The sequence below is a fragment of the Tachysurus vachellii genome, chromosome 12 (assembly GCF_030014155.1).
Source record: "Tachysurus vachellii isolate PV-2020 chromosome 12, HZAU_Pvac_v1, whole genome shotgun sequence".
NCBI lineage: Eukaryota > Metazoa > Chordata > Actinopteri > Siluriformes > Bagridae > Tachysurus > Tachysurus vachellii.
Window position 1 is genome coordinate 21642962 of NC_083471.1, and position 52426 is coordinate 21695387.

The 52426-nt window shown below is 41.4% G+C and overlaps 3 protein-coding genes across 4 annotated transcripts in view; 2 read left to right on the forward strand and 1 right to left on the reverse strand.

Moving 5' to 3' along the window:
- Nucleotides 1-1935, forward strand: part of si:ch211-225b11.4 (tRNA (32-2'-O)-methyltransferase regulator THADA) — a 19136-nt gene extending 17201 nt beyond the window's left edge. Inside the window, exon 32 of one of the 2 annotated variants that reach the window (XM_060884293.1) lies at nucleotides 73-1935. In XM_060884293.1, coding sequence (XP_060740276.1) covers nucleotides 73-311 — 239 coding nt within the window. In that variant the 3' untranslated portion in view covers nucleotides 312-1935. The remainder of the gene's footprint in view (nucleotides 1-72) is intronic. The other variant, XM_060884294.1, reaches the window with a different exon arrangement.
- A 2451-nt stretch (nucleotides 1936-4386) lies between these two features.
- Nucleotides 4387-14252, forward strand: pik3ip1 (phosphoinositide-3-kinase interacting protein 1). Its single transcript, XM_060883530.1, has 6 exons — nucleotides 4387-4618; nucleotides 5635-5763; nucleotides 7501-7617; nucleotides 10166-10345; nucleotides 10570-10648; nucleotides 12453-14252. The coding sequence occupies exons 1-6, from the start codon at nucleotides 4549-4551 to the stop codon at nucleotides 12673-12675; spliced, it is 798 nt and encodes a 265-aa protein (XP_060739513.1). The 5' UTR covers nucleotides 4387-4548; the 3' UTR covers nucleotides 12676-14252.
- Nucleotides 14253-14406: 154 nt separating this feature from the next.
- On the reverse strand, nucleotides 14407-49071 carry limk2 (LIM domain kinase 2). The gene is made up of 16 exons (XM_060883284.1): nucleotides 48867-49071; nucleotides 47096-47192; nucleotides 35012-35147; nucleotides 28594-28703; nucleotides 27772-27963; nucleotides 27109-27214; nucleotides 26478-26689; nucleotides 25914-26100; nucleotides 25491-25577; nucleotides 25208-25339; nucleotides 22794-22850; nucleotides 21818-21883; nucleotides 17826-18000; nucleotides 17170-17225; nucleotides 16828-16985; nucleotides 14407-15732 (listed from the first exon to the last, which is right to left on the reverse strand). Exons 1-16 carry the CDS (start codon nucleotides 48880-48882, stop codon nucleotides 15540-15542), a joined length of 1980 nt encoding a protein of 659 aa, XP_060739267.1. The 5' UTR covers nucleotides 48883-49071; the 3' UTR covers nucleotides 14407-15539.
- Between the last annotated feature and the right edge of the window lie 3355 nt (nucleotides 49072-52426).

Consider the following 52426-nt stretch of genomic DNA (forward strand, 5'->3'; position numbering starts at 1 on the left):
ATGTTGTGTGTTAAAGCAGCGTGAACATTATTGATTGGATCTGTCACATGATTAGTGTCCTGTGTTCTCTAGGTGACTCTCTGGATGCTGAATGGCTGAGTGTTCTGATGGAGCCACGTTTCCATGGCACCCTTTGTGGGCTGTATACCAAGGCTGCCTTTCTGCTGCAGTTACAAAGCTTTTCCAAAAAAACTCTACCCCTGAGTGACCCTTCAGTCTTAGTGAAGGACCTGCTGGATTTACACACATTTCTTAGCCTGCGTGGAGTTTATATCCCAGTGTGTTTTATTAATGCAGTCAGAACAGAATGAGTATAAACTGATGCAAGGGGTTTTGGGATTGTTGGATGGGATTGTTTGAGGCGTACGCTGAGGTTTAATAGTGATTTATGACGTTACACCATTAGCTACCTCTATTGAAGATAAAGTAGAGGAACAGCATTCGTCGATTCATGATTGAATGTTGTTGTGGTTCTTAATGTCGGAAACATTGCTCCACTTCCTTCAGATGGAGTTGTGTGCGAAGGAGTTGGAAGATTTGAAAGCTTTATTGAAGTGGGAGCCGGAAAACTTTACAGTGGATGAAGGCCACGATTTTTTTCTCCCCGTTTAATTTAATAGTCACGATTTTACATTTTAAAACACCCAGTTAAACTACATTATAGTGTGTATATATTTGTTTGTTTGTAATACACACTGTGAGAAAGCACCAGAGACTGAAAAATTACTAATAGCTTAAAGCGTCAGTGTGTAATGTTTTAAAAAAAATCTATAATTAGAGAGATCTTAAGACTGTGATCTGAATGAGGCTAGTTTCTTTGTTTCAGACCCAGAAGTGAGCTCCATCCCCCAGCTGATTCAGAGCGTCTCAGCAGCGCCCCGTTTCACAAAAAGTCAGCTCATGCTCAAGTAACGTTATCATTGAATTTGCACTTCTCCCAGCAGGCAGCTGTGGCGTCTACAATATCAAAATCATTAAAGGGGCATTTTGTACAATCACATGCATAAACACCATGTAGTCTGACCATAACCAGGAATATTTTATACACAATTTATAACATGATAGTATCTGATTTTATTGCTATGTGAAATAATTTGGTGATTTTAAATTTAGATTTTTTGTTTTACTTGTATATTAAAAACTGCTGATTTGTACATTTGTCCCATCTCTGACTGTAAAACTGGAATGGAGTTTACTTACATGATACAATGAGTGTATAAAACAATGGGGAGTAAATCACATGGATATGTTGAAAGACATCAGAGCTATTTGATTTGTGCTCTGAATAGCATTATGATACATGGTGGATTATAAACAATACCATGCCATGGCTTCAGAGTGCTGTTTCCCCAGAACTGGTTTCAACTGCCTTTATTCCAACCCACAGTATCTCCACTGGTCCACATTATAAACCGCATTCACGTCCCATTTTCTTCTCTCTCTCTTCCCTGTTTGTCGTATATTCTCCCTCTTTACTTCCCTTCACATATCTCATTCCACTGAATTAGCCGTGTCTGGTCTGGTTGCCTCAGCAGTAGATGGAGTGCTTGTATCAGGCCGTGATGTAATCTTTGTGGCAGCAGCTGTGATGGAGTTGGCTAAGGGTGAAACAGCAATGGAGTATTGCTTGCTTTAAGCCTCATTACAGGCCAATCTTTCAGATGAAGAGTTCACTTTGTGTCAACAGCATGATTAATTTTTTTTTTTTTTTAGAATCCTTCCCAATGACTACGTAGCACCTGTTTTTTTTTTTTTTCTGTTTGAATGTTTTCTGTGCCAAAAGTGGAATCAGCTGCCTTTTCATACAGAATCAGACCTTTTTCTCTGCAGAAATTATTTGTAGTTTGAAACAATCGCTTGCTGTTAAGACACAAAAATAATGAATGGTAGTTTAAAAGTATGGGTAGAAAATGGGTTGTTTTCCATCAGGGATGATATTGAAGAACAACCTAACAATGTACAAAATATAAAAATGTGTGTGTGTGTGTATATCCCTGTTCCTGTGTCTGACTGTGTGTGTGTCCATGTGTGTCTGTTAACCATATTATACCTTATTTTTCATGTTGGCAGCACATTTTGGAGCATACAACCCCTGTACAATGCTTCTACCTGTTTTAAGGGTTCCCACGCGTCCTGGAAATCCTGGAAAATTAATGACCAATGTTCCAGTCCTGGAAAACACATGGAAAATGAGAGAAAACATAAATTGTCCTGGAAAAAATCTTGCTGTCCTGGAAAATTATTATTTTTAAATGTTCTTGATCATTTAAAGAACAGTTTAAAACTGGTCGAAACAATTAACGTTAGTAACAGAAAGCGCTCTGTTCAGGGACGCTGAGTTTTGACGGGTTTTTTATGCTGTTTAATCTCGCTGTGAAGGATGACGCTGTGTTGTGTTGTGTTGTGTTGTGTTTCAGGTGCTAGGAATGGTTTAAGTGCTCGAATGTTTTCAGCAAATGGTGACGGGTAACCAGGTTATATTAACCTTGTTAATCTGAATATCATGTGCAAGGGGAATGCACAGCAAACTAAAGCATGCATGACGGCATTGGCCTGAGAAAGGAAAGTGTATTAATATGTGCCTTCTTTTTATTTTAGAAATGTTGAAATTTCATTCACATGACAAATTGTCTTTAAAAGTATAGTTAAGTAATAGCCATAAAGTGTACGTTGTTTTTAAGACTTCTGGAGAGAAGAACATATTACTTTAGGCCGTGAATCTGTGAGCCTTGTCTTTTTTAGCTAAATTTGAAAAGTCCTGGAAAATGATCTCTGAAAAAGTGCTGGTGCTCTAACAAACCACCTGACTGAAATTAAACCAAACAAATCAATATCCGCAAAATATTTTCTAACAAACGTTAAGAGCACAAAGAGCCACTAGACTGAAACACTTTGGAAAGTTTTATTGTGGAAACTCTATGGTATTAATTAGGAGTAGTGCCAGTTGGCCAGTGTGTGTGCTGTTTGGCCTGAGTGTGTTGTGGAACAGGAAGCTGACCATCTGGTTTAATTATGTGTGACTATTTACTGCCATTCTCTAGAATGCTGTAGCAAGCCCAATAGACCAGCATAGTTCGTATCAACATGGTGAAACAATTAGACATTCTGCAATCAGACCTTGTTGCCAGATCTATATTACTTGGGTTACAAGGTGTGATGTTTTTCTACATGCAAAGAGAATCCATTGTGTCATATATTACATTTTGTAAAAATAACAATTAACAATAACAATATTTAATATCCAACTAGTTCTGATTCAGGAACGGGTTATTTTAACTTTTTTTTTTACTTGAAATGATCTGAAATGGTGAGCAAATGATTCAGTGTGTAGAAGAAAGCTGGCATTATTAAGCAAAGAATAAACCTATAATTAGGCTCCTGTTTACAAAGCATCTGAACCTCTGGACTTCTCTTTTGATTCAGGCAGACTGATAAATAGAAAAGATGGTTGGAGATGCAGAAATGAAAGCCTGATGGTGTTTGTAAATTGCATTTCAGAGACATTTTCATTTAAAGCCACTTTAATCATGTTTTGTTGTCATTATACACCATAAGTTTACACTGAAAAAGTGTAATAAATTTGCTGTAGACAACGTTAACCTAGTTTTTTATATTTTAAAACACATAAGATGTAACTCAATTTAAGTCAACTAGCTTTTAAAGCATGTTGCAGAGGTAATATTTTATTATTACTACTATTAGTACTATTATAGAAAAACATAACAGTTCAATAGCTACATGCCTTACTAGATTAACTATTTGTGTCTATAACAAATCCGGTATTTTAGTTGCATTTGATGCATTATTTGAATCTGAATTAATTTACACAACAACAACACGGACGTTATGTTTTTGGGTTGAAAGCAAAACTCCACGTGTTTGTTCTCATGCACTGAGCTCCAGAAACATGCGCGTGCCCGCGACCGCTCATAACTCGAGGGGTTGTTTACAAAGCTGAGCCGATGCAGAGTTCACGAGCTACACGAAAGTTCATCGTAGTCAAATGTTATTCATTCTGACTCGATCAACAACGGCTTTAAGTAAGATGTGTATGGAACGTGGAAATAAATACGCACGCGCTGAAAACAAACTAGTGATAATAAATACTGATAACCTGTGTTATAAAAGCAAATAAATCTAAAAAGTCAAAGAGTAAAGATTTAATAAAAAAAAAAAAAGGCACATAAATAGGATTTATGCATGGATATACTATAATAAGTGTCAGTTTGTGCTTTGTCATTTATATATTTGGCCCTAACACTAATTGGTGAATGTAGTATCTCGGGAACACAAAAACAAAGTGTGTTTTCAGCACTGGGAGGCTGTTTAGCACTGGGGGCGGTTCATGTGCTCCTAAACGCGTATAAACGGCAAATCAGATGAGCTTGTGAACGCTGCATTAGAACTGGATTTACCAAAACAAAAAAAAAGGGCTGCGCTTTAATCAGGGTGCAGTAGCTTCTTCTCAACAAACAGATTTCACACGATTTTTATAACTCGATTCACTATGAACTCCAGCTGCTAACAGGCTAAACGACGGCATTGAATATGACCCTTTCTGTGCACTTCGTGGTTTTGCTCAGCTTTGCTTTGGGAGATTGTTCATCTGTTCATGAAGGTAGGAAATGAGTCTCTTTGTTCTCTGTTCAGTTTATTAGAATAAGTTCTAAAAACGGATATAACGTGTTATTCATACACATTAATTCTATTTTCACATTTTCAACTATTCATTGACGTGTGTTTTATGGATTTTCCCTTAATGTTTTCACAATGCACCAAATATATATGTTTGTGTGTATATATAATAATATATAAAATTCAAAGCACTACAATAAAAATGTCAGCTCAGTCTTATTTCTTTTGTTATCATGTATGGAAAGTAACCCTGTAAAAAAATATTAGTTTTTAACAAAACACAAAGTAAACACATTCTACATACAATGTACATAGTGTATTTTCATACTCCTCATTCTCTACATATATTGTGCCTTATATACAACTGCACTATTTTATTTATGTGTGTATATAACACCTTACTGTACATTCTGCCTAATATTTCACATACACACCATATATACACACCACACACACACACACACACATATATATATATATATATATGTAAATGTGTGTATGCATGTATGTATGTGTGTGTATGTATGTATGTATATATCTAGGTATTTAGTGGACCTGTTTATTCAGCTTACAGATTTTTTAATGGCAAAACTTATAACCTTCTACTTGTTGTTCCTTTACAACAGTGTCTGCACATTATTTCAATGCCATAACCATAGAACCATTTACTTGTACTTTTCAACAATGTCCACACATCTCTGCACTGCTAAATCATTTATATTTATTCACTGTACATATGTCTACATATATATTACATGCTGTACATATGTTTACATATATATCTGCACTTGTCTATTTGCCCAATTGCTACTCTGCACTTCTGGTAGATGCAATGACAAAGTTTTATCTATCGGTCTATCTGTCTGTCTGTCTGTCTGTCTATCTATTTATCTATTTAATGTTGTCGAACTTGACTTCCTAAGCGCTACTGAGATCCCTACTGCTTTGTAAGGAATGAATGCACTGATTTACCTTAACATGTTTTGTAACACTTTACAGAGTGCATATATGGCAAGGGTGTGCAGTACAGGGGAGAGCAGCAGAAATCCTCCTCAGGCCGTCTCTGTCTGAACTGGAACACCACGAAGCGGGACTATGACGTCACACTGCACCCAGACATGTCCACAGGTAAGAGAGAATGAAAGGTAGTCCTTCATCTAGCACACAGTCAGTCTCTCTCTCTTTCTCTCATACATTCATATATATATATATATATATATATATATATATATATATATATATATATATATATATATATATATACATACACACATACATACACACACACACACACGCACACACACGCTACTCATTACAAAATGTCTCTTGTCTGGGTTTAGATGCAGAATGTATCCAAAATTCTGCACTGCATTCTTAGAGTTTGTGTTTCTCTTAAGTATGAAATAGTGTACGGTGCCATTTTTAAAGTAATAATAAAGGGATTTGTGACTCAGTGGTTTGCCCAGCTTTTCAAACAAACTCTGTGGCAAAGGCAGGGCTAGAGAACATTCGAGGGTGCCACCACCTATACACGTGCTTGATTGTTAAAGTCAAGTGCCAAGAAAAAAGATCTGCATGACATTTACTAAGTAATAGCATTCCACTGTATGTTTAAAATGTAGTTATTCTGTGTCTGTATTCTCTATTTAACGCTGCCTTCACATGCCACCACTTGGGGCATCTAATTATTTGAATTCGACACACTGCCAACATTAGGTAGAAAGCAAGCTGTTTCTTCCACCTGTTATAAAAACACACAATTGGCGCTTATCTTTCTTAAACAACACTGTTCTTTTTTAGATTATATATCTATGGACTTGGTTCTGCACTGTGGACAGCTGAGGGCTTATTATGTCTTGTGAAAAAATAGAGACTGAAGAATAAAGTGAAGCTTGATTCTGTTCATAAATTTAAAAAAAAGTGTGTGTGTGTGTTGGTAAATTACTGTGGTATACGAGAAATAAAACACTTTGACGTGATGCACATCAGCATTGCTGATTGTTTTTATGTAACATCACACCTTGTTTTTTTCTTTTATTCCTTTTTTATGCCTTACTCAGCAGCTATATTGAAATTAATTCAAGATTAAGCCCTTGTTTTGAAGTCCCTTGACCTAGTTTGTATGGAGTGTGTGATTTGAGCGGTTTAAAAGTTCCCAGGCAGTTCACACCAGAGGTAGATCACCTGTTCATCTGTATTCATAAGTTATACAGTTGATGCAAATATTTTACTTAGAAGTAAGCCATGATTAAATGAACAATATACACCTTCGACTAATAGAAAGGGATTAAAGAATAAAGCTTATATCTTTGTGTTTTGTCGTTTGTGTAATTAGCCCTATCACAAATCGGCGAGTATAGTATCTCAGAAACACAAAAACAAACTGTAAATTAGGTGAATAGGCTCCGGGTTGGATTCACATCTTTGAGGGACATTAACATGTAATTAGGATAGAGACTGTTTTCATAGTAAGTCTTGAAAGTATATACTTGGAATAGGGATTGTAGTGTCTTCAATGATCAACCACATCCAAGGTCATTTATATAAAGGAAACATCTTTGTCTAGTTTGTTTTTAAAAAAATTCCCTAATTTATAAGATGGTAGTTTGCTCTCACTCACTCACTCACTCACTCACTCACTCACTCACTCACTCACTCACTCACTCACTCACTCTCTCTCTCTCTCTCTCTCTCTCTCTCTCTCTCTCTCTCTCTCTCTCTGTAATTGCCATTGTTGTTTCAAGTTGTCAAGTTCCCTGGATTTTTTTTTTTAATACTGTTAAACATTTTATGCCATTTATCTCTATAAAACACCCAGCATACCTTTTAAGTCTTTGTTGGTTAATGTGCCGTGCTTCTCTACAGGTGTAGGGAACCATAACTACTGCCGTAATCCCGATGACTCAGATGAGCCCTGGTGCTATGTTTCCGGAGCAGATGGACAACTCCGGAGAGAAGCATGTGCTATTATGGAATGCCAAGGTAACCATCTTATTAAACCTGCTCAGTACTGATCGACAGCATCTATAATCTAAACACAGATCAGCAGTTGGTAACTTTTTTATATAGAGATACTGTTGAAAATAAAACACTTTTTATAATATTGCAAGTTATTGCTATTGAATGAACATTTCTTCATACCACATCCATTTTCTACAACTGTAGATATTTGATGCACTGTTATTTAACAAGAACAACAAAATTATAATTATTGACATGGTGAATAGAAGTTCATGGTGAATAAAAGTTCATTCAGCATTTATGGAAGGAGTCGAGTTCGGTGCTTTGTAACAGTCAGGGGTAAAGGTGCAACATTACGCTTCCCACCAGGAGAATGTCTAAGGATGGAGGACTTTGATCTTTCTGGGGTTTCAGTAAAATGATAAGTTCTGTTTTTTTATCTTATTCATTTCAGTAGAAATAAAAAAAGAGAGCTTCATCAAGGAATGTCTTTTTTTTTTTTTTTTTTTTCTTAAGCCCATGTTTTTTTTTACCCCTTGTTTATAGCCCGAGTCTTCTGACCTGGTTTGTGTGGAGTGTGTTATCAAGCAAAATATTTCTCCAGTATTTGGCACCACGTGCACAAACCTGTGGATTGCTTGCTCATCTGTCCTGCTTTCCTATATTTCTGAACACAGTGCAAATCATTTGCCTCAGGGATTGAACGCTGTCCTCACTGAGGTTCAAGTGTTCCGTGTGTCAAGTTTTTTTCCTTGTTCAATCGTGTACTTTCCGCCCCATATTTGGGCATCATGTAGAGATTTATTAAATAAGTCTGTAATGGAGGATTAATAAACTTAAGGAAAGGTAGAGAAGGTGCTTAATGACCTGGATCTTCAAGTTTATGAAAATGGACCAGTTGGTCAGGCTTCATGTGTCCTTTTTTTCTGAACGTGTCTCCTTACACTCTCCGAGTGTGTGATCAGGCAGATCAAGTCAAACAAGAACAAAAGGAAACTTTTCAGACACGTATACTTCAGGAAGTAGTCTCGGATTTTGATTGGGTGAAAGTGAAATATTCTCCACGGTAACAGCTTCTAATTGGTTTGTCGCCTCTGCGAACTGTTTGAGGTTGGAGCAGTTTGTAAACACTTTTTTTTTTAATGGGGGTGTGGAGCAGAGGAGGTAACGAGAAGATAAGCAGAGTTGTTGTTCTCAGCTCAGGTTTCTCCCTTCCATGAACCCATTAAAACATTTCAAGCAGAATGTCGCTCTGTTTAAAAAAGAAACTCCTGTCTCTTTCCTCTAGCAAATGGCTGGAAGGTAAAAACATGAGCAGGATCTCTGTGTTTGTTCAGTCTGTCTGCTAATGGAGGCTTATCGCAGTTGTTGCCTTCTGAAAGCTAGTTAATCGGTCAAATTCAATCTAAGCTTCGTCTCTGTAACAGACAAGACACAACCCAAGACTAGAGCTGCAGAAATGAACACAAAATAACATTGTATTGTTATATAGTGGGATTTGTGATGATAAAGACATTTTTCTTTGGTCATGGTAATGATGAAACCCTCAAAACACACCGTAACAGCTCACTCACTGCACACTAGAAATTGTGTGATATTTTTTTCTTTATTTATTTATTTATTTATTTATTTTTAGCAGAGCTCATTTTCTTATACTTATGTAAGGATAAGTGGCTTAAATAACAGTCTGGGTCCTTTTTTTTTTCCCCCCCAGAAAACAGATTGTTGCCATCTTTCTGTGACAAGATTGTTTGTTTTACCCCACAGGCCTAAATCCTCCAGTGCTTCAGGGTACATTACACGCAGCATGATGATCTTTATATAAAGATTACAGGAGTGTTAAACTCGCTAATCACATGGCCATTTTGATAAATACACATCCATTAGATCTCAAATAATATTTTCTTGTCTGACGGAACAAGATTCTCTCGTTTGTGCTGTTAAATTTCGCTTCAGGGCAGTAGGAGGAGTCTAAAATATAGGACCGTCAATCAAGCAGGATTTCTCTGATTTTTTAATCTTCTTTTTAAAAAAAAGGGTTTAAAAAAAAATCTTTGTCAGACATCATTTTGAAATGAACTAACGTTCCCTTTGATGACTAGATTTGTGTCTGTTCATGACGGACTGAATGTGAACCAGCACCAAACCGAGCAGAGGAAATAAACATGTATAAAACTTGGATGTATTTCAGCCACTTTAGCTTCAGCATTTTAAACGTGAACCAGGAGATTCTCCATTACAGCTCATTCAGTCATATTTGTTTGTGAATTATTTAGCTGAAGGCAGCTGTGGAGTGTTTTCACAGAGTTTGCTGGTCGGTAAATGGCATTGATGGAGACATACATGTTTATTCTCCCAGAATTAAATACAAAACAGACATGTCTGATCCATTCAGAGTCTAATGCACCAGATAGTAACCATATAATCACATAACCACTAGAAACGTCTTATTTTTTAGAAATGAATGAATGATTGAACTGTTAAAACATTAAAAGGTTAGATAATTGCTAATCAAGACCTTGAATCATGTCTGAATGTGCAATCAGGCAAATGACCTTGTAATCCACAGAAGAAAACTGTTCAGAAGAGTCCACTTGCGTCACGAGTCCTTCTGTAGAGGAGGAAGCCGCGACGGAGCAGTTGGACGTCGGAAGCAAGTCGGAAGAAGTTGGAGCTGTGCAGCCGGTGGTGGGGGTCAGCCAGAAGGTCAAGACAGGACCCAAGAAGAAGAAAGACCTAGGAACTATGGGTACGTCTTATGATTGTTATTCATAAATAAAACTTCAAACTTCTCTCTTATGCCTGAGCAGCTCTGATCTGAACGGAGAAATCTGGGAGTTTATGTTGTGTCGGAATCTGGCAGCGTTTGGTCGCTTCATGTTGTTTGTAAATGTTTGGAGAGATGAGCAGCTCTGTTCAGCTTTTTCCAGAGCTCAGTGGTGTTTATCTGCTGATGTGCTCTGTTTTTTTTAGGTTACGTCTTTGCCATCATTATGATAACCATCATTATCATACTGGGAGTGGGAATTACAACGGGTTACTTGTACAAGCGGTAAGTGTACACACACACACACACACACACACATACAAACACATACAAACACACCAGCACAAAGCAGAGAGAGAATTAGTGTCAGTACAGAACAGACCAGAGCGTGAAATCAGAAAGAGGACACAGACAAAGCACGGCTTGTTAGAAAGAGGGTTAGATGAAATAAAGCGAGACAGCACATGCTGTAAGTCATTTGCTTGAACGAGTTGAGGATCGTTCATGTGGAGACGTTCTGGCTGCTCCTGAATGATCTGTCAGTTAATCAGTTGTTTACGTTGATCAGTAGTTTGTGGTGTTGGGAATCTTGTGAAATGGCGTTCAGTGATGTTTGTGTGTGTGATTAAGAGCATCAGGAGGAGAAAGATGCTTTTTAAGTAATTATAATTATAAAAAAATGTATGTAATATTTATTTAATTTAGGGGGCTTTTTTTTCTCAAATCCACTGATCTATAATATTAATTCTCTCTCTATATTACTAAACAAAGTGGGTCGAATGCAGTGTCTAGAATTTATCAATTTAATTGTGTCAAATAAATACATATGTTTACCAATTTAAATATCTTTTCATTCCATTGCAATTCTTATTTTTTCTTCTTTTATTTTTATATGCTATTTTCTCCTCATTCCTTTTCTAATGCTAACTAACTTTCTGGGAACGTTCACTCTTGGTATGCTAGTTAGTATGGCTAATCAGTTAGCCTGTAATAGCAACACAATACAATACATTACTTGGCTTTAGCATTTAGAAACTTGTGAGGAAGTTTGCTGAAGGTTAGTTAAGTAACTGTTTAGTTACACAGTGCCGGGTATCTAGCTAACTTGGCTAATGCTGCTAGATAAAGTCATGCTAGCTGTTTCTGTCTTTTTTCATTTTTATAGCTATATTATAATTAAATTATAGCTATTATATTTTAATACATAAGAGAGCTGTGATTTCAGCCTGGTGAAGCATCTCGGTAGCTTTCTTTCACACAGACGCACACACGTCCTTGTATAGCTATTCACCGACCATTTATAAAGATGTAATAAACAGAGCAGTTAATTAAGTTACTTCATCGAGTGTTTTGGCATCGCAGAGATAGGAGTTTATTTTAGACCACACCTAAATAGTTGATGACAGAAACGAGTTCAGGCTCATTGCAGAGATGTATTTGAAGAGGTGCAAGATGGTTGCGTAATGCTCTCGAACATGTTACACAAAGCCGGGCACGATAAGAGACGATACACAGGTGCACACAGACGAAAATAAAAAGGAAGGTTGAAGAAAGGGAGCTAGAGGAGGACTTGCACTTCAAATAGCATGCCATGAGCGTAGTTTGTTCACTCAGCCATCACTCGTTTTTCTTTCTTCTTGGCTCAGTATAAGTGATTACCGGTCCAGACTAAAAATACACATGCTCTCTGAAGCATCCTAAATATGACACCTTCTGAAGAGGTTCTCTAAAACATAACCTTGGAATATGTAACTCTAGTATTAAAGCTGCACTTTCTGGAACTAAAATAACGATGACTTTAAAGATGCATTAGAAAACATGATTTATAATATTACCATTAAACGGGTTTGAATAATTTAGTCGTTTCAAGGGTCTGTTTACTCTGGAAATTAGCTACACTGCAGTTCAGGAACACCCACTTTCCCAAAGAAAAAAAAAACAATCAGAGAGTAATTGCACTATAGCGGGTTGGGCAGTTAAAGGCAACTCTTTCCACCAAATCTCAAATTTGCATTTATATAAAAAAAAAAAAAAAAAATCCCTAAGCTCCTTATTCATAGTTATCGAGCTCTTCTTGTTTTATTTACAGGGGTCGTGACCTGAAGAAGCAGCACGAGCAGCGTGTGTATGAGCGAGAGATGCACCGCATCACACTTCCTTTCTCGGCATTCGCCAACCCCACCTGCGAGCTGGTGGATGAGAACACCATCGTTGTAGCGGCGGCGAATGATTCCGCCGAGCAAGCGCCTCCGCGAGGCGTCGTCGAGGGCAGCGACCCACTCATTGACTCTACAGGGACCCCTGGAGCTTGACGAGTCCTGGATAGGACCACAATGATTAAATCTTGAGTCTCAGAGGATCAGTACCAACCCATACACCCTCCTATCTGTCTGTCTCCTGCATTTCAGGAGAAGGGAAAGCTCTTTACAGACTTCTTAGCATCCTCATCTTCTCAACAACAGCGATGTTGAGGAGCAGAGGATGCACCAGGACACATCACGGACAAATCAGGATGCGTGGACCAGGGGAGGAGTTGTATAAAAGTGCATGTCAGGATTTTTTTCCTCCCCCAACACCAATCATGTGTAAACCTTTCACTGTGATCTTTTGGAGTGTTCGAGTGACGTGCACACTCAAGGCATTTCACCAGTTTGCATGCTGGTTATAGCATGATGGTATGTTCACAAGCCTTATTTATGCACATGATGAAAATGAAGCTGTGTATTATAACAGGGGTAAACTGACGTGCTTGTTTTATGATGATCTTGCATTATGTTAATTGGAGAAAAAGGGCAGAGCAAGTACAAGCATTTTATTTAGCTCCACACCGTTTAGTGCTCTAGTGTCCCTCAGGAGTTGTAGCACTAAGTATTCGAGTGGCTTTTTTTGGTCAGTTAGCAAAGTGGATCTACAGTATATTCATCAGCTTCGGTGGGATCCTGCAGGATTTATTATAGGAAACAGGTTTCCACACGCAATTGCCTTAGTGTACTGATTTTAATGAGGATTTTTGGAGTGTTAATATTTTGGGTGGGTAAAGTACATAAAATACATTCCCAAGGAAGACCAATGCAAAGAAATGGTGATTAGCAAAGCATGGTGGGGATCAACCAACACCTAAGTGTTCCTCATCTGGGATGAGATTTAAGATGAATGATTTAGACTGGAAACACAAACGTTTCTGGTTTTAGTCTCTTATCTGCTTTGCATACTGCCAAATCTGATCGTGCTGAATCCGATCTGCTCCAGATAAACTCCATGTGTTGGACGCTGATCATTTGATGTCTTTTCTACACTTTTCTGGCCACAAGCTTCAGAATCTTGAATCTTGATTGGCTCTCTGCATTTTCATTTATGATGGAACAACAAACATTTTTTGTAGAAAGGTATCATCACTGGGTTGGGAAACTTCATCATCCCGTCTATAAAAGAGAAAAATTTTGTAGGGAAGGAAGCTTTTGGCCATGTTTCGTAACGAAATATAGCAGACTGTAGCGAGAGATCCGGCTCGGGAGACTTAACACGACTGAATTTATTATTTTTCTTTATATTGATAGATGAAAGCTGGCTTGGTCACTTATTTATGTGAGCAAATCCATCATGAGGAAAACAATCTTGGAAACCTCTGAATTTTTCCCGTTCTTTCGTTTCTTTCCTTTACTCTTTTTTTTTTTTTTTTTTCTTTTCAGGATGGTATGTAGATCTACATTGTGTTATTTTGTTTTATGTTCATATTATTAGGACCTGGAGTCTGTATTTTTTTTTTTTTTTTAATTTTCTGTCATGATATAACACACCTGTGTATAGTTTTCAGAGATCTTATTTTTAATGTTTGGCAGATTTTCACTGCTATGAAGAAAAAAAATAAATAAATAACTTTAAAACACAACAGCATATTCAATGATTACAGTTGCATACTGAGGATTTGGTTTTAGTTCATAGATAATAGCATTTATTGGTTTTAATGTCAAATGAACAACACTTAGTCAACGAATTAAGTTACGAGTCAGAAACACAGGAAATACAAATCAGTGGTTATGATGTTCACACATCAAGTACCTTTTTTTTTTTTTTTTTTTTTTTGAAAGAACACGAGAGGAAAAGTAGTGGACTTTTTACATTCTACAACAAGCGATCAGCAAACCAACGTTATCCCACGCTGTTCAAATACAACTTCTATATAATTCTGACACATCAAACTACAAAAATCATATCCAGTTATTTTTATGTTTTGTGCTTTTACACAAACATCATTAATGCTACTGAACTTGCAGCTGCTTTAAAAAAAAAAAAAAAAAAAAAAAATTTTACAAAAATCTGTAACCACTTGTCCAGGACAAAGACTCACTAATCATTAAAGCCTCCTTTTTGTAGTGGGGAATAAAACAGACCTGTTACTGGCAGTCATTTCTATTATTTTTATATATATATATATATATATATAATTAGTATTTTTTTTTCTTTTTTTTTTTTTTTTAAACAGTTGATCCAGTTTTTTGTCCAGGCATTTTGTCTTTATTCCTGCTGAGAAATATACGCAATAATGTAATCAACCACCAGAGGGCAGCAATGTTCAGTAATCCTCACAACCTGGAACGGTGCCTTTTAAATCAGCACCAGTGCTGAGTTCACTATAGAGTAACAACCTGAATTAAACAGCCTGTGCTGTACATGTTACAAAGTCATCCAATTGATTATCAGTCTCTCCAGCAACAAGATACTGGGAATTGTATTGAAGGAAGTTCGACGCAGGCTCACAGATACACGAAAAGAAGCCGTACTTAGACCCTTGTGAGTTTTATTCTGATCCTAGCAGCTGCATGTCATTTGGGTTCTTTTTACAGATTAGCGCAAGCTCTTCAGATATAAATAGGAAAAGAGATGTCCAAATATACCAAATTTACTCTGTAATGTAAGGAAAAAACCTTACCCTTAAGTGAAAAAGAAAACCTCCTTGAGTCATGAAATGTGCCTCCCTGGATCCATCAGCTCTAAAATGCCCTTAACATTCTAACTCAACACAAGCACCCCAGTGTGAGTGCACTGGAAACACACCAAGCGCACAGAATCCAGCATATCCGTTTGTGTAAACTTGTCCGTGTAGGTCATAACAGATTAGTCAGCACCCCGTGCAGTCTGTCTGCAGGCACAACTATACGAGTTTTGCGTCATCTGGCTACGTGTCGTCTTTTTCCAGGCTGGAGTGCTCCGGGGACGAGCTGGATTTCGGAGACAGATCTTCACACTTGGACCCGTTAGGCTTCGAAAGTCTCTGCTGCAGCTCATCGAGCTCTGCTGGAAGAGGGATCCCAAGCTCCAGGTTTAGAGCCAAGGCCTCGAAACAGTCCTCCAGCTTCTGGAAAGCCGGCCTGTAGAGGAAAGACGTCAGAGACGGGGGTTAAAATGGTGCTTTGCATCTTTTATTCAAATAGAAGACTTGCTGATTTTCTCTAAACACATGCACAGGGCAATGCAAAGGGTAAATGTTAAGAACAAGTCAATGAGTAAGCTTCAGGATTTATACAGATTAAAGTACAGGAGTGTGAGTAAACCAGGAAAATACATTTTAGACTTATTTAGTAGTTATATCACAGAGATGCTGCATTCTCAAGTCTGATTGGTCAGAATGTGTTGATTGACAGCAGCACTAACACCGATGTTGGCTGTGATTCAAACCACTGGTTAATATAAATGGTCTTGTTCCAACACATTCTCGTTTCTATAGCAACAGCTTAGTCACAGCATATGCTGAATAGGTTAATTTAATAAAATTGTATTAAACAATGTAAAGGAGAACTATAGAATCATTTAGATGGCACGGCTTTCTGTAAGGACTTTACTGTAACTATTATTAACTTGATGAGGGAAAGTTTAGATGAGGGATGAGAGATATTATGAGGGATGTTTATAGATGCTGTTACATACGTGATCATAGAAAGTAACTTGGCTTGTGAAAGTTCCACATTATTAAATGTAGCTGTAAATGTTTACATATACATGTTGTTCTTTAATAATTTAAAAAAAAAAACCACTGCCAGAAATGATTGCCGATATGCTGTAGTACAGGATAAGGTTAAAAACACAACAACAAAAAACCTCGACCAAATTTTAGCCCCATATCAGGACCCATTGATGATTATTTTCTTCAAACAGCACAATCTGATGTGTATTATTCCTTATGCAATACCCAGTTCACTAGTGAGAGACAGAGGACAAGAATCTCCTCTGCAGGATTGCTTTGCAAAGCTGATTGTAATTCAGTGAGCATTCAGATTTCACTCAGCAGAGAGGAGGAAAAGAGCAAGCTGGCACTCAGCCCCTGTGTATCACTGGTTTACATCTCTTCAGCTCCATTATAACTGAAGACAAAACTCGACCTGGCAGGATTGGGGTGTCGAAAAAAAGACACACATTTTCATTCAGATATCATAGCTGGCAGTTTTTGTTGCACCAAAAACACAAACCGGTTGTCAGGAACGAGGTCGCAGCAGGCCACGGCTAACGGGAAGAAAGCAGGAGGACAGTCTTCAGGTAGAAACTTCTCTGTAAACTTGCCCACGTTGAGCCCGAAGTCCAGTGTGCGGGGCAGACACTCGGGATCGGCGTACACCTGCCCGATGATCTAAAGCCACAAACATACAGAAAATGAACAAAAGCCATGCACACGCCCCACAGAGCCGGAGAAGATTCGAGCTGGACGTTTTAGCACTAGGTTTTGTGTTAGTCCTCGCAGGCTTAAGACAGGATTGTACATTTTAGCCAATGTGAGGAAAAAGAAAGGTGAGCCGAGTTGTGGTGAGACACACCTCGCATAGCAGGATGCCGTAGGAGAAAACATCCACCTTCTCGTCGTAGCGTTTACCTGTTCGACACAAAGAAACAAAAGACTTAATGAAGAAGTAATGATGCATAAAGCTTCAGGCTTGAGTAATAAACACTTAATGCAAAACGTCTACATTATTTATTCATGGTCCCACACAGAGAAGCTGTTGTCTGTATCAATAAAGTTTTATGCAAGACAGGAATGTTTATGGAACAATTCCCCTGAGAAATGAAGCTCTAAATCTAGTATATAGTTCACACAGAGGCAGAGATGTCTCTTTTTACAGGGAAGGTTTTGTGGTTAAAGGTTTACAATGCAAGTTAATGCCCTTAGACTTCTATTCCAATGAGCTTTTCAAGGAAACGAGTTCTCCGTTACGGGGAAAGGCTGAAATTCCTGATGGTTATGATCTCACGTACATTACAGTACGCAGTGGTTAGAGATTAGGTTGAAGAACAGTGAAACATTTCTTTAATAATATGTTACTTATCCATACTGGCTTACATTATGCAACTCTATTGTCCAATTCTTTCCTACTGATTACTTCCTGTTGTGCTGGACTCATTTTTGCGAAATTCTAAAAAGTCAGCTCTTAATTAAACAACTGAAATTTCTTGCGATGTTGGAAATCCTTCTCACCGTTCAGCATCTCCGGAGCCATCCAGTACGGGTTGCCCACCACCGTGTAGCGCTTTTTGCGGTCGATGCGACGCAATATCCGCTTCTTGTTGGGCTTGTCGGGAGGCGGCTGCTTCACCTTGTCCTCCATGACGAGACGGGACAGACCGAAGTCTGCCACCACCACAGTGTTGTCCTGATGTCAAAATGATCAATTATTTTCAATTCTATATAATAAATAGGCTTTTTTTTGGGTGGACATTAAAGCTTATTGTACAAATCTGTAGGTGATTCAACTGAAAGAAAATCTCAGTCATTTGTACGTGTACAAAAGACAGCTGACTTCAGGGAGTGTAGCGTTTGTGCAGGAAAGATTAAGTCTCAATTTAAAATTCATTCATTTTCTAAAATAAAATAAAAACAAAAACAGTGTAATGCTTTCTCACTCCGGTCTGATCATTCATTCATTCACTCATTTTCTACCGCTTATCCGAACTACCTCGGGTCACGGGGAGCCTGTGCCTATCTCAGGCGTCATCGGGCATCAAGGCAGGATACACCCTGGACAGAGTGCCAACCCATCGCAGGGCACACACACACACTCTCATTCACTCACGCAATCACACACTACGGGCAATTTTCCAGAGATGCCAATCAACCTACCATGCATGTCTTTGGACCGGGGGAGGAAACCCGAGTACCCGGAAGAAACCCCCGAGGCACGGGGAGAACATGAAAACTCCACACACACACAAGGTGGAGGCGGGAATCGAACCCCCAACCCTGGATGTGTGAGGCGAACGTGTTAACCACTAAGCCACCGTGCCCCCTCCGGTCTGATCAAACAAATAAAAAAAGACTGAATGAATCAGACAGTGTTAGGTTTCCAATGATACTTTTCTGTATCAGGAACATTCCAGAAGTTTCAGGTAAAGAAGGTGATTCACTGAGATTATTTTCCATCCTGCTCATGCTGAGCAGCTGCCAGCTACCAAAACACAACCAAAGCTGGTCAAACTGGTAGACCATCCTTCTCATCTGCCTGCTTATTTTTAACCTCCTTAATAGTTACATAAACTGTTCACTACATATGGAAAATTATTTTAGATCATTTGTCTTTTGTGTCATTTGTGTGCGTGTGTGTGAGTGCCTGTGTGTGTGTGAGAGTGCCTGAGTGTGTGTGTGTGTGTGTGTGAGTGCCTGAGTGTGTGAGTCTCTCACTACCACACACACTCTCTCACTATCACACTCTCTCTCACTATCACACACTCTCTCACTATCACACACTCTCTCTCACTATCACACACACACTCTCACTATCACACACACACTCTCACTATCACACACACACTCTCACTATCACACACACTCTCTCACTATCACACACACTCTCTCACTATCACACACACTCTCTCACACTCTCTCACTATCACACACACACTCTCACTATCACACACACTCTCTCACTATCACACACTCTCTCACTATCACACACTCTCTCACTATCACACACACTCTCTCACTATCACACACACTCTCACTATCACACACACTCTCACTATCACACACACTCTCACTATCACACACACTCTCACTATCACACACACTCTCTCACTATCACACACACTCTCTCACTATCACACACACTCTCTCACTATCACACACACTCTCTCACTATCACACACACTCTCTCACTATCACACACTCTCTCTCACTATCACACACTCTCTCTCACTATCACACACTCTCTCTCACTATCACACACACACTCTCACTATCACACACACACTCTCACTATCACACACACACTCTCACTATCACACACACTCTCTCACTATCACACACACTCTCTCACTATCACACACACTCTCTCACTATCACACACACTCTCACTATCACACACACTCTCTCACCATCACACACACTCTCTCACCATCACACACACTCTCTCACCATCACACACACTCTCTCACCATCACACACACTCTCTCACCATCACACACACTCTCTCACCATCACACACACTCTCTCACTATCACACACACTCTCTCACTATCACACACACTCTCTCACTATCACACACACTCTCTCACTATCACACACACTCTCTCACTATCACACACACTCTCTCACTATCACACACTCTCTCACCATCACACACACTCTCTCACCATCACACACACTCTCTCACTATCACACACACTCTCTCACCATCACACACACTCTCTCACCATCACACACACTCTCTCACCATCACACACACTCTCTCACCATCACACACACTCTCTCACCATCACACACACTCTCTCACCATCACACACACTCTCTCACCATCACACACACTCTCTCACCATCACACACACTCTCTCACTATCACACACACTCTCTCACTATCACACACACTCTCACTATCACACACACTCTCACTATCACACACACTCTCACTATCACACACACTCTCTCACTATCACACACACTCTCTCACTATCACACACACTCTCTCACTATCACACACACTCTCTCACTATCACACACACTCTCTCACTATCACACACACACTCTCACTATCACACACACACTCTCTCACTATCACACACACTCTCTCACTATCACACACTCTCTCTCACTATCACACACTCTCTCTCACTATCACACACACACTCTCACTATCACACACACACTCTCACTATCACACACACACTCTCACTATCACACACACTCTCACTATCACACACACTCTCACTATCACACACACTCTCACTATCACACACACTCTCTCACTATCACACACACTCTCTCACTATCACACACTCTCTCACCATCACACACACTCTCTCACCATCACACACACTCTCTCACCATCACACACACTCTCTCACTATCACACACACTCTCTCACTATCACACACACTCTCTCACTATCACACACACTCTCTCACTATCACACACACTCTCTCACTATCACACACACTCTCTCACTATCACACACACTCTCTCACCATCACACACACACTCTCACCATCACACACACTCTCTCACTATCACACACACTCTCTCACTATCACACACACTCTCTCACTATCACACACACTCTCTCACTATCACACACACTCTCTCACCATCACACACACACACTCTCACTATCACACACACACTCTCACTATCACACACACTCTCTCACTATCACACACACTCTCTCACTATGACACACACTCTGACACACACCGACACACACTCTGACACACACTGACACACACACACACTCTGACACACACATTCCTTCTGGTTCTCATTCACTCAAACTCAGGATCGTTCTCTCTCTCATTCTCCACCTCTCTTTGCAAAACATGTTTTTGTTTTTCACCTTTGTGGATATTTGGCCTGTCTTGACATGAAGGCTAACCTGCTCCTCCCTCATCTGATGAACACATACAGACAATCCTTCGAAGTCGGGATGAAAACAAGGATTTAACACCATCAAGGCTATCTGTCTGTGTAACTGAGACACAACTAGTGCACTCAAGGGCAGTGTGAAAGCAAACACAAAGGAGTGTGTTTTGTGAACACACACACTCTCTGACCTCTTAATTAGTTATTAGGAACACTTTTTCATTAGGAACACTACACTAACACTAGCTAATAGTGTTAGTGTAGTGTTCCTAATAATAAAGTGTTCCTAATAACAGAGCCTCAATTTGTGGCCTTTTGCAGTCGTACCCTGCCACACTTAAGTTTTAACGTGATGTGTGTTCTAAGACAACGCTCTGCTCAATCGTGCAGAGTGGATACGGAGTTACTGCATCCTTCTTGTCTTCTGAAACCAGTCTGATCATTCTGTGATAACCTCCATCATCATCAACAAGGCATTTCCATCCACAGAACCACCACACACTGGACGTTTTTTGTTTTTTCTTTAATCCACCAATTCTGAAGGCTGATGTGAAACTGAGTGTGTGTATTCCTAATAAAGTGTGTGTGTGTGTGTGTGTGTGTGTGTATAAAATGTCACATACCAGTTTTACCAGGCAGTTGTGTGAGTTTAGATCTCTGTGTATGATGCTCATCGAGTGCAGATATGACTGAATGGGGGGAGAGAAAGAGAGAGAGAGAGAGAGAGAGAGAGAGAGAGAAATAAACAATAAATACATGTTGGATACTTCATTTATAGCTCTAAGGCTTTGTATGACGGCTTGTTATAGCAGGTAGAACATGTTAGGAACATGCGTTCAGGAATCCTGCAGCCAGCATGCAGTTTTATTATAGAATCCTGACAGGAATGTATATAAATGTGTGTGTTCAGGTGGTTCAGCATAGGCTTTGGACCCTATAACAGTGACAAAAGGTGAAATGTTTCTCCCAAAAGACAGAAGATATGGTAAACAGAAACTGAAACTGAAGTGAACTCCATTAAAAGATGTTCTGAGTAATAAAACAGCTTCTACTGAGCAAAAGTACCTTCTGCTTTTAAGCACTAATCTAAAACGTGCTTCACAATGTGCTTCAATCCCACAGGTTCATTTTAAGAACTCACAAAACTAGTATGACATGAGGGACGAGAACAGCGGATCGTGTGCCAGCTATATTTACAATACAGTTCACATAAATTCATGACAGGATTGAGTAAAATAGTTAATAAACCACATACATCTATTTACTATGATGACTTATAATGATCATTATCACACCCTATGGACCGGTAAAACAGAATGTACAATAAGAGAAGTATGGCATCTCACAATGTTCCTGTGGACTGAAATGCTTTATGAAATGAATGTTTCTGCTGTGGGTCTAATAAAACATCCCATTCATGTTTGTGGTGTTAACAGGCTTTAATATAAAAACATAAATGCCAGTTTTTGCTGGGCTGATTCCAGTTTCACAGATTATAGTCATGTTGCTTTATACAGTCCTGTACAGTTTGGGCTCATGCGCACGTCTGTCACTGTGAAGGAGCTGCCAGCTTTGCACGTGAACTAGTTTAGCACTCACCATTCCTGAAGCAATGCCCTTGGCAAAGCTAACCCTCTGCCTCCATGGGAATGGGTCCTGAACAATGAGAGACAGAGAAACAATAACATCAGTATTATCATGTTACAATAACTTCACAGACCCTGATCATTACAGTCACATGGAATATTGTTATGCAAAACTGATAGTAGAGATCTAGGGAAACATACAACCAACAAAGTATAACAATTCAATTATATTTATTATAAACTAGGGCTAAACTACATTAACTCAGAGATTACTGAAAATGACATTTTAGTGACTTTCTGTATAATAAAACACAATGAACTTGAGCGTCGAGTGGATCTTGGTAACAAATGCCCTCAAGGGGGGGAATACCTGGAATATCAAAGGTATACTGCTAATGCGTGTCATGATATTAAAATTCTTATAGCATTATATAGTTCTAATAACACACTAAAGCTACAAATAAAAATGTAAAACAATAGAAATGTTATTTATTTGAATGACAGTTGGGACTTCCAGTGTTAGCGAACCCCCCACCAAAAGCGAAAGTGGTCTGGTCTTCTTGTTCTGCATGTGTTGTCAACAAAGTAATGAGCGTGAACGGGGGAGGTGGGTAGGTGGGTGGGTAGACAACTTATAACTATTAATAAGTCGTGGGCTAATGGTTGGAGAGTTTGACTCCTAACCCTAAGGTTGTGGGATCGAGTCTCGGGCCGGCAATACCACGACTGAGGTGCCTTTGAGCAAGGCACCGAACCCCCAACTGCAGCATAATTGGCTGCCCACTGCTCCGGGTGTGTGTTCACGGTGTGTGTGTGTGTGTGTGTGCACTTTGGATGGGTTAAATGCAGAGAACGAATTCTGAGTATGGGTCACCGTACTTAGCTGTATGTCACTTCACTTTAAAAAGGTAAGCCTTTGTTATGCTACTTGTGAAAGAAAAAAGCGTAACTTATGACCCCCTATTTAATATCTCAGTGTTGCTGAGTTTTCAAAAGCATAGTCTTTTTGTAGTACCGGTTATTGTAGCTAACCACAGAAATGTCCGTCCTTTGAGCGCGTGATCGCGGTGTCCAATCAGAAGTGTTTAAATTCAGAGTCCAAACAAAACGGCTCAAGAACGTTTTGTAGTTTTTGTTCAGCGAGAGTTCACTCAGTAAAATTGGAACGCTTCAAGATGTAATTAAGATAAGATTCTAACGGGAGTTTTCGCAGGACTGCGAAACTAGGTTGTGTGAAGCTGAAACTATTGAGAACTTCGGTGATTATAAAGAAGTGCTCGTTGCTTTATATCCCAATTACATGGAGCAACACACAACTATAAATTGTTTATGAGTTTATGACATAATCGGTCGTTGTGGCTGTGAGCAAATTACTATGGTATAAGAATAAATCAATTTGGGACATGCTGTTATTGTGAAACAATCAACTACAGGGGAAATCCATTGTGCTGCATCACACCATCCTAAAGTTTAGTATTGCTCTATATAAAAACAGCGAGCCAGGTATCAGGTGATAAGGAATTAGATAGGGATCAGGGATCTGTTGTATTGAGGGAAAAGGGATTGCTATATAACCAAAAAGGCCTGTGCTTTCCCCTTTTATAGAAGAAACTAGTAAAGTGACACAATAACATAAGAAAAAGCTTGAATTTGGGGAGATTTAGAAACTGTTGGCCATTTGTTTTCATATCTGACATTGAGAACAGATAGTGAAGATGATGTGAAATGTGTTTCACATAGAGTTTTCATCAAATTCGTTGTATTCAGTCATTGTGGGATACATGGATTTATCATATTGTGCAGACAATAACACAATTATGAAAAAATTTATGTATCCTCAACTTGCTCACTGGAGAGTTAAGGCTAATGGCATGAATGCCATTAAAGCAGGTACAAGACCATCTGTAATGTTTATTAAATTCAATTCTATTGCATTCTTCTCTGAGACAACTTGTCTAACTCAAAGTGCTATGGTAGATCTCCAGGTTTCATCTGCTGGCCATGTGCTGGTACTGAGACAAGTCCAGCAGAGAGGGCTCACAGGAGGAGGCCAGAAAAACAACCTGTTCTTTGAACTTTCTCACCTGGAATCACTTTCGTTTTCTCTCTCTTCCTGCATTCCTTCCTTACTCTCCCGATGCATGCATCCCCCCCCCTTCCCCTCCCACCCCCTTTCAGTAAAGTGCACTGCACCTCTGTATCACTCCATCTGTACAGTTTACCTCAGGACATGAGAACCAGTCTCAGACGCTGTCTGGTTCAAATCCTGGCTTTCTGCAGTCGCTAGAAAAGCCGATTGTGGAAAATAAAGGAGCATAGAGAGAGAGTGAGAGAGAGAGAGAGAGAGAGGGAGAGAGAGAGAGAGAGAGAGAAAAAGAGAAAAGGAGACGGAGAGAGAGAGAGAGAGATTTATCCGCTGGAACATACCACATCTCTAATGAAGTCCTTCAGGGTTCCGCCCTCGATGAACTCTGTGATTAGATTGAGTCGCTTGTCTTTATACAACACGCCGATGAACTTGAGGACGTTAGGATGATCTAAACTCCTCATCACTTTGACCTAGAAAAAAGGATATTTTTATGAATTCTAATAATCAATACACGTTACGCTTTATAAGCTTGAAGGAAAGCCAAAGCTATAAAACAAGAAAGACAGTCCTTGTCCAACACCAACCACTGCAGTATTAAGTGATGTGGAAGTAAAACCTCACCTCTTTTAGGAAGGTTTTCTGCGTCTCTTCATCACACCGGATTAGTTCTTTCATGACCATGACTTCTCCTGTGGCCTTATGGGTGACCTGTTCGACAAACAAGTCATCAACTACCTGGTGATGATGCAGGTGCTAAAACTAGCAAACTTTTTCACCAAGCTGTCTTGTTTTCACCGGTTTGAGAGCCAGATTATTTTTTTTGTAATAAATAACCTCTTGTTGTCATGGTGACAGAATGATGGCAAGCCCCTCACTTCACCGGTTCTTGGTTCTAAGAGGAACAATTTTTTTTCTTTGCTTGCAGAAATCTGGTTATTTTTGTAGGTTTCTGATTTAGGCATCGACACCGACACTGGCACTCTGACAGCACAAGAGAGTTGATCATGACTGAAAACATTTTCAGAAAGAAAACAGTGGACTGACCTTGATGGCCTGACCGAAGAAGCCCTTGCCGAGCACCTCTCCGTGGATGAGGTCGCACGGTCGGAAAATGCGATGTGAGCAGCTGGAGGAGGCTCGGAGTGATTCAGAGCGACTGATGTCCCGGGCTAGTATCGGGTGCTCCTTAGGAGAACCGGGCCCCGGAGACTTACAGATACTGTTACTGCGCCTGGGGGGAAAACAAACCATACTGTTACACCAGCACAGCAGTGACACTTTAGTGGTTTTAACCAAGCTGTTTGTATTTATAGAACAATTCATATATATATATATTTAAAGTAATGGGCTAAAATGTATTCGTAATATTAATATATTAAATCCACTGATATAATTTATGTACTTGTACTTTTGTTGAAAATGAAAATTATTATCATAGTATAAATACCCGGGGAGCAGTTGGGCGGGGTCGGTGCCTTGCTCAAGGGCACCTCAGTCGTGGCCGGCCCGAGACTCAAACCCACAACCTTAGGATTACGAGTCAGACTCTCTAACCATTAGGCCACGACTTGCCCCTTGTTAAATACAAGTTCGCTCTGGATGACCAACCTGAGAGATCTCCTTTGCAGTGTCCCATCATCGTTAGCTGTCCTCTCGATCACTCCATCGGTCGGGGAGGACAGACGCAGCCTTGACGAGGCAGGAACGCCCAGGCGGATGCTGGACGTGCCCAGACGAAGTCGGTCCAGTCTCTGTCTGACCGGGTCATACTCGATCAACAACTGCAGGGTCTGACTGGTTCGATGGATGAGATCCTCCACCTAAAAGGACCGATCACAAGTTCAAATCCAGCCATTAGGTTTGATGCTACTGAAATGTATAATATCTGAGACTAAACAGTAATAGGAGTCTGTACGAGTATGAATTTCTGATCTTGCTGACTAAAACCACTGGATTATACATGGTCTGGGCTGTAATAGGATTTTAAAATAAAGTAAGATTAAAATTAAGATAAGAAACTGCAGAGTCTTTCTGGACCACAGTGAGTTAGGACACTATGCTAGGACACAAAATGTCCCCAGGAGTTGATTTTCTCCTTGAGACTTGTGCTGTTATTGTAAAGGTACCATGTCACAGCAAGAAACCACAATGCAGACGAACACCATTCCATCTTAATTGACTTACGATTACAGTATTCTAGGACAAAGCAGAGCTCATGCATAACAACACGTACACTCACCTCATCCTCCATCAGAGTTCCTACTGGAAGGCCGTTGATCTCCAGGATACGGTCACCGACATGGATGGCATTCCGAACCTCTGGGCTGATCAGCATCCCACGTACCCTGAGGGTGGAGGAATTTCTTTGAGCGCAACAACACGCACATGAATGTGTGCTAGCGTTTGGACTGATCACCGAAGCCACTGGGGACTGGCTTGGCAGGTTCCTCATTAACTACTATAACAGCACCATGACAAACCCACAAGCAGTTGTAAAAATACTGAAAGATGCCTGGCAGATTATACCGTGGCAATTTGTCATCAAAAGTAACAGTATGGAAAAAAAAAACCAGGATTGTAGAAAAACAGGATGGTAGAAGCTCAAAAGTGCCCTGAGCCTGACCACAAACCAACAATTACACTTATGCAACATATTACTCAGTGTTTACTAGTGTGTGTCAAGGGCAAGAGCCAAAACAGTGCTGGGGCTAATTCCTTTGGTGATTGACCGAAATGAACTCAATGTTCAACAACTTTAGTTATGAAAACTGATCTATTTGGGATTATTTCATGAAGAACATACAGCTTTTAAGGAACGTGGGCTTATTTGTTATTTTCATCGGACATGAAAAAACGCTCAGAAGCATGCAAGTGTGAGCGTTTATCGAGCTTTTTTACTCACTCTTTGACGTGCACACTGGCTGTAGTGCTGCTGCAGTCCCGGAGCACACTAACGCTGAAGCCTCGTTTCCCGTTAGCAGCCGCCGGCATGGACACGAGAGTGACTGTGTGAGGCAGCGTATCGGGAGACGAGTCAGCCGTACAGCGCCTTTCCAGCATCGGGGCCAAAACCTCTTGCTTATAGCATTTGCCACTACACAAACACATACATATAGACACTGACTGTTACTCACAATAACAACAGCTGACTGGATTTATTTTGGCCTTAAACAACAGCGCCTATGAAATCTTGAGTCTTATTGGTCGGAATGATAGGGTAAACATTCTTTAATTATTATTCGTTAAATCATTGCTCTTGTTCAGAGGTGAAACGTTAAGATTTCCAACACATGAAGGCTTCCTGGGAACAAGCTGCATTATTTTTTATCTTAGTAACAGGAAGAAAAAGGGAAAGAAAAAGAGTGACAAAAAGAGGACTAGTTGATAACAGGTAGTAATTTGTCTTGTGGGAATACAGACTTACACGCTAACAGAAAAATAAAAGTCATTCTTTTGTGGATAAAATAATCATTTTTGTTTGATTGAAAAATTGAATAAAACATTTGCATGCTCTTATAGAAAAAGAATCCATTTCAGGGTGGTAAGTTTGAGCCGAGAGTCGTTACGCTACTCCGCTGTTGACTATTTGCTCAGGGGTTTTCCTGCTCGTCCCTCTGGGGAAATTCAGGTAAACCCTCTTTAAAAGGAGCGCATGAATACGTGACGGACAGACAGACAGTGACAGAAAAAGAGAAAACTTTTGTACAGATCAGCAGTTCCTCACCAGTACAGTTTGATGCGCTCCACCAGAGCGTATGTATCCTGTTCCTCGAGCACCACCTTACACCTCAGACACACAAAGCACTCGGGATGATACTTGTACTCTCCGGCCACCTGAGAAACAAAGCTAGAGTTGTGATCAACTGCATTCCACAGTGAAAGAACAGCAGAAGTAAAACAGCTCTAGATCCCAGTGACACCCTGTACCGCATCCAAGCGTTTGCTACACGCCGCCCTGCACTATCACATTCAGTGGTTTGGGGTTGTTTTCCCACACATGACACTGATTGTGTTCCCTGCCTTTGTTTTTTTTTTACCTCTCTGACTTGCTTGTGTCTGAACCTGCCTTCTGACAGTGATGCAATCAGCACCTCCCTGCAGTCTGGAACTTTACACACCTTCACACACACACACACACACACAGACACACACACAGACACACACACAGACACACACAAAGACACACACAAAGACACACACACAGACACACAAAGACACACACACAGACACACAAAGACACACACACAGACAGACACACACAGACACAGACACATACAGACACACGCACAGACTCACACATGCACACACACACACCGAGACACACACATGCACACACACAGACAGAGACACACACGCACACTCATACATGCACACACACACAGACTCACACATGCACACACACACCGAGACACACACATGCACACACACACAGACAAAAAGACACACACACACACACACACACACACACAGACACAGATTCAGCACCCCCCTATAGTCTGGAACTTTACACACCTTTACTCTTTCACAAGAGACAAACACACACCTGAACCACCTGTAAACACACATTTATATACATTCCTGTCAGAATTCTATAAAATGCATGCTGGCTGCAGTATTCCTGAATGCATGTTCCTAACATGTTCTACCTGCTATAACAAGCCATCATACAAAGCCTTACAGCTATAAATGAAGTATCCAACATGTATTAATTGTTGATAAACAGTTCCACATAATCTCTAGCTTAATAGTAAACTATGCTGTTATTTGACATGGAAGGCATCTCCAGTGTCAAAGGATGTGTGTGTTTATTTGGTCTGATTAAGATCGAGAGTGAAACATAGTGTCTGGTGCAAGAACGACTGATTACAGCTGTTATAATGTAAGTGACACATGGAACTAACTTGTTGTAACAATAAAACGCTTGGGTTATAACTCCACTAATGCCTCACCACAACACTCCATCGTTAACTCTTCTTTAAAGTGTTTTATTGCTTACATATAACAGCAAAGTGATAAACCTGTGATGCGTCACCGATAAATAAGTCTCGTCTGTGCTAAATCGATTAGAATTCTTGTTTGAATCACTCAGGAACACCAAAAGGACTGTGAGATGAATCTAGTTTCTAGTTTGTTTGTGTGTGTTCAACAGCTCTAATGACAAACAGGCAGAACAATCATCACTTAAGCTCTTTTCGGGACACGTTTACAGCCTCTGCATTCTACCTACAGTCTCTGAACATATTACGGAGAGGAAAGGGATGTGCAGACAAAAGAGACACGTCTATTTATTCATGTTTGTGCCAGGAACAATCTCACGCTCACATGTCAGACACGCACACCCTGGACAGACGACAGGAAAACGAATACCTGCTTCTATACACAGGAAGCGAGACACACGCACACTGCTCTCCTGCCTTTCTTCTGCTATTAACAGTAAACCAAGTTCATACGGGGTTTGATACGTGTCAGAGCGGCAGCTAGCGGTACGTTTTGCTCTTCAGGATAAGCAGCAAGCTGATATCACAGCGTCTCTCCAAACAACACAAACTCCACAAAAACTGCTGTATCTGATGAATCCAAAGAACTTCTTTTGCTATAAACTTTCTGTATCTTAGCTGTCTGGACAGCCATAAAAGGAGGCGGCGATTTCCAGCCAAAACACACACTCTGCAGTTTCATTCATTCAAAGCCACAACAAACAGATAGACGGTTACGGAGTCGTCCGTCAGTCAGACCTTCTGGGCAAGGACTAATTTCATCTCTCGGTGTCTTAAACCTAGACCTAGATTCTGGTTGTGCTTCAACATTTCTGACATTCAGCTAAACACAATGAATTTGGAGTGGTATACGCAATACTGACTAAGACTCAGTGATTTAGGTGCAGCTTACGTTGTGACTGACTATGTAGGACGTCTCAGATGCTTTCATTCCTATATGATTCATAATAGTGTGTGTGTGTGTGTGTGTGTGTGTGTGTGTGTGTGTGTATTTCCCAGCACTGGGCTGTAGCAGCTCCTCCCTCCCTTTAGACCCTGAGATTAAAGCAGATTTAGGGGAAAGACAAAGAAAGGCTCGCTGATGAGTGAAAGTTCCTTAAAATAAGAGTTTTGTAAGGAATTTGTCGCAGATATGATGAACTTAAAAAAAACAACTTAAAAACAAAGTTGAGAAATGTATTTTTATATCACAGCACCGGTGATTTCTCGATTCTGATCCGTCATCATGGTCTTTACTTCATCACAGCTCAAATAATCGGTGGTTTCTATAGTAACAGCTTACAAATGGACCCATGTGGTGGACGTGCGCATTAACCATACAAGAAAACGAGATGAAGGATATGGTGACGCTTCCTGTGATGGAATGTTTGGAAGGAGTCACCAGTGTTACTGAGTTTTTTATTATATATACATATACATACATACATACATACATACATACATACATATATATAAAAAGATTAAAGAAAATAGCATCAATAGCTTCAGTAACACAACTGACTTGGTTTGTAGATGTCCGCCAAAATTTCTGCGGTTACAAACGTATAGAAATTACAATGTGAGGTTATTTAAGAAGTAAAACATGTGTCATATATGAAACATTATAAAAAGGTGTGTTATTATTACACCCCGCTGTTGAGTGCATGGGAATGTTTATGATGTTACGTTCACCTCTTACTGGCTTAATAATCTTTTGTAGGACAAATAAATGTGTATTAGTTTAATATGAATTGCATATCAGTTTTCTAACGTGTGGCTTTGCACGCATGGTTCTCCATTTCATGTGACACTTCATTACAACATGCCATGACGACTGTTTTTCCACAAGGAACACACACACACACACACACACACACACACACACACACGCGCACACACACAGCACTTTTACTGCTGAGTATCAGTTCTGGACTGTTTATGTTTTCACACCCGGCTGGTTGCACTTCAGAGCTCAGAACTGGCGAGGCACAAAAAAAAAATATTTGGCAACTCTCTATTCAAGTCTGAATAGAAGAGACCTATTATGTGTTTTGCTCCACTGGTAAAGCCCCCGCTAAGCACCCTGCCTGTTCATATGCTTTCAAAACCCTGAAATTACTCAATGAAAACTGGCTGCTTTGTCAGCGCTGCCTTGCGTGTGTTGCGGTGCCATTCTTAAACGTCGCACTTCCTCAGGGTTTGTGTTAGGGCTAACATTTGTGTTATGATTACAAAGCAGTCCATTGAAAGCCCATGCACATTCCAAAGGCATGATGACAAATTCAAAGACACGCCGAGACCATTCCAGTCTTTAGATCACGCTCATCCAGATCGCAGGGAATGAGCTCATAGTCTAAACCTGGTAAACAAACAGTGGGCAGGTTTTGAGTTTTGATCTCCTAGCAGCAAAAAGGTGCCAAGGGCATAAATCACAGGTAGAGGAAAATTAACTGCTCTAAAATATAAATCTCTTCTATCTCGGTTAAAACACACACACACACACACACGCACGCACGCACGCACAAGCAAACACGAGCGCACACACAAGCATATACAAACACACATACGTTTACACACATACGTACACAAACACACACACAAATACACAAACATACAAGTATATACACAAGCAAACGCACAAGCACACACACATACACAAACATATATAAACACAAGCATATACAAACACACATACTTTCTCTCTCTCACACACACACACACACACAAACATACACAAGCAAACGCACAAGCACACACACATACATATATGAACACAAGCATATATAAACACACATACGTTCACACACACACACACATTCTCACACACACGTTCACACACACACACACAGACCCACACACTCACACAGATCCACACATACACAAACATACACAAGCAAACGCACAAGCACACACACATACATATATGAACACAAGCATATACAAACACACATACATTCACACACACACACATTCTCACACACACGTTCACACACACACACACACAGACCCACACACTCACACAGATCCACACATACACAAACATACACAAGCAAACGCACAAGCACACACACATACACAAACATATATGAACACAAGCATATGCAAACACACATACGTTCACACACACACATAGGTTCACACACACATAGGTTCACACACACATAGGTTCACACACACACACAGACCCACACATACACACAAATACACAAACATACACAAGCAAACGCACAAGCACACACACATACACAAACATATATAAAAACAAGCAGGTACAAACACACATACGTTCTCTCTCACACACACACACACAAATACACAAACATACACAAGCAAACGCACAAGCACACACACATACACAAACATATATGAACACAAGCATATACAAACACACATACGTTCACACACACACACACACACACACACACACACACACACACACACACACACACACACACCCACACACTCACACAGACCCACACATACACACAAATACACAAACATACACAAGCAAACGCACAAGCACACACACATACACAAACATATATGAACACAAGCATATACAAACACACATACGTTCACACACACACACACACACACACACCCACACACTCACACAGACCCACACATACACACAAATACACAAACATACACAAGCAAACGCACAAGCACACACATACACAAACATATATAAACACAAGCATGTACAAACACACGGCACACACAAGCATGGAAGCTCTTGTTCTGGTCTGTTTTCATTTAAGCCTTCACAGTAAGCATCACAAAGACAGAAGGTTGGAGACTGAGAGACGAGAGGAAATCTAAACAAGGACACGGCACAGAGCTAAATCAACTCGCTAAATGATTTAGGTTGGCTGAGGGTTTGCCCCCTGCCTGGGCTCTTATAGAGCTCAGAAGCTATGACTACACTATAACTGCGTAATGACTATAAATACCCTGTGCAGGGTGAGAGCAATTTGCAGATAAAGCCATTAGCAACCAACTTCTGTACTTTTCGATCCCATGAGACGTGTACTTTATTTCTTCTAGCAGGTGCTGCGACATTATGAGTTTTGAATTCGCTTACGAGTCGTTATGCGAAGGCACGAACACAACAAGAGCAGACATTTGGAACCCCATAACAACAGCAGTCAGACACACAGGAGCTGTGCTTTAGAGGTACAATAAAAACAAGAAGCTCTGGAAACAATGAAACATTGAAATACGGCAACATTGACAGATTACAACGAAGGTCTGATCGTTATAGAAATATAATCCTGCTGTGTTAGCTCTAGAATTAATGGCACCCTTGGAAAATTTGGTAAACATAAGAGAAATGTGAAAAACCTAATACAATAAACCCTTTATATATTCAAACAACATAAACTGATCTTGCGCTATAATAGATTTACCTCAATTACGGTTCAGATTTTAAACATTTCATTGTGCAGCGAAGCACAAATGTGCACAAATTTTTGTGACCCCCTTCTGAGGGCTCATCTGAACCCGATAATTTTGCAACCGAATTTGTTCATTGCTACTTAAGCTAACAACCAAGCTGCAGTCCAGTTTTCTGTGTGGTTTGAATGTAGCTGGTCTCATTCGGCACAGTTCTGTTATGCTAGGATGGACAGCGAGGTCCTCAATAAAAACATTGCGCTGGAGGAAGAGCAGAAGTGAGCTAAACCTTCATGTCAGAGAAAACCGTCTCCAATCACTGCTAAGGATTAGTGAGAGGAGAACGACAGACATTTAAGCACAACCCACTTCCTGTCTATTGTTACAGAAACAGTGATCTAAAACCAGCTAATTAAAACTACGAACTTAATGAAGCTGAAGTCTCCACTTATTCATTACCTGTATAAAAGGCTTAAATAACAAGAGCAAAGGCTTATAATAACTGCTTAAGTTGTATGACATGTAAAGCTGCAATTTAGGATTTGTATGGTTTTGTTCCTTCTGTTACTTCTGAAAACAATACCAATATTTGTTTTTTTTTTTACCTCAAGAATGCTTTTACTTTGCTGCAAGTTTCTCCCAAAATCTATTTGATCATTTTAATTTGTGAAGGAACACAAAGTGACGGCCTCAGGACACACTCGGTGACACACTCGGTGACACACTCGGTGACACACTCGGTGACACACTCGGTGACGGTGACACACTTACCATAGCTGGTCCGGTCATTAGCAGTGAGCAGCCATGACACAGCTCGCCGAATTTCTCCCAGTAGTGTTTTCTGCAGTAGAGTTTTCCATCCCGCTCATAGTACCAGTTGGTCAGCAGATCACAGCACTCAGAGCACCTGAGGACACAGAAGAGTTATGAGGTAATAAAAGCAGGGATAAGTTATTAATTTCACAGAAAATGTTATGCCATTTTGCAATTTTATAACAACAAACATTTCTATTGGAATGGAAATAAGTAGATAAAACATTATTAACATTAGCTACATAGTTCCCCTGCATCATTATAAGATCTACATCTCATGTCTTGTGACATGCTCTATATCACCTGCAACATTCACCAATCTACACCTCTACATCATTCCCTGATCAACTCCCACTGCATCAGTCCCCGATCGACGCCCCCTGTAACACTCCCCGATCGACGCCCCCTGTAACACTCCCCGATCGACGCCCCCTGTAACACTCCCCGATCGACGCCCCCTGTAACACTCCCCGATCGACGCCCCCTGTAACACTCCCCGATCGACGCCCCCTGTAACACTCCCCGATCGACGCCCCCTGTAACACTCCCCGATCGACGCCCCCTGTAACACTCCCCGATCGACGCCCCCTGTAACACTCCCCGATCGACGCCCCCTGTAACACTCCCCGATCTACGCCCCCTGTAACACTCCCCGATCGATGCCCCCGTAACACTCCCCGATCGACGCCCCCGTAACACTCCCCGATCGACGCCCCCTGTAACACTCCCCGATCGACGCCCCAGTAACACTCCCCGATCGACGCCCCCGTAACACTCCCCGATCGACGCCCCCTGTAACACTCCCCGATCGACGCCCCCTGTAACACTCCCCGATCGACGCCCCCTGTAACACTCCCCGATCGACGCCCCCGTAACACTCCCCGATCGACGCCCCCTGTAACACTCCCCGGTCGACGCCCCCTTTAACACCCCCACGATCGACGCCCCCTGTAACACTCCCCGATCGACGCCCCCTTTAACACTCCCCGATCGACGCCCCCTTTAACACCCCCACGATCGACGCCCCCTGTAACACTCCCCGATCGACGCCCCCTTTAACACCCCCACGATCGACGCCCCCTGTAACACTCCCCGATCGACGCCCCCGTAACACTCCCCCATCGACGCCCCCTTTAACACCCCCACGATCGACGCCCCCTGTAACACTCCCCGATCGACGCCCCCTGTAACACTCCCCGATCGACGCCCCCGTAACACTCCCCGATCGACGCCCCCTTTAACACACCCCGATAGACGCCCCCGATAACACCCCCACGATCGAGGCCCCCTTTAACACTCCCCGATCGACGCCCCCGTTAACACCCCCCCGATCGACGCCCCCTGTAACACTCCCCGATCGACGCCCCCGTAACACTCCCCGATCGACGCCCCCTTTAACACCCCCACGATCGACGCCCCCTGTAACACTCCCCGATCGACGCCCCCGTAACACTCCCCGATCGACGCCCCCTTTAACACCCCCACGATCGACGCCCCCTGTAACACTCCCCGATCGACGCCCCCTGTAACACTCCCCGATCGACGCCCCCGTAACACTCCCCGATCGACGCCCCCTTTAACACTCCCCGATCGACGCCCCCTTTAACACCCCCACGATCGACGCCCCCTGTAACACTCCCCGATCGACGCCCCCTTTAACACTCCCCGATCGACGCCCCCTTTAACACTCCCCGATCGACGCCCCCTGTAACACCCCCACGATCGACGCCCCCTGTAACACTCCCCGATCGACGCCCCCTGTAACACTCCCCGATCGACGCCCCCTGTAACACTCCCCGATCGACGCCCCCTGTAACACTCCCCGATCGACGCCCCCTGTAACACTCCCCGATCGACGCCCCCTGTAACACTCCCCGATCGACGCCCCCTGTAACACTCCCCGATCGACGCCCCCTGTAACACTCCCCGATCGACGCCCCCTGTAACACTCCCCGATCGACGCCCCCTGTAACACCCCCCGATCGACGCCCCCTGTAACACTCCCCGATCGACGCCCCCTGTAACACCCCCCGATCGACGCCCCCTGTAACACCCCCACGATTGACGCCCCCTGTAACACTCCCTGATCAAGTTGCTTGAGGAATTTGTGAACACCTGACCTTTATACCCACACCAAAGAGGCTTCCCTTCACTAGACGTAAGGGGCACAAACTGACAAAACCCCATAAATATCGTTCCATTAAATATTGGTTTGCCAGGTTTGGAGTGGAAGAGCTCGAGAGTTCTGATCTAAAGCCAAATGAATACCTTTATGATGAACTGGAAAACCCACTGTGCCCCAGTCTGATTTTAGTGTCTGACCTCACTAATGCTCTGTTAGCTGAACAGCCAATTCCCATAGAAACAGCAATATATAGCAAAAAGCCTTCCCAGAAGAACAAATCTGGATAAGGGTGTTCAAAATGCATGTGTAGATGTGATGATCAAGTGTCTACATACTTTTTGCGATATAGCGCAAGTCCTCTGGATCAATCCCCAAACTATGTTCTGTGCTTTGTTCCCCAATTTACACTCCAATTCCCTGATCTACAGCAGGCATTACAAGCTTTGTTCTTCTGTTCTTCAGACAAAGACATGCATCTCTCTCTCTCTCTCCCTCTCATACCTTTCCCACACACACACACACACACACACACACACACACACAAGCCCACCCACTGAAACACAGGGGCCACACTGACTGAAGTCTGAGGGGGAAAAAACAAGGAATTTGGGCCTTAAGCCAAAACAAGTCATAAAGCGATATATATATCACACACTTTCTCACTTCGGCAATCCTAAAGTTTTGAGGTGATGCTGGAACCCTGTAATGTTCCCTTTAGCTGTGACATTGTTCCCATTGGGAAAACTGACTTAATTAAAGGACACTTAACTTTTTGAAGTCCACAATGGATGTGTTATTATAGTAAAACATTTGTCTAGGAAGCTTTTTAAACATGCCACGGCTTGCTCTGTCAAATTGGTCATGGTGTGTGAGAGTAAGTTTTGTATGTGTCACCAGGGGAAACCCTTAGTAAGGATGCCTTCAGGGCAGAGAACAAACATTAAGGGAAAGTTTACTAGAAAGACAATATTCCTATTTTGACCACATGAGTTCCTGCCAATTTGTCAGTGAAAATCTTCTGCATGTACTCAAGCATCTGCATTTAATCGACCGACCGGAAAAACGCGGACGCTCGGACTTAATAATCCAGTCGTGCCACGGTTTTCATTTACTCGGTCAAAAATACAGACTAGCTTCTGCGAGTTGCTGACGTGTCATTTGTCTTCTCAGACGAACAAGAAAAGTTCCATCCATAATCTGCATACGATTATACTGCTCTGTCTTGCACCAATTAAGCCGAACGGAGCGGCGAACAATACGCCATGTGCAAAACTTTCTACAACCGAAATTCTTCGCATTCCAAGAGAACTGGAACCACCTGGAGCCAAACAACACTTTTCACTTAGCTGGAACTGCTGCTGCAATACAATAACAGCAAAAATGTTCAGAAACACTGTTAGAAAAATAGACGTGTCAGTCCGAACCTACAATAACTGTGGAACCTGGTAAAGAACTTTATTTTTTTTTTTAAAAAAAAAGGGGGAAAAAAAAAAAAAGGAAAAAAGCTAGGAGCCGATCAGCCAGAAACTTCACAGCTTAAGTGTAATCCATCTTCTTGATTACGCCTCGTTCTGTGCTGTGAGAGTTGGCCTGCAAACAGGAAACGAGTCACACGGTGCATGGCTTTCTTTTTGTTCCTGACATATATAAGATTTAATTCCAGGCATTTTAAAGCTCTTTTCGCTTTCTAAGTGCTTTATGAGTAATTCGGTCCTCGCTTGAATGTGCGATCAGAATTCTTCCTCAATCTTTGATTCATCTAGAAGAGGAAATCTGAGGTGTCTGGAACATTGTGTTCGAAGACGAAATGGATATTGAACGGGAAACTGTAAAAGGAGGTCAAAGAAAGAAAGAAAAAAAAAAAAAAACCAGAAAGTAAGAAAATGAAGTCCAAAAGAGACCAGAGAAAGTGAGAGAAATGACTATAAATAAAGGTGCTGTTAAAGATCGTGTTTCGTTCAGTGGCAGAGAAGCAGGATGGAAAATAAGAGTCTGCTTTGATAAAGATCACATTAGTAAGACGCAGCCTGAGCAGCTGTTGGATTGTCCACCGAGCCCTTGGGTTCTGGCTGATTTGTGCCTCCATATCGAGGAATGTAGACATCAGACGCTCTGTATGATGTGCCTGACTGTGTGATCAGATAAACCCTGTGCAGAAGCAGGCTTTATCATTGATTTAATTTTTGTTAGAAAAGGCAGAAAGATGCTGCAGCGCCTTTCAAAAACACGGTGCTAAGTAGACTGGCTAGTCGAAATTACCCCTAGGTGTGAATGAGTGTATGAGTTTGTGTCTGGTGGTATATCATGCTTTATTAGGTTACAGATTCTTTTTGGAGATAATTTCCGAAAGGACGTAACTAGGATGCTGCAAAAGTATGAAGAGCGTGTATTTGAAAGTACTTGTTATTCATTCATCCTTATGATGAAAAAGAAGAATATATAATATATACATAGCACAGTGAAGTTCTTTTCTTTACATATCCCAACTTGGAGGTTAGAGCACAGGGTCAACCATGATACAGCACCACTGGAGCAGAGAGGAGAGGATTAAGGGCCTTGCTCAAGGGCCCAACAGTGGCAGCTTGGCAGTGCTGGGGCTTGAACCCGAAGTCACTGATCAACAACACAGAGCCTTAACTGGTTAATCCTCCATCATCAGCTGTATCCTGGTCACGTTTACAGTCTCCAGGTTCACAGGGCATCACTTATACACTCACACCTTCATTTACACCTATTGGGCAAATCAGTGTCACCAAGCCACTCGAAACACAGCTGAGAAACACAAAACGTCCTGCTGTACCATCATGCCATATCTTTACATATATTATTAAAATAATTATTTATTTATTAATAATTTATTAATTTTTGTATTGGGTTTGCTATTTCTGCTTGATTGGGTGATTTCTGAGATTTGAACCATGCGATTTTGCTCTAGAGCGACTCAATTAATACTAATAACTAAGAATACCATCAGTCTCAAACTCTGTTGGGAGGAAATACAGCAAAGAACTGTGCAAAGAATTATTATTATTATTTTTATTTTTTTTAAATCATTGACTATTTATAGACGTTTGGACATCTATGGGACGTTCGTTCTGACAGAGAAGAATTTCAATGTGTACCTTCCTTATACCCTGAGAATTGATGTGCTGGAGGATCTGAGGGAGTGATAAGAGCTTTACGGAAAATGTGGGCTTAGGCACCATGTTGCATAGTTTTATAAGGAATTCTTATGATGGTCATTTGTTCCAAGCAACTTGAAAAAAACTTCAGCTTCTGGCCGTCTCGTTTATATCCGTTCCCGCAGGTAATCCCAGTCAGCTTCGATAATGGTTTTATACGAGAAGTGCTCTATTACTTTAATGACATACAAACATTTAGCTTTTTTGAAAAATGAATATTTGGACACAGGAATGCAAACATACAAAGTAGAAAATCTGTACTAAAATAAGCAGACTAAGCCTTTAATTGTTCTTAAATGATTATGATAATCATTCATGTTCTTCATTTAACAATATAATTATACATGACTGAACTGCAAGTGGGGGGGCACGGTGGCTTAGTGGTTAGCACGTTCGCCTCACACCTCCAGGGTTGGGGGTTCGATTCCCGCCTCCGCCTTGTGTGTGTGGAGTTTGCATGTTCTCCCCGTGCCTCGGGGGTTTCCTCCGGGTACTCCGGTTTCCTCCCCCGGTCCAAAGACATGCATGGTAGGTTGATTGGCATCTCTGGAAAAATTGTCCCTAGTGTGTGATTGCGTGAGTGAATGAGAGTGTGTGTGCCCTGCGATGGGTTGGCACTCTGTCCAGGGTGTATCCTGCCTTGATGCCCGATGACGCCTGAGATAGGCACAGGCTCCCTGTGACCCGAGGTAGTTCGGATAAGTGGTAGAAAATGAGTGAGTGAGTGAGAGTGAACTGCAAGTGAACAGGATTAACCCATTTGTGTTTTTGCCAACCCGTGTGTACCATGATGTCATGGTAACATCTGGGGATGCATGTGTGTCTAAGGATTTGTTAATCGTTTGTTCACACACAATCTTATGCTCGGTGACGTCTGCGAATCAATATTTGCGTCTGTCACAAAGCTCCTCCAGGTGTGCACACATACACACACACATACACACACACACACACTCACTCACGATAAACTTTCACCCTAAACCAGATGTGAATGAAAGGTCCTGATTTATTGCCAGCGTGTCGACACAGGGGGTTTGATGACTCCCACATGGAACATGCAACTCGCACAAAACACCTCGCTGTAAAGATTTGCTGCTTATTCAAAATGTCAACCTGTATCTTTGTTCTGCACAAGCAGCAGATTGTCACCGGTTATAACACTAGCTGTTCACACCGAGAGAGAGAGAGAGAGAGAAAACAGAGAGAGAGAGAAGCTGAGAGAAACAGAAAGAGAGAGAAAAGCAGAGAGAAACAGAAAGAGAGAGATAGAGAGAGAGAGAGAGAGAGAGAGAGAGAGAGAGAGAGAGAGAGAGAGAGAAGCAGAGAGAGAGAAAACAGAGAGAGAGAGAAGCAGAGAGAAACAGAAAGAGAGAGAGAATCAGAGAGAAACAGAAAGAGAGAGAGAGAGAGAGAGAGAGAGAGAGAGAGAGAGAGAGAAGCAGAGAGAGAGAGAAACAGAAAGAGAGAGAGAAGCAGAGAGAAAAAGAAAGAGAGAGAGAGAGAGAGAGAGAGAGAAGCAGAGAGAAACAGAGAGAGAGAGAGAGAGAGAGAGAGAGAGAGAGAGGCATAAAGAGAAAGCACGAGCAACGACACTCAGGCGACAGACACAATGGTGTACATGTGTTGCCACACTACAAATCAAACAATGCAGAACAAACAGTCCTCTTTCTTTTCACAGTAGAGAAAGAAAGAGGGAAACATGTTTGCTGAACACTTAATCAAATCAGAAGCCTACATCTCATTTATTAGGCAACTTTACCTTTAAATCACTCAACAGTTCTGTGAAGAAGGATGACTAGGACTGTGGTGACCTCGAAAAACACTTTATATGAATGAGCTGGATGTCTCTGTCTCACTGTCTGTCTCACTGTCTGTGTCTGTCTGTCTGTCTGTCTCTCTGTCTGTCTCTCTGTGTCTGTCTCCCTGTCTGTCTTTCTGTCTGTGTCTCCCTGTCTGTCTCTCTGTCTGTGTCTGTCTCTCTCTCTCTCCGTCTGTGTCTGTCTCTCTCCCTGTCTGTGTCTGTCTCTCTCCCTGTCTGTGTCTCTCCCTGTCTGTCTGTCTGTGTCTGTCTCTCTGTCTGTCTGTGTCTGTCTCTCTGTCTGTCTGTGTCTGTCTCTCTGTCTGTCTGTCTGTCTCTCTCTCTGTCTGTCTCTCTGTCTGTCTCTCTGTGTCTGTCTCTCTCTCTGTCTGTGTCTGTCTCTCTGTCTGTGTCTGTCTCTCTGTCCATGTCTGTCTCTCTGTCCGTGTCTGTCTCTCTGTCTGTCTCTGTCTGTCTGTCTCAGAACGCTGCCATAGCATTTTACACTACAGATCTGCTGAATTCTCAGTTCTGATTTGTCAGAAGGTGCTGATTCATTTTCTACCACAGCACTTGTGACAATAATTTATATTTGTTACGATCTTAATTAAAGCCTTTCTATGTACTCTAACATTCGTACTGGTCATTAAGCTGTCTACCAGTTTCCTGCCATGTGTGTTGGCAGATCTGGTAGCTGCTCAGTCCAAACTGAACTTCCTCAGGTTTCTCAGTATCATGACAAGCTGCATTTGTACGTCTTATTAATTTCAATAAAACATGAGGAAACCTCTGACATTTAGATTTATAGATGCTACAAAGCACGTGATAACAGTAAGAAACTGGTTTCACAGACAGTCTCGGACGTTCCAGGTTATAAGAAGTGTTCATAAAGTACAAGATAATGCTTCTCATTAACTAATAGACAGGACACTGCAGTGTAAAAGAAATAAAACACTTTGTTATATGCTGTGGTTAGGGACATGCTGATATTTTCCCGTCTCGGTACAACTTGTTTTTTATTTTACTTAAAAATCATGTTTTCAGTGTCAAAGAAAAAAAAAATGGCCCCACAAATCATCTTTTTTTTTCTTTGACTGATTTCAGACAGAATTGAGCCAGTGACATCCTACGCAACAGCTGCCTGCTATTGGACCAATTTACAGGAGAAGTGCAAGTGCCCTTCTCAGTCAAGGTACAGTAATCCAAACCAGAGCTTTGGAAAATAAATAAATATTATTAACAATCGAACAAATTATGTGCAATTACCACGTTATAAAACATATAATTTCCTATAAAGTTTTCCTGCTAACAGCATGTGAACCATTATGATCTGAAAGGTCTGCTGAGTGGACGGTGTCGAATCTATCCGTGTCCGGTCGTGCACAATTTATCCTGCCACCCTCACAGACCCGCTGTGAAACGCACAAGACCACACAATGCCTAGGTACACAAAGCTAAACATTGCACTTTTTATACCACAGATAAACCACAGACTGCTGCAGTCAGAGAGGGAGGACAAAATCCTCGCCGCGACATGACGTCCGAACTGAAAAGCGAACCTTAATGAAAAGGGAAACCAAACACAATTAGCAGTCATGCAGGGAGCATTCCTGTCCCTCCCATAACTGCACTTAAAAACGCAGCCCCTGAGGCCCGAGGTTTCACTGTTTTCCTCTCATCACAAAGGGGCAGTCTCTGGGGCACAGGACGAGCTCGTGTGTTCAGACGGGGGAGTACTAGCAGACGCTGTGTGTCTGGATGAACACTGAATCTCCGTCTAGGAATGTCCCAGTGGTCTGCACAGCGTTCCCTACGGCAGCGGTCTTTACCTGTCCTGGCGCAAGAGCTGCAGGAAGTCGAATGAGATGTGAAGTTTATCAGGAAACTGGCAAACGATACAGTTCACAGATCCAGAAAGCATTTCACTACAAAATCTGAATTTAATCGAAACATTTGGATGTTTTTCAACAAATTTGGAATTTGTATCAGTCACTTTATACTTCAGCTAAAATAAAGTGCTTCCGTTCAAATTTAAAAGCTCAATGGCTAAAATATAATGAAATGGTTTCAGGGTTTTTCCCCAACGGCATCGACGTGAAGGTCGGAAAAGAAAAAAATATCACCGTATCATCTTTATTAGAACATGTAGGCATCAAGAAGCTGATAGAAACCCTTTTAAAACATGCTGCCTTTTCAAGTCTCTCAACAACAATTCATTCTCTTTTCCTTTACCTGACTGTGGGACGAACAAAGAACTTTAATCGTGTGCAAAACAAATTCCCAAAATAAGAGCCGTAATTTATACTAAAGACTTTCCAGTAAAGTGCGTTCTCGCATTTTGATCTCGTTCAGACTCGAATTAAGCACAATTGCAAGCTGACATGAACTTACGTAACCTTTTGATTGACAGCCATTTCAGTTCTTCGCCCTGTTTTTGTCCTTGTTACTGAGCCGATCTTGGCACCACGGCGATGTCTTCACCCAGGAACTCAGCCAAGCGGTTAAAAATCGTCGGCACCATGAACACGACTTTGTAACGTTCTTGATGTTACATGTTAATGATACATACCAAATTATTTATTTATTTTAAGTAAACTAATCTAGTCAGAATTTATACTAGGTACATTCTGGTTGTTTTCCACCCTGTGTTTGTTAAACTGGCTCCTTACACAACATAGAAGATTTACAAGCATTATGAGAAGAAGAGCATCTCGGAACACGCAGGGTTTCCTGGCAACTCCAACTGTCCGTCTCTCTCACTCTCTCTCTCTCTCTCTCTCTCTGTCTGTCTGTCTCTCTGTCTGTCTCTCTCTCTCTCTCTCTCTCTATCTGTCTGTCTCTCTATCTCTCTCTCTCTATCTGTCTCTCTCTCTATCGGCCTCTCTCTCTCTATCAGTCTGTCTCTCTCTATCTGTCTCTCTCCCCCTCTCTCTCTCTCTCTCTCTCTCTCTCTCTCTATCTGTCTCTCTCTCTCTCTATCTGCCTGTCTCTCTCTCTGTCTGTCTCTCTCTCTGTCTGTCTCTCTCTCTTTGTCTCTATCTGTCTCTTTCTCTCTATCGGCCTGTCTCTCTCTATCAGTCTGTCTCTCTCTCTATCTATCTGTCTCTCTCTCTCTCTCTCTCTCTCTCTATCTGTCTCTCTCTATCTGTCTCTCCCTCTCGCTCTCTCTCTCTCTTGTTGACACGATGTTTCTGCTCATTTGGATGCTTTTTGTTTCCCATACCATGTTCTGTGTGAACTTTACATCTGCTGTGCATAAAAATCCCATGTGATCAGAAACCACAGTCACTGAGATCAGATTTATGACTAATCTAAACAACTGTATAAAGAACTGTAACCTTTATTAGGGAAAAAAAAAAACAAGCCCCATGCACTCCATCATCTCTGCGACTACAATTATATCGTTGTACAAAATGTGCCTTTGGCTCTTTTTTTGTATTTAAACCAAACAGATCATCTGTAAGTGATTCCACTGATTAGTCATGAACATATGCACAAAACACACTCGTGTACTTTCATCTACTTTTTAAAGAAACGGGGTAGATTTGATGACAACATCGCTCATGTGGTTACTTCACTGTAGTTTATTTTAACTTGAGAGAAAACTTTGACCCTTATAACTCAGAACAATGTGCTAAAAAAATCACTTAATCCTATAAATGATTAAACCCGACAACAGAAAAACAGAAAGGAGAGGCAAACAGAGCGTGAGACAAAAAGCAGAGAGGTCGAGTGAATCAGCACTGTGTAGTACCATTTACTAATTCCAGCTCACATGTTCACACACACACACACACACAGGTTTTTTCATTAACAGCGCTGTTATATTCATCATTGAGCTCTTAAGAGTTCTAAGAGTTTCTTTCTCTACTGAACTGAATGGGTTCAATCCAAATCTTTCAAACTCAAACTCAAGCAAGCTAACAAATAACATTATCTTGAATCATGTGACAATTTTAATACAACTTTGTTTAGTCTGTGGAAAGTTCAGGAATAAAAGCTCCAGCACATAACCAAGTTCTTATGAGATTATAATGAGCCTGATATCTGATTAATAAATTTAATTGGTATTGCTAACAAAGTTCCTGGGAACTAGAACACACACAAACACACACACGCAGACACATGCACGGTCGCACAAGCGCTCACACACACACACACAGGCAGGCAGACACACAGACAGACACACAGACAGACAGTCAGACAGACAAACACACATACACACAGACAGACACACACACAGACAGACAGACACACAGACAGACAGACGGACAGAGACACATACAGAGAGACAGACAGACGGACTGACAGACGGACTGACAGACGGACTGACAGACGGGGACACAGACGGGGACACAGACGGGGACACAGACGGGGACACAGACGGGGACACAGACAACTAGGAATGTACAAATGTATTTTGTCATAACACTCGACTTCCAGCCCTGGTTACTCCCAATCTTACTCAGACTGACGCTCCCCCAGAACCTGAATGCAAAAATGCAGCAAAACAGCTCAGCCTCTCCTTCCTTACTGGCAACAAAATTAGCATGAAATGGAAATAAAGCCACATTTCTCCCTTGCCTTAAACTGGGAAGAAATGTACAACTGCCAACTTGGCAGGCTCTGCCGTATCGCTTGGTATTACGATCATTTTTTCCACTTCCAGATCAATATTTGCGTCACGCTCGAGTGCGCCAAAAGTAAACAAGCTCCTTTGGTATTTGTGTTCAGGGGAATACCTCACATTCCAGCTAATCTATGGGTTTTATACATGTGGTCAGGGTTAAAGCATATGTGCATGGAATTTAGGGAACAATCCCTGACACAGCCTTCCTCAAAATACAGAGACATGTATAGAAAGAAAATGGCTCAACGTATCTATATCATAATGTGTTTGTTTTGTGTCTCCTAGTCCTGCTAGGATAAAGACTTACCGAAAACATGCATTGTGCCAGAAGTCTTTGTGCAGCTTGACATGAAAAGCATCCTGAATCCTGCCTCTGCATCCAGCACACACGCTGTCACACGGATCTGGGGTAAAGGAGGACACTGGTAAACAAACGTGTTTGAAGTGAACATATCCATTACGTTTACTCACATTGTTGAGACGTTTATCCTACAGCTGGATTTTGAACTCATAAACATTCGATCCATCACCCAAAGCCTTAACCACTGAGCCACTACTTTTCCCACATTCTGCCTCATTCAGATCTGTGACTACTATCATGGGGTTTGGGTTCATAGCAATAACAGGTATTTGATGCACTGAATTACACAATATACATGCATGTGTAGTTGTGTCATTAAATTTCTCCCAAATTTAGTCACCAATCTAAAATGCATACGCGATCACAAACGACTCGAACCCTAGCATCACATATTTACAACACGTGTGCTGGAAATTCAGCCGGATGCAATTCTGTCTGTGTTAGTTAATCACGTGCCGATAATGGCTGAAGGAGTCGTTTGTAGTCTGGTAAAATCTGGTTCCGGTTTAGTGTCTGTGGTTATTTTTAGGCAACTGTGAAAGGAACAAAAAAAAAAAAAAGAATGCACATCTCCACTAAAGCATCTATTTCCATTCACTTGCCTTTCCTGCCTGGTCCTATGTTTTGAAAGACCATTTCCTTGCCTGTATAGGAGTCCAACAGAGTCCCAGCTTTATTGTCTTTATGCCATGAACTTATGTGTATATATACACATTCAGTCTCAGACAAGTACCAAAATTACCCATCTTTACATCACTATTGCTGGGTAACGTGATAAGTATCAAAATCATACATTTTCTGAATCGCAAGTGATTTCAGAATATGATCTAAAATCACACTGATCACATTTGATCATCAGAATTTTCATCTTTTTAGACTGAATTCATTTTTCCATATATTAAATAGAAAATGTATATTATACACTCAGTAATATTCTGCTGAAAAATCCAACATGACATTTTATCCTTGACCTTGTACCTCTCCAGGGACTTTTAAAGGCAAATAAAGGCTTGTTTAGAGTTTAAAATGGTTTACAACAAGAATTTTAAAGTTTAAACGGCGCTGTAAACAGTGCAGATTTAAATACATTCATTCATTCATTCATCTTCTACCCCGAACTACCTCGGGTCACGGGGAGCCTGTGCCTATCTCAGGCGTCATCAGGCATCAAGGCAGGATACACCCTGGACGGAGTGCCAACCCATCGCAGGGTACACACACACTCTCATTCACTCACGCACTCACACACTATGGACAATTTCCCAGAGATGCCAATCAACCTACCATGCATGTCTTTGGACCGGGGGAGGAAACCGGAGTACCCGGAGGAAACCCCCGAGGCACGGGGAGATCATGCACACACACAAGGCGGAGGTGGGAATCGAACCCCGACCCTGGAGGTGTGAGGCAAACGTGCTAACCACTAAGCCACCGTGCCCCCCGATTTAAATACAGTACAGATTTAAATACGCACGCAAGATTTGTGACGTAATAACTATGGACCATAAACGTAAGTGAGTCGGTTCGAATCACATCAATGCTGTGCGACAGAAAATGTTGCCTAACCAGCAATTTAAACATCCCGAATTGGTTTATTTACATCTGTCACAACAGCGATGACTAAAAGCTAGATGTCCGCTTTAAGACATCAGCGTTCCGGTTAACACTGCGGTTTGTAAACACGCTCGAGCGCCTCCGAGATTAGGGTCGAGTTTACCTTCTTGTTCGTCCATTTACACGGTGGATGTCTTCAAACAGGAGTTCACGTGCTGTTCCTGACACAAGCAGAGTTCTCACCGCACATGTCTGAGCATGAAGACTGAGTGAAAGGCGATAAATCCTGTGTGGAAATCAGCGCTCCGTTGGACACGACTGGCTTTCAGGCGGCTCGGCGAGCTGGTGACGTCATGCGGCTGGAATTCCTGTACGGAGACCGGAAGGGATCAAACACCATCACCTGAAACAGGAGAAAGTGAGCTGAGAGCTGAGCGCACACTACTCCATCTAGTGCTCATCTCTGTGTAAAACGCAGTACCTGGGATAGACCTGGGATAGACGTGCTTGAATCTGTCTATCTGTCTGTCTATCTGTCTGTCTGTCTGTCTGTCTGTCCGTATGTCCGTCCGTCTGTCTGTTGAGAAATTATACTTAAGTAAAAAATTTTTCACTAATAATGAAATCCATATATGCTTTTTATTATTTCAAAAGAGAGAGGCCATCCATCTATCCTTCTATTTTCTGTAGCACTTCTCCTACACATGGTTACAGAGTCTAGTCCAGGGGACAAAGTCGGGAGTCTATCCCAGGGGACAATTTCGGGAGTCTATCCCAGGGGACAAAGTCGGGAGTCTATCCCGGGGGACAAAGTCGGGAGTCTATCCCCAGGGGCAAAGTCGGGAGTCTATCCCAGGGGCAAAGTCGGGAGTCTATCCCAGGGGACAAGGTTGGGAGTCTATCCCAGGGGACAAAGTCGGCAGTCTATCCCGGGGGACAAGGTTGGGAGTCTATCCCCAGGGGCAAAGTCGGGAGTCTATCCCAGGGGACAAAGTCGGCAGTCTATCCCGGGGGACAAGGTTGGGAGTCTATCCCAGGGGCAAAGTCGGGAGTCTATCCCAGGGGACAAGGTTGGGAGTCTATCCCAGGGGACAAAGTCGGGAGTCTATCCCCAGGGGCAAGGTTGGGAGTCTATCCCAGGGGCAAAGTTGGGAGTCTATCCCAGGGGACAAAGTCGGGAGTCTATCCCCAAGGGCAAAGTCGGGAGTCTATCCCCAGGGGCAAAGTCGGGAGTCTATCCCAGGGGACAAAGTCGGCAGTCTATCCCGGGGGACAAGGTTGGGAGTCTATCCCAGTGGCAAAGTTGGGAGTCTATCCCAGGGGACAAAGTCGGGAGTCTACCCCCAGGGGCAAAGTCGGGAGTCTATCCCAGGGGACAAAGTCGGCAGTCTATCCCAGGGGACAATGTTGGGAGTCTATCCCAGGGGCAAAGTCGGGAGTCTATCCCAGGGGACAAAGTTGGGAGTCTATCCCAGGGGACAAAGTCGGCAGTCTATCCCCAGGGGCAAAGTCGGGAGTCTATCCCAGGGGCAAATTGGTGTGAGCATTTGGTGTGGCAAATTTTTTCTTTACTACATTTTTCACTCTTCTTTTGTAAATTTTTGACAGACATATTTTTATCTTTTAAATCTAAAATGACTCATTAATGCTGAAGTAATAAAATAAACATTTGAAGAAAATGCTTATGACTTTTGCACAGTAGTGCAGATGGATAAAAAACTTAAATACACACTCAATAAAAAGGATCCAGCCAAAAGTGACATGAAGTCTTTTACATGTACTCAGCTATTAAAAAGTAAATACTAGATGTATTTAACTGATAAAAATATTTTCAACATTTCAATGTTTTCACGTTTAAGCTAACTTTTATTACCAGCCTAAAAATATCATTCAATATTTGTTTAATTGTTAAACTGATCCCCATTCAGTTTGCTGGTAAAGTTCATGACTAACGCTACATGTGTTTCTAATGAATTAAAGAGGTGTAAAATATCCTAGGAATACAATTATAGTTTGTTTGTGATGAACATATTTTAAGCCTATTTTAATTAAGTATATCGATATTATTTGTATTGAATATATTTACAACCTACTTTACAAACTAAAATATTTTAATAACCTTTTCGAGGTTAAACGGTCAACCAACATCGACTATGTACAAAAAGAAATATCATGTTAATGTCATGTTTGTCTATATGCTGAGCTGTTTGTTTCACTGATCGTCATCTTGTCATTATGCACATATTTGCTTCTCGTTATTATTTTGACCTTGAATATATCACAGAAAGAAAACGTATCATATTTCACCATAATGCCAATTGCAGAAGAGCTGAGTCTTTACAGGAATCTGGTTTGGGTAACAAATTCCTCTAAACGACTGAAGAAAAAGAAGCTTGAACCAAAACGATTATTATTATGATTACCAAGTCTTTTAGTGTTCTAAGTGGTCTTCAACTGATGATTCACATGATAATGAATGCTAATTTTAACCATTCTCAGGCCTCTCTGAAATAACCCATAATCAAAATCTCATTTTATATGGAAACACACAGATATAGAACTTTACCGAGTTAAGTAGCTAGGCAGCAGTAATAATAGTTATCTGTTAGTGATACAAACGACAGTTACTGTAAAGGATTAATGTCATATATTTGTGTTATATGTTATTACATGCTATATGTGTGTAATATGTTATGCATGAAAAATAAAGAGAACAAGAACAACACGTTGGTGGTTCAACATTAATATAGTAATTTCTTAGCATGATGCTTCTGGTATTTTCATTCATTCATTCATTCATTCATCTTCTACCGCTTATCCGAACTACCTCGGGTCACGGGGAGCCTGTGCCTATCTCAGGCGTCATCGGGCATCAAGGCAGGATACACCCTGGACGGAGTGCCAACCCATCACAGGGCACACACACACTCTCATTCACTCACGCAATCACACACTAGGGACAATTTTCCAGAGATGCCAATCAACCTACCATGCATGTCTTTGGACTGGGGGAGGAAACCGGAGTACCCGGAGGAAACCCCCGAGGCACGAGGAGAACATGCAAACTCCACACACACAAGGTGGAGGCGGGAATCGAACCCCGACCCTGGAGGTGTGAGGCGAACGTGCTAACCACTAAGCCACCGTGCCCCCGCTTCTGGTATTTTACTTTATTTTATTTTTCTTTCTCCATTATGACTATCACTTCTATAATACAGTGTTAAACAGCTAAGGTACAGGAGTTGTGGAGTGAACAACAAATGCTCTAAGATCTTTTCCATATTAAAATGAAAAACACTGAATATGGCTCAACTTGAACAACACTGAATACGAATCATTTAACAATTAATCACTGTATACAGTATGAAAGCACTCCTGAGCTACACGTAGTCCCTTGACTGTCGATTCATAAAATATAGAACTATTTTTTCTCTATTTTCCATATTTGTTTTTTTCCTCATTATTGATGCATTTCTGTACTTTACTGCATTTCTGAAGCCTTCCGCTCTAAATTTTAGGATCATTTAAAGTATGACTATACCCCTAATCTGTACTTTATTTTATTTAATAGAAAGAAAATACCAGACACCTGCTAGCTTACTGTACCAGAGAATTTTCTGTGACCAATGACGTGGTACTATTAGAGACTTTTTAATACAAACACAATTAAATGCTATGTGAATTGGGATTAGACCAGACAGGCTTGCTTTTCAGTATCAGTGA

Coding starts and splice junctions, on each gene's coding strand:
- limk2 (XM_060883284.1), bottom strand. Junction 26,690..27,108: donor GAACTCTGATGGAGGATGAG/GTGAGTGTACGT, acceptor CGGTCCTTTTAG/GTGGAGGATCTCATCCATCG. Junction 17,226..17,825: donor GGCTCCGGAGATGCTGAACG/GTGAGAAGGATT, acceptor TGTGTCGAACAG/GTAAACGCTACGACGAGAAG.
- pik3ip1 (XM_060883530.1), top strand. CDS start 4,549: ATGACCCTTTCTGTGCACTTCGTGGTTTTGCTCAGCTTTGCTTTGGGA. Junction 7,618..10,165: donor TGCTATTATGGAATGCCAAG/GTAACCATCTTA, acceptor TGTAATCCACAG/AAGAAAACTGTTCAGAAGAG. Junction 10,346..10,569: donor GAAAGACCTAGGAACTATGG/GTACGTCTTATG, acceptor TGTTTTTTTTAG/GTTACGTCTTTGCCATCATT.